The 72089-nt window shown below is 37.6% G+C and overlaps 2 protein-coding genes, 1 long non-coding RNA gene and 1 pseudogene across 8 annotated transcripts; 1 reads left to right on the top strand and 3 right to left on the bottom strand.

Moving 5' to 3' along the window:
* Positions 1-7346: 7346 nt before the first annotated feature.
* On the bottom strand, positions 7347-11466 carry LOC118814090 (tumor necrosis factor receptor superfamily member 14-like). Its single transcript, XM_036579752.1, has 6 exons — positions 11337-11466; positions 9089-9214; positions 8784-8939; positions 8434-8521; positions 7761-7939; positions 7347-7411 (listed from the first exon to the last, which is right to left on the bottom strand). The coding sequence occupies exons 1-6, from the start codon at positions 11464-11466 to the stop codon at positions 7347-7349; spliced, it is 744 nt and encodes a 247-aa protein (XP_036435645.1).
* Positions 11467-21725: 10259 nt separating this feature from the next.
* Positions 21726-32940, bottom strand: LOC118814089 (annotated as a pseudogene).
* Positions 32941-40490: 7550 nt separating this feature from the next.
* On the bottom strand, positions 40491-48569 carry LOC118812948 (tumor necrosis factor receptor superfamily member 14-like). 2 transcript variants are annotated; one of them, XM_036578053.1, is made up of 6 exons: positions 48520-48569; positions 45244-45392; positions 44042-44113; positions 43759-43914; positions 43191-43275; positions 40491-42664 (listed from the first exon to the last, which is right to left on the bottom strand). In XM_036578053.1, the coding sequence occupies exons 2-6, from the start codon at positions 45356-45358 to the stop codon at positions 42529-42531; spliced, it is 564 nt and encodes a 187-aa protein (XP_036433946.1). In that variant the 5' UTR covers positions 45359-45392; positions 48520-48569; the 3' UTR covers positions 40491-42528. The 2 variants fall into 2 exon arrangements, with proteins under 2 accessions (XP_036433946.1, XP_036433947.1); XM_036578054.1 differs by having other exon boundaries at positions 45310-45392.
* A 2148-nt stretch (positions 48570-50717) lies between these two features.
* Positions 50718-62259, top strand: LOC118813682. 5 transcript variants are annotated; one of them, XR_005007668.1, is made up of 5 exons: positions 50718-51093; positions 57039-57141; positions 57601-60205; positions 60528-60576; positions 62132-62259. It is a non-coding gene; the product is annotated as an uncharacterized LOC118813682 (long non-coding RNA). The 5 variants fall into 5 exon arrangements; XR_005007669.1 differs by having other exon boundaries at positions 57601-57896; positions 60094-62259; XR_005007667.1 differs by having other exon boundaries at positions 60528-62259.
* The last annotated feature ends 9830 nt before the right edge of the window (positions 62260-72089 follow it).

The raw sequence follows: 72089 nt of genomic DNA, 5'->3' as shown, positions 1-72089 counted from the left end.
AGCTGTGATATGAGCTGAAGAGAAGAGTCCACAGTGTGAAGCTCAGAATCTGAAGGATCTAGAGAGGTTCTGTATGGAGGAACGGTCTTAGATCCTTTATGTGTTCTCCAGTTTTATTAAGCATCATAGGAGAAGACTCAGAGCTGTTTTCTTTACAAAATGAGGCTGCACAAGTATTAAATGAAGGGGTGCCAACAACTGTGGCATATAAAGATTTGAGAAAAAATATTTATTTCCTGATAATATTTAGTTTTCAACCATTGTAATTCAAGTAAAGGTTAGATTTTGTTAATATTTAGAATGAAAGATCAAAAGGATAAGCAACGAAGATTTTTACAGCCTGTTTTGCTCATGTTTACCAGGGGTGCTAATATTTGTGGTACTATATATTGTAAAACTTACCAATGTGAAAGTCTGTAAAACATAAAGAAAACCATAATAAACATAATAAAAACACTTTAAATGTTTTATTAGAATGCATTTTAATATCCCCTAATGCTGTGTGGTAAAGCTCAACATCAGCCTCATAGTGTTTTGCTATCTTATTACAGAAATGTGTTAAGATGAGTTGATTTCACAATAAAGTGATGAATACAGCATTTTTAGTGTGAAATCCTGGTAATAGTTAACAGAGTTTAATAACTTTCTGTGATGTAGCTTTTAGAGGCTCTTCAGATGTCTGGTTCCTATTACCAACACTGTGAACAGTCCTGACTTGGTAAGTTTCTCTATGACGGCGCATTCACATCAGATTGGTGGAACTCCCCTTTAAGCTCATGTCCAGAGAGATCTAGTAGCAGATGTGATTCCAAATGACAGCAACCGCGTTTAGTTTAAAATTCACTTTAAACCGCAGCTTTGATAACAGCTGAGTTTAAGAGACGCGACTCGCTTAGGATTAAACTAGTAACATATTAAACTCTACACCTCAGCTGAGGTGACGATCCTGTTATGTTCACTAGATGGTGTTTACTTTCCATATCTCATCTGCATCTGAAAACCTTTCAAATATTCACATACAAATAAGCATTTTTTGGATTACTTAGTCCTCCTCCTAACATAAAAGACAAGATTACATTAGAATGATAAATAAGCCATATTCACTGAAGATCTACTGTTTATTTGAAGGTTAAAAGCTCTTACTTTCTTGAAGAACTCAGTGATGAGGATGAGCCACTCAGCCGCTGCGTTTAGTTCAGCCGTTGTAAAAAAAAACTCCAAACTGTCCTTTTTCCTTTTAATATAAAAGGTCCTTTTGTTGCTCCTGAAGCGATTCCCAGACAGAACTGTCGACTGTGTTCAGTTCAGTGTTCTGCTTTCAGTTCTCTTCAAGATCACGCAGCATGTTAGATAAGAGAAGCGAACTGCTTTCATTTAAGCTACATCTGAGCGAGAAGATGCCGAGTAGATTCGCATTAACTGATTATTTTGTATGTTCAAACCTGAGTTGGCAGAGACGGATCAGTTTCCCACAACAGCCGGACTTCAGTTCTACTGAAGAGTCGCATGATCTCCAAAATCAGTGTAGTGAGGAGTGACGCGGCTCTCAGTTTCAGTTGCTGATCACACGGTGTGGAAACTTTCCAGAAACCGAAAACAGTTACTGTGAAATAAGATTAGGGTTTAATGTTCTACTCATGTATCACAGTTCACTTTTGGCTTAGACGCGTTTTTGTCTCAGTCAACTGACTTAGAAAAAGCAGAAGAGCAAGTATTTCTCCACGACAAAATGGCTCACTATCTCACAGTATCACACACTGTATGACCCAGAACACACTCTGCATCACACATTAGATTATACGAAGCAAATGTAACAGCTTTTTTAAACAGTGTGAAGCATGGCTTCCTGACTTTCAACACACATGTGCATCAATTATAAAAGGTAATTTAATATAATTCTAAATTTGTTTTAAAGATTCTCAGTATTTGAATATGTACACACATAACTTGTGTCTCAAAACAGTGAGAATAATCATAATCATGGGATGCAACAAAGTGCATTATATGTGTGTGTGTGTGTGTGTGTGCCGTATAAAATGAACAATGACTTTAGATACAAGAAGGTAGTGTACTAAAGTGGCTAATTTGTAAACGTCCTCTTTCAGCTCCACTTACTATATAGGTGCATGTCGTACTTCTACAATTACAGATTATAGTCCATCTGTGTTTCTGTATAATTTTTCAGCCCCTTCTACCCTGTTCTTCAGTTGTCAGGACCCCCACAGGACCACCACAGAGCAAGTATTATTTGGGTGATGGGTCATTCTCAGCACACTAACACTGACGTGGTATGTGTGTGTTAGCGTGTGTTCGTCTGAGTGGATCAGACACAGTAGTGCTGCTGGAGTTTTTAAACACCTCAGTATCACTGCTGGACTGAGAATAGTCCACCAACCAAAAAATATCCATCCATCAGCATCCTGTGACCACTGATGAAGGAGTAGAGAATCACTAACACTAACTGTGCAGCAAAGTATAAGCTACTGTCATGAGCAAAATGCGGTGTAAAAATATTCTTAGTTACTTCTCCTTTTGATCTTTCATTCAAAATATTATTTAAGGTACAGTGACTGAAAGAAAAAATGAAATATTGTCATAAAATAAGTATATTTTTTAAATCTATGGGTGCTACAATTGTAGGGATTCCTAAAAGTGTAAAACTAACTGAAGAATTTTCCCTTTCATATTTTATGTTAAAGTTCACCTGAGTGATTAGGAACATTAAATGGTCAGCAATGACTATAAGACGGCTACAAGAAAATATTGAAACATTTTCACTATCAGGACAATAATTAAGAAGTTTAAAACAACTGGAGATGTTAAGAATCTGCCAGGAAGAGGATGCATGTCTATACTGACCCTATTCTCAGTGAGGAGGGTAGCCACAAGGATCACAGCTGGGGAATCGCAGATATTAGTTATTTCTTTGGGTCGTAGCGTCTCCCAAACCTCAATCCAACATCACCTATATAACCACAGGTTGTTCGGCAGGGTTGCCAGAAGACAGCCAAGTACCAACAAAATCAAGCACCTACAGTTTGCCAAACATTACTGGAACTTTCAGTGGGACTGTGTTCTATGGTCAGATGTGACCATCCCACCCCAACTGGGTAGTATGGTGGTGGATCTGTGATGTTGTGGGGCTTTTTGTCTTCCAAAGGCCCTGGACAATTTATTCGATATATGGTATCACAGACTTCATTAAATAGCAGCAGAAAAAACACAGAAAACTGACTGGGCTATAGCTCAGATCTTCAGAAGACATTTAGTCCGTTCATCGATCTTTCTAGTCATCTGATTCTATTTTTGCTTTATTTTTTTGCTTTATTTTGTTGATATTTACTTTTGCCTCTGCAGTCCCTCCATAACTTCTCAGTTATTTTGTTTTGAGTGGCTCTGTATTTTTTTCATGTGGGTTGGACAGAGTTTATCTTAACTGTCTACTGGTCGTCAATCAGGAAAAACCACCATTCAAACACCATGAAATTCAGAAAACAAAAGAAGAATAGAACAACATATCACAGGCGTCACAGAACAAGGAGATACACATTTAGGACTTAAATGAAGAAATAGATGCATAGGCTATAATAAATACAGGCTGATGTAATGGTGATAATCTATTGCTGCCATTACAGAATAGTGACCAGGATTCAGAAATCACTAAAAAAGTCATGTTTATTTGAAAATAGATTAGATTTTTCACCTTCTTTTTCACAGTTTTATGTATTTTATGAAAATCACGCCTGCTAGATACAAAAAATGGACAATAGATTCAAAATAGATGTTTGAATGATATACATCGTTAATATACTTCATTAGGCCAAACCACCAGTGCTTGTTTTGAACCCATTCATTTTCACTGACAGCAAAACAACCGGGATACAATATAATTAATCATCTATCTTTAAATGAAGACTGAACCAGTAACATCAGCTTTGTATTTGAGGTCTGAATGATTTTTCAGCAAAAAAAAACTTTAATTTCCAGTGATTCCCCCACACTCAGTCTGTTAAAGCAATGTTTCCCACCCCAGGTCCTGGTGAGCCCCACCGCCCTGTATCCAACACACTTGATCCAGCTAATCAGCTAATTAATGCGTAGGTTCCCCACCCTGGTCCTGGAGAACCCCTTGTCCTGCTCATTTTGGTGTTTTCCTGCTCTAGCACACCCACTTCAACTTAGGAAGAGATCATTAAAGATCAAGATGTGTTGTGTGTTGAAGTCCAGCAGGGGCTCTCAAACACCAGCTGAAGAACAGATTTCAATTTGATGTCTTATAAACTACACTGTGTTAAAACCAGGTAAACAGGTCTATTTGTTTACTTTGTGGTGAAACATGTACTCAGTGTGCTTTAAGTTCTGATGATGTCCACAATATGCTCAGAAAAGCATATTGTGGCATAGTTTATTATTATAGTAATAACATATTGCCATATTGCCCACCCCTACGACAATATGAACTAATTTAGAATTCTAGTAGAAATCTATAAAATATAGTCTGAGTTAGTCCTCAGAATTAATTACTTTATGCCATTTCATAGTCCTTCAGATGACGGCTTAAAGACAAGGTCCCATACATGATCGTACCTAGCTATGAGGTCCGCACCTCGGTAGTTTCACAAGGGTTTACTCATGTATCTCCATTCATGATTTTTGATGTGGAAACAGTGCCCATATGATAATATGGTAGCCACTCGGGTCGTAGGCAATATAGGTCTACCCAATCAAACAGGGAAAGAATATTTATTTAGCCACATTTTTAAAGATAGTGACATTTGATTTGTTTTTCTGCCAATCAAATCATTATGCTCTAGGCCATCACTGCTTAGCGACTGTTGCTATCTGCAATTGCCTTAAGCTGTTTCGTTATCAGCGCCTGTCATGTTCATAACTAAATTAAGCAGTTCTACAGTTGGTAGTTTAACTACTAAAAAAGTAGATTAGGTGTTCCGAGTCCTTGTCCACAGTTTCCATTCCTTGGAGAACAATCTAAAAAGAAAGGACAAACATTTTAAAACATTTGAAATCAGTTACAGATGAACAAACAGGTGATAAATTCAATGTAAGATTACCATCACCATTCAATCACAAAGAACAACAGACACAATCATCTGTCAATGTCCCTGTATATGCGTTATATAAAACAAAGAAGTAGATTCTCTTTTATAGGATAAGCTGAAAAAAAAAGAAAAACAAATAAAAAAAAGAACAGATGATTATACAAGAAGTTATACAAGATAAAGATGTAAACCACTCATCTTTAACAAAATGAATAAATCCAGAACACAGCAGGTTAAAACATAGAGGTATGTGTATACAGAGCTGAGAAGCAAAGATCAGAGGAAACTACAACTAGCATTTACCAACATATGGAGAAGTTCAAGTGAGGAGGACATGTTAAAGGCAGTCTGTTCCTTCCTGGAACAGACCATAGTCTCAGAAGGACCCTGAGCACAAGTGTGTTTGGAGTGTGTTGCCCCCACACTCTGACCGTAACACAAAAATTATGAAAGAAATAGACCTGCAAAATCATTTTAACGAGCCCATGTCATGGAAATATGGATTTCCTCACTAAAAGAGTTTGATGTAGTATGTAAACACTGTTAAAGTTTCAAAACACACCATTCACTCCCAGTCCATGCAGTCCATATATTGAAACTAAGTTTTTAAAAAAGCTTGTTTTGAATTTCCTGTTTTAGTGATGTCAGGAAAACCTCTGCATTTGCATATATCTGCCTGTTTAATGTACAGCAGTTTAGCCCCGCCCATTCTCACTGAAATTTTTCAGTGTCTTGAGTGTTTCAGCCTGGGGTGCCTTTTCAATGAGCATTAATAGATGTGGCCAGTGAGAACAGAGGTAATTTGCATAGTTCTATTTCCAAGGCACAGTTTCAAAAAACGAATTATCAGGGATAAAGAGAGGTTAGAAAATGGTCATGGTCAAATGAATTTTACCTGTTTTTGGTAAAAACACACAAACATCATAAGTGGACCACAAGGGAAAATATTAAATATGAAGTTAAATAAGAAAAATACTGGATATGGGTCCTTTAATAAACCATTCATGCTTGTTTATGTGCACTTTGAACAGTGCTGGAAAAAAATGTGATCTAGAAACCAAAATGATTAATTCTCAAATAATGTGCAGTAGTCTATTATTTCCCGCAGTTACATTTCTGCACGAATATATATAGTTATAAATAACATATATTAAATATATAGCGGCAGGGTGTGGGCATTTATTTAGTCAACACATAAAAGGGCTATTCTAATTTGATGGATCTGCAATGGACTGTCCCTAGTTTTTGAGCTGGTGGTCTGAGGCCCACCCAGGCTTCTGGCAGTCAGAGGCCCCTGGGCACTGACCCCACTGGCCCAGTCAGTAATAATGAACCACCATCAAGGCAACACAGACTGTTACCAAAGGACAATACAGAATGTTTTGGAGTGAATGCAGCACATTGTGTCCTGAAGAAAAACAAACTAAAAATTTGAAACGCCAGTATTTTGAAGTATAATCGCTAATCTTCTGCTGTGTAGTCAGTTACAGTATGAGTTGATGTGCGTCCAGGTTTTTGTTCTAGGAGCGAGCATTAGAGAGATATATGGAAGAAACTGCCGGACTCTAATGGTAATGATAGCCTTTAGGCTAGGTTTAGCCTTAAGCATAGCAGCCTACTAGCCCAGCCCAGTGTGCCTCCACCGGTCAGCTGCATCACACAACAGTGTGGTCTGTTGCTTCAATCAATACAATAAATCTGCTGAAAACCAGAACAATGACTGACATTTAGAGATTTGAGGGTGAGTGCACTGGACCTACATATGAGACAAATGACCTTGAGAAATTCGAATGTGGTATCAGCGCATCCATATGCATTGGACCCTTTCACTTTCAGTTGGACACCTGTAAAAACGGGTACTTTCACTCTGATCCCTCCTCTGCTCTCTTCCTCATATCTCCATTTACATCAATTGTGAAATTTTAACATTTGAGAACCTTTAAATTTGGTGCTAGATTGGGCTAGAAAAGAACCCAAAACATTTTACAATTTTAAAATAGCCCAAAACAGCTGTTCCCTCTAAGAGTTAATTTGGGTAAAATTACCATCATTGTGTTATTTCTGACCATTTCAAAACATGCACCAGAATACTGTTAAACAATGATGTGTAGATGAGCTTGTTTTAGCCCTCATTGTATCAGATTATTAGCTGATTATAGCTGATTGAAATATATTGATGTATTGTTTTGATTCCATGCAGACATACTATTCAACCGCATAATCAGAAATGAACGCAAACTGAAACAGCAACTTTGACTGCATTATTTCACAGTTCTAAAAGAAGGTTCATCTCTCCTTCAGGTCTCTTACCTGCTTGATGTTAACATTGGTGTTACTGTGGTTTGCGTTACCTTGAAAGGAAAAACAACACTCATTTCATATAAATCATTTCACAGAATCTCATGTGGAGTTTAATCTTCTTTTATTCATTCTTTTGTTGAGATTCAACAAACTACCAAATTAAATATGCAGAATTAAATAACACAGAATATGTCACCAAACTAAGGTAATACAAATAATATAAAATATACATTAATACTTACTGGCTCCTCCTCTGATTCAATGTCCTGACTTCTAAATGTGTCATTATCTCCAGCTGATAAAGAAGAAGACTTTTAAAACTTAAAAAAAAATATATATATATATATATAAATATATAAATAAAGCTTCTCAATAGTTAAATAACTGTGGAACACTTACCTGCATGTTGGACAGTCTTTCGGTTAAATTTGAGAAACATGATAACTGCTGCTGCTAAAGCCACAACTATGAGAGAAGAAACCATTCCAGCCATCAGAGCAGCTGAAGTTTTATTTCCACATACAACATCAGAAGAAAGCGTTCCTGCCTTTATTTCTGTAAGTCCCAGATCTTCACATCTGTCAGGGTGAAACAAATTGGCTGATGAAGTCATATGATTTTCTTATTGTGTAGTTTCTGTACAGTGCTCTTGATCTGGTTTATCCTTTAGATGAAGACGGAAGGTTATAAAACTACAACCAAATGACTCCTAAACATTTTCCTTTCACACGCTGTATCTCTAATCAATAATCCCTCGTTTAGCTCCTTCAATCTCAAACAAAGTGACTTGTGTTCACGTACATTGTATTTTCACCCTTAAATCATTTATTCCTCTCTTGTGTATTATGGCACTAAAATGATCACTATTATGTTTTTATGTTGTACTCTGTTATGTTGTAACATCTGAAAAGAGTATTGTCTATTTTGTTTTTCTTTTATTTTATGCCTATATTTAATTTTTTCTTGGCATGATTTATAATCTCACTAGAACTGCTGTGGGAAAATCCCTACTATTGAATAATCATTCACTGATCATAATAATCATTCAGTGACTCATCAACTGAACACTCACTTTGAATGTGGGTGACAAATCTGAAGAGAGCCACTTGAGAAGGTACCATCTGGACATTCAGCACATTCAGTATCTTTAAATGCTGTTCCTGCAAACATACAAGTCCTGCTTAGTCACAGAGAATAAAATCAACACACTTATTTCTGAGGTAAATAGTTTTGGACAGCACTGTCTACCAGTCTTAAAGGCACAAAAACACAAACATTGTAATTATGAAGGATAAAAAGGCTGGAAAAAGGACTTGTAAAAACAAATTCTGACTATTACAAAGTAGAATGTGTAGAATCCTTTAAAGATTACAACCGCATTACTTTGAAAGTTTATATTGTATACAGATGTGTTACACTAACCTCTTTGCTTTATATATTGTCCAGGGCTGCAGTTTGTGTGTTTCATAGCTCGTCTACAGCTGCCTCTGTGTTGATCAGTACAGTAATATCCATCTAGTGGCTTACAGACTGTATTTGATGATCGAGTGCAGGGGGTCTTTACTCTTAAACCCTGACCTGTGAAAAACACAAAATAACTCTGTCCAAGAATTTGTCACTGCACTGAACTTTTTATCTATATATTTAATCAATGCTTTAAATACACAAATCACACAGACGTCTACAAAGTATGTTATAAATGCATTACTTATGAAGGACAGACTTACCAGAAATGCACACTGTACAATTGAAGCATTTTATAAGACCATTGGGTACATCAATGTAAGCTGATTCAGGACATGGAGCACAAGTAGTGCTTGTATCCGCAGTACAATGCCTATGAACATGGTTTCCTAAAAAAAAATGCAACCAACAATGAGACAGAACATTTTTTACACAATTTACACAATCTTCCATTTGCTTTAGACACATTTGCTTTAAGAAGAGGTTTATAAATGACAACACAGCTACAGTTTTCACGAGCAAAATGTGCTCTGCACCATGCAAACCATCTGATTCCGTTAATGCTTTGCTGGATAGCTTCAACTCAAAAATTGTCAGAGTTATGGATGATGTTGAACCGGTTAAAGTTAAAATCATGTCGTGGCAATAGAAAGCACCATGGAGGAATGCTACTGCAGTTTAACTCATAAAGAGAGAATGTAGAATGGCTCAACGCAGATAGCGTATAAACCCAGCTTCAGATCCACAAAGAAATCTTCAAAGATAGGCTGCATGATTCTCCAACATGATCAACAATAATTTTAACAACAGCAAAATACTCTTTGCCATGGCTGACAAACTAAGTAAGTCACCTACATATATGGCCCCTAAACTAGTATCAACTGAAAGATGTTATGAGTTTGCACACAATAAAAATCATAATATCAGGCAAGCCATTAATACATCTATATCTACCAAGGAGCCTGTGTTCTCTCCATCACTGCGTAAAGATATCAAGGTGAGATGTGTTTTACTCAAAAGCAGCAGTCATGTCAAGTGTTTTTCTAACACATTAAAACTGCAGTTATGAAGCCTCATTTAAAAAATGAAAAAATCTAGAAGTAACTCTATTGAGTAATTACAGACCGATTTCAAATCTACCTTTCATTAGAAAAATTATTGAGAAAATTGTCTTCAAGCAACTTACTGGCTCTCTGTCCTTAAATCAGTCAGGATTGTGGCCTAATTGTAGTACTGAGACTGCTCTAATTAAAATTATTAATGGCATTTGTTTAAATACAGCACTCGCTTTAAAACTTTGATACCACTGACCATAAAATTCTTATACATAGATTTGAGAACCAGGTTGCACTCTCAGGAACTGTCCTAAAACGGTTCAGTTCATACCTGCAAAGCAGCGATTGTCCAAATTTACAATAATGTTTCTGAGAGAGCGCCAGTGATCTGTGGTGTCCCACAGGGTTCAATTCTTGGGCCACTCTTACTTAATTTATACATGCATCCTCCAAATACTACAAAACTATGGGATATCTTACTGCTCAGATTTACTTGGCTCAAATAGCTTTAAGTACCATCAGCACATCACTAACTGGACGGGATAAAACCTTCTGCAGTTAAATAAAGAAAAAACAGAGATTATTTTATTCTGAAACAGCAGTGAGAGGCAGAGACTTGCTGCCTATCTAGAGCTCTAAAATCTAAAGAACTAGCACGTAATCTTAGTGTGCTAATGGACGTGGCTCTCAGTGTTAGCAGTGATGTCAAAGTGGTCACTAAATCAGCATTTTATCACCTTAGGAACTTCAACAAGATCAGAGATTTTCTGACTAAAGCAGACCTGGAGAAACTCATTCACGCCTTTATTTCTTGCAGGATTGATAACTGTAATGGACTCCCAAAAACAATCACACAGCTTCAGATGATTCAAAATGCAGCTGTCACAGTCTCACTAGGAGTAAAAGAAGGAACACATCACTCCCATTCTTAAATCCTTACACTGGCTAGTAATTAGTAAGTTACAGAATAGATTTTAAGATACTATTACTGGTCTATAAATCACTTAATGGTGTAAGAGCAGCATATTTATCTGATATGCTGCAGCGATATAAGCCAAGCAGAACTCTCAGATCATTAGGAACTGCTGCTCTTAAATGGAACCATGCATTGCACTCCCAAACCTAAAGAAGCAAGACGCTCTGTGTCAGCGCCCTCTACCCTCCTGCCCCAGTCCCTCTCCAGTTGGTGCCTATGTTCTCATTTGTATTTTAATTTAGGCAAATTTTATTCCAGGTATTTTGGATCATTTTATTGATTCATTCTACATTAAATATTTACACAGTGTAAGGGCTACTAGTTTTTTTTTTACACTGTGTAAAAAAAAATAAAACCTTAATCAAAAGTTTTAATATTACAGTGATGATATATTTATTCTGTGCACTTAAGTTGTTGTATAGCTGGGTGTGATGGCTTTCCCACAGATGTAGACAATGCAGTTTTAAACTTTTAACTTACCAGGTGCACACATGGGACAGCATTCTCCATTTATCTCATACTCAGTGCGTACACACAGGAAACAACTGAGTTCAAAATTCAGAGAGAAAATAGCAGCAAAAAGATAAAATGTCTCCAAGTTACAGATCATCTTCAAAGTGCTAGTTCAGTATCCTCTAATAAAGAAGAAATAAATGTTTCTCCCGCACTCTTCATTTATCCATCCGCTTTGGCTTCCAATCATCTGCTAAGCCATCTAGCAAGTTGGCTTCATGCTGATGGTACCATTGGTAGTTCAACAATAACAACAAAAATATGTAGGTTTTTGTCCTGGTAGATCTGCTGATGCAGTTCATCCCATTCTCTACACATGCACTGGGCCAAGTTCTCATTCAGGGTTTCCACTCTATGGAGAAGAATCTAAAAAGAAAGGACAAATATTATAATTACTGAAATCAGAAAAATTCTGAGTGTGAAGAAAGTGCAGCTTTATGATATTCAGGGGCATTTCAATATAACAGAGATTACAATTATAATAAAATTACGAGAACATCAGACACAGTTTAGCTAATTGCTCTCACTGAAACAGACAATCAACTGTCCTTGTCCCTGTATATGTGTTATATAAATAAATATTTAGATGCAACGTTATGTATGGAAGCATATCAGTGTCAAAATTAGAATGTAAACGTAGTATGCAAAATGGAAATGTAATCAGTTTTAATTTTCCACTCATACATGCAAGCATGGGCTCAAAATGACAATTCAAATTCAAAAATTCAATTTACATTTGCCATTTGGTGCACTAGTATTGACATTTCATTTACACAAAAATTTAGATGCTTTATTAGTAGCTTTGTTGAAAATTAAATGTATTTCCACAACTGCATATTCAAACCTTTCATGTTTTGCTAATGACTGTCTTTATAAACCTATTCAGAGGTGGGTAGTAACTAATTACATTACTAAAATATTGATGGATTTTTACTCTCCTGAGCCTTATTTTTAGTACTTAGTACTTTATTTTTCTAGTAATTTTGAGTACCTTTACTTTTGCTGAAGTATATTAGTAAAGAAAGAAATCTTTTTATATTTTATATATTACATTTAGCTTTTAATTCCTTTTTGTGTTTAATTTCAGTTTGTTTTGATAGTGACAATAATTGTACTGCTTTGTGATTGGTTACATCTCTGATTTTGAATCTTTGTATTTTAGACCAAAAGAATCCCAAAAAGAGAAGAACACAATCTTCAGTTCCTGTGCTGACAAATACTGGATGTATAAGAAGCTCCACTGCAGAACTAAGTTTTTAAAATAGATTTTCGACCTGATACTTTTGTATTTCTACTCAAGTTGTTTTGGGGAAGGTTCTTTTACTTGTGTAATGATTTTATGCAAGTATCAATACTTTTACTTGAGTATTGATTTAGACCAAACTACCCACCTCTGAACCTAATCATGAACAGTGTCAGTGTTTGTTTTGATGCTGCTTCAGTAGCTGCAGCCTCAGATAGCAGTATTTGTGCCTAGTTCATTTTCTAAAGATGCGACAGTTTTTTTTTTGTTTTATTATATTTTTTTCCTTTGGTTTGGATGGGGGACTGCAAGGGCTAAGTTGAAAGTGGACTAAATTACACTCGTGGGTGTTTGTTTATTGATAAGAAGTTTTGCACTCTGCTACTTTCACATTCACCACCAAGAAAACAAAGAAACCGAAAATGGAGACACTTATCATCTGTGTGGATGTCAACTTAAATTTATCCGATCAGGTTGCCAAAATATGCTCCACGTTCGATAATCAAACGCATATTATTAATTTTTTGCTTGTCTTTAGTTATTTACAGCAGCTCGCAGTGCAGGAACAATAGGAGCATCTGTAAAGAGTGAAATGTTAAAGCAGCAGATGTACTGTGCAGACAGTACAGAGAAAATGTGAAGGAAAAACATGTTCAATTTGGGTGGAGTTGCATGTCAAAACTGAACTAAAGAAGCTCTCCCAGCTGAAATGGAGATTCTGATTGGCTCTGCTGCTGAGTTTTAGTCTGCTCGTGCTGATCAGTGCTTCATGCAGTTTAGGGAAAGTGGAGGTTTTTATGTTTGCACCTTGAACTCAAAAAGTTGTGGGGCATCGCCACGGTACTTTGAAAAGTAGTGGGGCAAATGTCCGTTTGCCACCGTGGTTCCGGCAGCCCTGATCCATACATCCATTAAAAAATCCCTCAACTCTGCCCTCTATTTTCTCATGCAATTGGTCTTCTTAAAGTATTCTTCTACATGTCATAAATGGTATTAGATCAGAGGCGAGTACTAGAACTAGCTGGCTCACCATCATGGTTTGTGTTCACAACTCCTCAAAATGGATGAGGAGAAAAAGGTGGAGCTGAGAGGAAATGCTCAGAATAACTAATTCAGCAAGAGAGCAACAGGTCTTTAGCATCTGCTGATCACCTTATCACTCTAGATATCTGCTACTGCTGGCTGTTTCTCTCTGTCAGGAAATGTCAAATTAAGCCACCACCAACCGCGATGATATGCGTTATTGATTTTCACACTCTAATTAACAGATTTCATTAGCGTTGGCACGTTCTGCGTCTGCTTACAGGAACAGCCCAGGTTCTTCTTTCTAGCATAGATATCTCAGAACTGATTTTACACCCTCTGCAATGACTGATATGGCACTCTTCTGTACGTACACACTTACATTTGTATTTTCTGCTTATGCCAATTAAAGCCATTACTGAACTTTTACTTCACATGGCAGTCACAATGGCTTGTTTATTGGAATTTGTTGTAATGTCAGTAGTTTTTGGAGCAAAAAAATACTCCTTGCCCAGACAAATTGTTTTATGTATCATTTTCTTTACCTCAGTTGCACATTTATTACTAAATATTCTTTTTTAATTTACAATCAGAAGTTATTTTAAATGTTTAAACAGCATCAATATATCATGTGAAAGGGGGAGATGGTTGCAACACAGGACAGCTGCAACAGGTCTTATTCCTACAATAAGAAACATGCTGATAAGTGATGACACTTAGACTGCACATGCACAGGTAGACCCTCACCCCACCAGGAAAGTAATGAAAGTAATTTTTGTTATGAGCTATATTTTTGTTTTACTACCCTGAGCTTTTGTATGAATTAATTAAAACTTAAGCTGAATCACTGCTTTGTTGACTTCTAAGTGCACGGTTAGCATGTGTCAGGTCAGTGTGTCTATCTAGCACATGATGGTCTGTCATGGGTGACACGATGGGGATGGTTGAGAGGCTAATAATGAAAAACTGAGCAGCTAATGATGAACCATGAGAGGCTAATGATAAACAAAATAATTCCCAAAATAACTTGTTTGTATTTTCTCATACATGTGTGTGGGGAGGGTGGGGTGTCATACAGTGAATAAAAAGACCTGAAAGTGGAAACTGTATTCTGTTTGTTTTCAGTAGTCTATGCGAAGAGTGAGGAAGAGAGTTACTAACAGAGGAGTTCCCATCAATATTTTAAACTGAGCTTCAAATGTAATCAGGGATGAGGGCAGGACAATAATAATAATAATAATAATAATAATAATAATACTATAATATTATTGTAAAACAACACATAATTTTAGAATACTATGCTTATTGAGACAAAAAGCAAAAGTTAATAGCTGAAATTTAATGTATTTTAACACTGACTTCTTCCATTCAAATAAACATTGTGAATGATACACTATATGGAAAAAAGTATTGGGACACCTACGCATTACACCTACAAGAGCTTTTATGAATCCCATTCTAAATCCTTAGGCAATAATATGGAGTCACCCCCTCCCCCCGACCAATGTCTTGGTATGTTGAAGCATTAAGATTTCACTTCACTGGAACTAAGTGGCCTAGGTCAACCCCTGAAAACAACCCCATATCATTATCCCTCCTTCACCAAATGTTACAGTTGGCACAATGCTGTCAGGCAGGTAACGTTCTCCTGGCTTTCACCAAACCCAGACTCGTCCATCAGACTGCCAGATAGAGAAGCGTGATTCATCGCTCCACGGAATGTGTTTCCACTTTAGAGTCTAGTGACGACGTGCTTTACACCAATCCATCTGACGCTTGGCATTGTGCCTGGTGATGTAAGGCTAACATGCATTTGCTCAGTCATGGGAACCCATGCCATGAAGCTCCTGGCGCACAGTTTCTGTGCTGATGTTAATGCCAGAGGAAGTTTAGAACTCTGCAGTTACTGTGGCAGCAGAGCGTTGTTGACTTTTATGCACTATGCGTCTCAGAACTCTGCAACCCTGCTCTGTAACTTAAAGTGATCTGAGTTACTGTGGTTCCTAAACACTTCTAATCTTCAAAAATACTACTGACAGTTAATTGTGAAATATCTAGGAAGGAAGAAACTTCAAGAACCGACTTGGAATGGTGACATTCTATTACAGTACCATGCTCAAATTCACTGAACGACCCATTTCACAAATGTTTGTAAAGGCAGACTGCACGGCTAGCTACTTGATTTGATAAACCTGTGGCAATGGGACTGAATGAAACACCTAAATTCAATGATTAAGAAGTGTGTCCCAATACTTTTTCTATATAGTGTGTGTGTGTGTAATTAGCTTCAAATGCTTCACATAATTAGCAGACAGATTTAAGTTTTAAAAAATGGGTTGGTCTAGTCCAAATTGTCTCTGAGTAACTGAGAGAAATGCAAAAAGTGTTACAAATGTCCCCAGTCTCTGCTACCAAATAGCCTACCTAAGTATGATACCATCCATGAAATATGACAGTGGCATCATCAGCTCAGTCACTGAAACATTTCAGTGTAAATAATGCTTCATACCATTCAATAGTCTAACAAACATTTAACATTTGATGCTATCAGTGGAATTGCATGCCTTGAGAGCATCAACTTATGTGGGACATAACAATAGCAAATAAACAAGCAAATTACATCATCATTTTACTATTAATTGAATGTAATTTTCATTTGGGTGGCTCATTGTTTCTGCACTGGGGCCCGTAAGATCCTAGTTACACCACTGGACACCACATACATAACCACAAGTTTGGCAGCGTTGCCAGAAGAAAGCCTCTGTTGAGCACCTACAGTTTTCCAGACATTACTGGTATTCCCAGTGGGACCATGTTCTATGGTAAGGTGAGACCAAAACACACAGACAGTGATCCAAAACACAGCCCAAAATCAACACAAAAATGGTTCACTGACCACATAATCAAGGTTTTGCCATGGCCACCTTAGTCCCCTGACCTAAACCTCATAGAAAAAGTGCAAGATGAGCTGAAGAGAAGAGTCCACAATGTGGAGCTCAGAATCTGAAGGATCTACAGAGGTTCTGTATGGAGGAACGGTCTCAGATCCTTTGTTGTGTTCTAAAGTCTCATTAAGCATTATAAGAGAAGACTCTGGGCTGTTATCTTTAGTAAATGAGGCTGCACAAAGTATTAAATGACGAATTGCCAACAACTGTGGCATATAAAGATCTGAGAAAAAATATGTATTTCCTGATATTTCATTTTCTTTTCAGTCATTGTAATTTAAGTAAAGGTTAGATTTTTGTTCATATTTTGAATGAAAGAACAAAAGGATAAGCAATGAAGTTTACAGTCTGTTTTGCTCATGTTTTTTAGGGGTGCTAATGTTTGTGGTAGAACACTGTATATACCCAAAATAAAACGTCAAAATTCAGTAAAAAAAAATCATTACAAAAACACTTTAAATGTTTTATTAGAATCCATTTTTAATATCCCATAACGCTGTGTGGTAAAGCCCAACATCAGCCTCATCAGTTACTCATTATTAGAGTGTGACGAGGGCGAAAATGGTGAGGTGTTGCTTTTCCACCGTTTACAGGCTTTAACTTCTGTTCGGCGCTGCTGCCATGGTAACGCTGAATGATGGCGCACGCGCAGTGGGAAAAAACACAAATTCTGATCTGAGCGTTCACATTAAGGTCATGGCAATGAATCAGATACGTATCCAATCTAAGACCACATATGAAAGGCTACGTTCACATTACCAGGTTGAAGTGGCACAAATCCGATTTTTGATGTTTTCAGGGCTGCGTGGACACGCAAATCTGATCTTTTCAAATCCGACCTGAGTCACTTTCATATGTGGTCCTATGTGGATACGTATCCGATTTGTGGCCATGCGACCTTAATGTGAAAGCTCAGATCAACAACAGCAATTCACGTTATGTTACTGAGTAGGATGTGCGCATGCGGGTCATTTCAGGACGCCGGTTCGTTCACATTAATGACAGATTTGAATCACTTACCTAAACGAGTGTGAACCATGGTGTCAGAAAGATCGAATTTGAGCAAAAAATCGGATTAGAGAAATGAGGCTTGTAATGTAAATGTAGCTACAGTGGTTCAGGATCAGATTTGCGTGTCCATACAGCTCTGAGAACGTCAGATCTGAATCACATTAGGGCAAAAAATCTGATTTGTGCCACTTTAGCCTGGTAATGTGAACGTAGCCTCTGACAGGATGGTTCACACTCGTTTAGGTAAGTGATTCAAATCCACAGGCTTTAACTTCTGTTCGGCGCTGCTGCCATGGTAACGCTGAACGATGGCGCCTTGGAAAAAAAAGCACATGAATGATCTGAGCGTCACATTAAGGCCGCATGGCCACGAATCGGATATCTCACCTTCTTCGCCTTCCTCTCGCTCTAATAGTGAACCGCTGAGAGCTGTTCAGAGTTAACTCTCTTCGCGATGAAGGCTCTGCTCTTTAGTTTGTTTGCTGTTCATGACGCACGTGATTCATTCACGTGACATTGCTGATTAGGATGTGCGCCTGCGGGTCATTTCAGGATCGTGGTTCGTTCACATTAATGACAGATTTGAGTCGCTTAGCTGAACGAGTGTGAACCATCATGTTAGACCAGGGGTGTCCAGTCTTGTCCTCAGATGGCTGGTGTGGCTGCAGGTTTTTACTCCAACAAAGCAGGAGGTGATGAAATGTTTGAAGACTGAGACCAACTGATTAAACAACCAGGTGTGCTGCAGCTTGTTTGGAGTGAAAACCTGCAGCCTCACCGGCCCTTTGCGGATAATTTTTTAGCCCCTTCTACCCTGTTCTTCAGTGGTCAGGACCCCCACAGGACCACCACAGAGCAGGTATTATTTGGGTGGTGGATCATTCTCAGCACTGCAGTGACACTGATGGTGGTGGTGTGTTAGTGTGTGTTGCGCTGGTATGAGTGGATCAGACACAGCAGTGCTGCTGGAGTTTTTAAACACCTCAGTGTCACTGCTGGACGGACCAGAAATATCCAGCCAACAGTGTCCTGTGGGCAGCGTCCTATGACTACTGATAAAGGAGTAGAGAATGACTGACACTAACTGTGCAGCAAAGTATAAGCTACTGTCATGAGCAAAATGCGGTGTAAAAATATTCTTAGTTACTACTCCTTTTGATCTTTCATTCAAAATATTATTTAAGGTATAGTGATTGAAAGAAAAAATGAAATATTGTCATAAAATAAATATATTTTTTAAATCTATGGGTGCTACAATTGTTGGGATCCCTAGAAATTCCTAAAAGTGTAAAACCAACTGAAGAATTACCCCTTTCACATTTTATGTTAAAGTTCTCCTGAGTGATTAGGAACATTAAATGGTCAGCCATGACTATAAGACGGTTACAAGAAAATAACTAAACGGTTAAAAATGCCCATTTTCACTATCAGGACAATAATTAAGAAGTTTAAAACAACTGTAGATGTTAAGAATCTGTCAGGGTCAGTATGTCTATACTGACCCTATTCTCAGTGAGGTGGATAGCTACTAGGATCACAGCTGGGGAATCGCAGATATTAGTTATTTCTTTGGGTCTCAGTACCAAGTACCAACAAAATCAAGCACCTACAGTTTGCCAAACTTTACTGGAACTTTCAGTGGGACTGTGTTCTATGGCCAGACGAGACCATTCCACCCCAACTGTGAAGTATGGTGGTGGATCTGTGATGTTGTGGGGCTTTTTGTCTTCCAAAGGCCCTGGACAATTTATTCGAATATATGGTATCACAGACTCCATCAAATAGCAGCAGAAATAAAAATCAAAAACTGACTGGGCTATAGTTCAGATCTTCAGAAGACATTTAATCCATTCATTGATCTTTCCAGTCATCTGATAATTTTTTTTCCCTTTATTTTGTTGATATTTACTTTTGCTTCTGCAGTTCCTCCATAACTTCTCTGTCGTCTGTTTTTTTGAGTGGCTCTGTATTTTTTTCATGTGGGTTGGACAGAGTTTATCTTAACTGTCTACCGGTCGTCAATCAGAAAAAAACCACCATTCAAACACCATGAAATTCAGGAAACAAAAGAAGAATAGAGCAACATATCACAGGCCTCACTGATCAATAAGCTATATGCTTCGTCTTAAACGAAGAAATAGATGCATAGGCTATTATAAATACAGGCTGATGTAATGGTGATAATCTATAACTGTACAGAATAGTGACCAGGATCGGTAATCATTTGAAAAAAGTCATGTTTATGATTTTTGAAAATAGATCATGTTTGAAAATAAATTTGATTTTTTACCTCCTTTTTCACAGATTTATGTATTTTACGAAAATCATGCCTGCTAGATACAAAATATAGACAATAGTAGATGTTTCAATGATATACATTATTAATATACCTCATTAGGCCAAACCACCAGTGCTTGTTTTGATACCGTTCATTTCCACTGACAGCAAAACAACCGGAATACATTATATTTAATGATCTATGTTTAAATGAAGACTGAACCAGTAACATCAGCTTTGTATTTGAGGTCTGAATGATTTTTCAGCAAAAAGAACGTTTAAAAAAAGAAGTTTAATTTTCAGTGATTCCCCCACACTCAGTCTGTTAAAGCAGAGTTTCCCACCCCAGGTCCTGGTGAGCCCCCCAGCCTGTATCCAACACACTTGATCCAACCAATCAGCTAATTAATGCGTAGGTTCCCCACCCTGGTCCTGGAGAGCCCCCTGTCCTGCACATTTTGGTGTTTTCCTGCTCTAGCACACTCACTTCAACTCACAAAGGGCTTGTTAAAGATCAAGAGGTGTGTGTTGAAGTCCAGCAGGGGCTCTCAAAGACCAGCTGAAGAACAGACTAGATCAATCACAGAACAAGTTCAGTTACACACTTTACAGAGATTTTGATCTGACATACTGTATATATGCTTCTCATTTCTTAGGAAGAATTCATTTTAGCAAGTGTTTATGCTCCTATGATGTGGAGGTGGGCAATATAGCAAAAAATATTACATTTTCGCAATACATGATATGCATCATGATCTAGATTTAAGTGGGAACAGACAAGATGGAACATGTAGTGCCACATTTTACAAAATGCAATAATAATAATAATAATAATAATAATAATAAACCTACAACTACAATGATTTTAATTCAGTGTCTCCTAAACTGCACTGTCCTAAATCCAATTAAACAGGCCTATTCATGCCCACTTTGTGATGAAACATGTAGTCAGTGTGCTTTCAGTACTGATGATATCCACAGTATGCTCAGATAAGCATATTGTGACATGATTTTTCATGATAACAGTAAAATATTGCCCACCACTACTACAATGTAAACTAATTCAGTGTTTTAATAGAAAGCCATAAAAAAATTACCAAACATGAACTCTATTAACATCTACATACAGTGATGCTTTCTCTTATTTTAATACACATTGTCAAATACAGGCAAATGTTTATTTCGTTCACTTTAGGTTGCATAGGTAGAATAGAGTGTCTTATATTGTTTTATTTGTGTATATAAACTTAGACCACCACTTGGTAACAGCAATGAGCATGTCACATCATGTATGGAGATCAGTGTGGAGCTTCATAAATGTCTGTAACTTCACTATGTGGTGCCATCTAGAGCAGGATGCTTTCCCAGTATGGATCTTGACTCCTTTTGAGGTTCCATCTCATTCCTCCCTGCTGCAGTGCTTGGTTTGCTTTTTAGTGCTTCGAAAACTGAATTCTGTGAAGCTGCCCTGTGACAATGTCTTTGTAAAACATGCATTACTAAAATGATGATGGAGATCCATTATATTTTGGGGATATACCTTCATTATACCTTCAGGATGAGTCAGAGTGGCATCTGTGATCCAGAGCTAATCATCCAACATCAGTACCTGACCTCACTAATGGAACTGTAGCTGAATGCAATCAAATTCTCAAAGCAATGTTCCAACATCTCGTGTAAAGCCTTCAGGTTCAATCTGTTCACTGCAGGATAGCAGGAACAAATGAATGCCCTTGATTCCAGAAGCAGTGTTGCATGAGCACAAACTTTTGGCCATATTACATATTTTACCAAGAAAACACCAGTAATATAATTTCTAACATTGTTAAAACTTGCAACGAAAATGTGATCAAAAAGAGAAAATGAGAATCTCCCATCCATCGTCAGATCAGATGACTTTGTCCCCAGTGTGGTTGTTATCTTCCACATAGATTCTGTAAAGAGCAGGAAGAGTACAAATTATATTTAGATCCAAAAGAACAAGCCCACCAGATACACATGATAAGACTTGATTGTGTATCTTCTGAATTGACACATGCAGGGAAGTGTGTTACATGGCTTGATCTACCATTTGCATGACCTATAGTAAATGTTAGTGATAATCACGGCAAATTAGCTTGTATGTCCTCATTCAAACATTTAATAGCCATGCTCAAATGTTAATCATTTACAATTTACAATGTGTGTTTATACTAATCTGATTATCAGTAAAGACATTTGCCCAACCTGAAATTGACCTTTTTTTCTGGTTAGTTCATGTACCTAGTCATATAAAGCACAATTCATCATATAATCTCATTAAATCTTAGTGACCCTTTGAGAATCTTTGCTGTTTAAAGTATCACTGTTTTATGCCTTCTTCTGACTAAATGTCCCTAAAATTACATATCCAAATGATCAGTTATTTCAAGACTGACTGATTAAACAAGTAGAATTATGTGTGCCACTGCTTTGTTACAATGAAAACCTGCAGCCACAATGGTCCTTTGCAGACTGGACACAATGAAGTAAGCACTTCATTCCTTACATGTTTCGTGGTTAAAAAAATGTCAACAACAAATAAAAGATGTGCAAGTCTATTTTTGTCAAAATTGCAAAAATATAATTTGGGAAAAGGAATTGAACCAACCCTCAGAAGAGGACCGGCTCAATATTTGTAAAAACTTGTTTCCCAAAGGCACCTCATCTAGTGTTCATGAGCTTATCTTCAAATTCATTATTAGGATATACTTTAAATGTAATACTTTTCCTGCCTTTTTGCAATGTAAAAAAATTTCTGGGACAGAGTTCACATCACAGTAGAAAATATCTTTCAAACACAATTTCAGACGTCCCCCGCCCTGTATCTTTTAGGAATAGGGGCAGAACATCTGCACCTGTGGCTTTCTCAAGCTGCAACTCTGCTTCCCTTGGAAAAATTGACCTACAACCTATATCACCAAACAGACAAATATGGACTATATACACAAACGTGTAAAATCTTGAAATCCTTTGTATGTTGGCCAACTGTGTGAGATCTAAATGTATGATTGTCAAAATTGAGCTCTGATACCAAGCTCTTCATTAATATGGCAAATAATAAAAACAAATAGTTTTGTGTGAGCTTCCCTATTTTATAATATATTATTCAACATATTCATATGATAATTTCACCATGAAAAACACATTATATTTAGTATTACTTGTATATAATATACATTTTTGTGGTGTCACTGAACTTGTGTGTGTGCTAGCTGCTGATTCAAATATATATATATATATATATATATATGTGTGTGTGTGTGTGTGTGTGTGTGTGTGTGTGTGTGTGATGAAATAACAATATGATAAGAATGTGTGGTCTTACCAGCAGAACACATTGGGAAGTGCTCTCCATTACTGCCAGACTCTTTACTCTGGCATCTTTTCCACATCACCTTTAGAGGTTGCTGTAATGTACTGTTGAATGTGCCACTTAATCTCTTGCCAAAAAAGGATGTTCACTGCTTTAGACTGAAAAAGACAAAAGAGAAAATGTGATTATAGCTCAGATATGTACTGGAGTAAACACTAGACATTACACATACATTGTTTCATTGCAAAATGTATTACCAACACTAATGTACATTAAGCAAAATACTAACAATTATATAACTGTTTCAGTATGAGCTGATAGAGACCATAGAATGCAGTGTGTAAGATTTTGGGGGATCTATTAGCAGAAATGGAATATAGTATACAAAACCATGTGTTCATTAGTGTATAATCACCTATAACTAGGAATCATTATGTTTTTGTTAGCTTACAATGAGCCCTTCTTATCTACATAGGAAATGGATCCCTTTCTGACAGAGGCCGCCATGTTGCACCACCATGTTTCTACAATAGCCCAGAACAGATAAAGCAAATAGAGATCGCTTTTTGCGCTTTTACATTGAAAAGCAGCAGCTTGAATTTGGTGGTGCTATAGCACTGGTCGGAGGATGTAGAAAGAAGAAGAATGAGTGGTTGCTGCTGGTGCTGGCTAACCACAGTGTGTTGTGAGAAGTTTGAGAACCCAAATATGGACAAATACTTATAATTTAGCACAAGAAAAAGTGAGGAAGGGTGAATCTCTGTCACCAAAGAAGCAGAAACATGAAGCGAAACAAAATTGGGACAGGTGACGGCAGAAAACATGACAGCCACTGTGTAACTGTTCTGCTATATTGACTTTTTGTACATATTTTATACAAAATACTCTTTTTAGCTTAAAAAAACACTAAAATAATTACAAGGACAGCATCCATGGTGCAAAGCACACAGTAAATTCTCAAAATACCTTTCAGGCTTAATAAATTTCTCTGTGGGTGCTGAACATTTTTATTTTCATTGACATTGCCCTGTATTTTGCTCTTTGGTAAAATGCCCCAAAATGCATATTTATTAAGGCACATGCTATTTACTAATTAGTAGGCTGCAACATTCTATAGTTGATTGTTTTTGATATTGCTACTTTTTATACACACAAACCTTTAGTAAACCAGGGCCTTGCATCTTATTAGGAGTTGTTCCTTTGGTACGACTACTAACAGTGTTCAAGTTTGAGTTTTAAAGAATATTTTTGAATCATGTGCTTCATTGTATCATCCTGCTACTGGCCGAGCTGCCTCTTCGGAGGCGTGGCCATGCAAAGGGCCATGTGAAGAGGCTCATGGGAGGTGCACACTCTCTGGAAAAGGGACTTGTTTATGTTGTCGTCTGTTAGTTAGAAGATTTGTTATGTGATATTGTGTTATTTTGTGTCTGGGGTGCAGGTTGCTTGTGTGTGAGGTTGTGGGGTCACCATGAAGTGGAAGTCTATGGCTATTGGTGGCCAACCCCCCCAACCCAATCCTGGGTGTGATTGTATGTTATGTGCCTTGTGCTGGTGTCAATAAAAGAGCATTACTTGCAGCAGAGTCATGTTCTCTCCTATGTCTTACTCTATTCCAATACCACAATACATAAAGGGCTTCATTTCAAAATGCATTATAGACCACTTTTTTCCAAGATCAGAGAAATATAAAAGAGAAGACACACAACAAACCATGACAGACACCCAAATAACACAGAAGTAATCAGGACTTCTTTAGTAATAGTAGCAAAATAACACTTACTTGTGTCGGAGGTACAGAGGCTGAAATAGAAATTTAAATACAAATTCAATACAAATTACTAAATACAAAAAATCACACACAAATGCTTGGAATGTTTTTGACTTAACAGTTGAATAAATTAATAAACACTTACCTTCAACACTACCAGTCTTACGTCTGTTTCTGCAGTACCTTACTATTACAACAATCACAACAACAATGACAACAAGAAGAAGAACAAAAAGAGAAACTGTGACTCCAACTATTAAAGCAACTGGAGTGTTGCTTTTACATTCAGTATCAGAAAAATGTGTTCCTGGCTTTATTTCTGTACGGCCGTCATCTTCACATCTGTCAGAGAGCAACAAAATAGATCATCAGTCATGTGACATCTTTCCGCATAATTAAAAAAAAAATGCATATACCCCAAATATATAAAGCTTGGAAGGTCCAAGTCAAATTACATGTTTATTTTCTAAGTGAAAATAAGTTCACACATTCTACAGAGAACACACATAAATACGGCATTTTTGTGCAAACAATAGAGATGAACATAATGGAAAAATAAAAAACTATATATGCATTAAATGCATATACTGACACAACACACATTATGACACTCAATAACGCTCGACTTACTTTGAACGTGGCTTACAAGTTTGAAGAGAGCCGTCTGAGTAGGTGCCGTCTTTACATCCATCACATTCAGTATCTTCAGATGATGTTCCTGCAAACATACAAGTTCTGCTCAGTCACAGAGAATAAAGTGCAAATTAATTAATGGGAAAAGTGAACAATTGTTGTTTATGCACAGTTTGTGGTTTATACACTAACCTTTATGCTTTATATATTGTCCAGGTCTGCATTGTTTTGTGTTCCACAGCTCGTACACAGCCGTCGTTTTGTTCATCAGTACAGTAATGTCCATCTAGTGGCTCACAGACTGTATCTGATGATTGAGTGCATGGAGTCTTTACTCTTAAGCCTTGACCTGTGAACAAAGCAACTCTGTTAATCTAAAACATATTGCTGTAAAAATATTTTCGATTCACCAATATAGACAAATTTATATATTAATATGCATTTCTTATGAAGGCCAGACTTACCAGGATCACACACTGTACATTTCGTGAGTCCGTTGTGTTCAACTGTGAAAGTTGATGCAGGACACGGAGCACAGCTAGTGCCTGAATTCTCAGTGCAGTGCTCATGAACATGGGATCCTAAAAAGCATTAAATATGAGCTGACAGAATTAGGTTTGGAAATGATAAAGATGATAATGCATGTTTTTCTCTTAATGCTATGTTGTAAAAGCATTTTGTGTTCTGTGTTGTCTCCACTGTAACAAAACTTTGTACCTCACAAGCTTTATAAGGGAAGTGAGGGAGATTGTTTGATAATGTGAAAGATTTTTCAGGCTTATTAAAGTAATTGATGATTTCAATCATAACTAATCATATGCTGTATGGTTTCTCTATATGTGAAGCTGTGTGTGTGTGTGTGTGTGTGTTGTGCCTTTTTCTGCCTGGTGTTTGGAGTTATACTCGAGCTGTACTCGTCATTAGAATTCCTTTGTGCCATTTCTTATCTTGGCATGGGAGCTTTGCCCTCATGAGTACAGATTTAGACACTGTAGTTGTAAACACTTTTGTTTTTACCATATCACAGCTCCCAATAAATCCTGTAGGCATTAAATTTTGGCTTACCTGGTTCACACTTGGCACAACATTCTCCATCGTTCTCATATTTAGACCGGGAACACTTGCAAAAACAGAGTTCAAAATTCAGGGAGAAAAGAGCTGCAGCAAAAACAAAAATCTTCAATCTACAGATCATCTTGGTTGTGCTGTTCCAGTCAGGATTTCTTGTAATAAAGAAAGCAAAAAAGGACGTTTCTTCCAAGCACTTCTTCTTGCTGCTGTGTTTAGACCATCTACTAAAGCTTTCAGGATGTTTGCTTCCCTTTGAAGGCACTTCTGCGATTAGTAGCTCAGCCTCAAAAATACATTTCACTCTCAGAAGATCTGCTGATGAAACTTGTACTTTTCTCTACAGACGCATCAGAGGTTTAGAGTTCTAATAGTGCATTTCTGTTCTTTGGAGGAGAAGCTGTAAAAAAGGAAACATCAGTCACAGATGTGCAATTGATAAACTTTAAGAAAGTACAGATTTATGAATGATACTTTGGCATATTTCAATATTATGCCAACCTTTTTTATTAAAATAAACTGTCCAGTGTCCCATTAGTAGATGACAATCTATATTGCTTTAGGTAGGCGTAACTTAGCAGACAATATATGCATCTATCAGCTATTATCCAAATAATCTATTAATCCAACCATTATGTCTTGTGCCATTTCCTCTCACTTTGCCTGCTTCAAGCATGGAGTATTTTTTTTTTTTCCACTTTTCTAAAAAGCTTTTCCACAAGATTTTTGGAAACATAGCTGAGGGGATTTACCTCCATTCAGCCACAAAAGCATTAGTGAGGACAAGAACTGGCTCACATTTAGAGTTACAGATCATTTTAAAGACGCTGGATGATGTGTTGATGAAATACTGTTACATCGTGGTACAGTTACATAGTCTCTCAGTAAAATCAAGGACTGGATTGCTTCGATTGCTACAAATTTGTTTCAAAATTGTAGGCCAGTTTCTGTAGAATATGTTTCTAACAGCTGATGATGGATGGATGGATGTTTCTAACAGCTTACAGGTCATGGAAGCATGCAAATGCAGCAAGATTGCATGTTTGTTTATTGTCCAAGTGAAAATAAGTTAACGCATCCTCTATAGAGAACACATTTATGCACATATTAAATCCAGTTATTGTTTATCTGATGAATTTAATATTCCGGGGGAAAACACAAAATATAGGTTGTGCAAAAGTCATGCCACATCAGAATTTTTCCAACATGTTAAAACACAGCAAATAAATGGAAACTGTGCACTGAAATTTGCAGAAAATCCATATTCAAGCAAGCAAGGCTGATCAGGTTTGATGGAATGCTGAGTCACTGATTTATTTAGCTTTAAACCTGACAGAATGGCATCCAACTTCCTCAAGCATAAGGTGTTATCTAATGACGCACTCCAACCACATGTTCTACCAGTTTTTTGTGTAGAACTACATTTCACAAATCACTTACAGCATAAAAAGGGTAGTAACATTGTTACTGTGCCATAAAAAAGAGACAGAGACAATGAAGTGAAAAAAAGTACAAAATTTATTACAGTTTAAAAATAAATACATAAAAAAGGTACATAACTTCCAGAAAAAAAAAGATCATAAATGATGGTCTTTGTCACTCTGTGCTGTGGTTGATGGTAAATCAGCTTAATTTTCTTGCCTCTCTATTCTTTTTCTTCTTATATTCCATCTCCATAATGCCAACCCTAATATTACTAACCCAGGTAAAGAAAAGGCAACTAAGGAGAGAAAATGAGAACGTTTATCTGTACATTCAGAATCTGTTGACTTTGTTCCCGGTGTGGTTGTTATCTGCCCCATAGATTCACACCTGTGAAGAACAGGAGAACACATTACGTTCAGATGCAAACAAACAAGCCTACTGGATGCAGATAAGTCACAGATCATACTCACTGTGTATGTGGTTTACACAATGTGAAAGGGCTATCTGAATATGAACCTTCTGAACAGTCTATACATACAGTATCAGTAAAAGCTGTACCTGTAAAGATACAATAAACACACATGCAGAGAAGTTAGTAACATGACTGGATCCGGATCTATCAATCACATGACCTACACCAGATTATGCACATATTATTTAACTGCAAACACTAAACAGCTAGAATATAAGTGGCACTGAAAACACTGAACAAAGACAACCTAAAATAAAAAGAATTAACTGTATAAGAGACTAACTGTTTAGGTTTTAACCATTGAATATACATGGAGATTCACTCGAAAGAGGCCCCGAATATTCTGTTGTAACTGCTGTTAGGATGAAGCAATCTGAACCAAAAATATCTGCTACATACCTTGACGTATGTGTAATCGATTTCATTACATGCGATGCTGGAAGTGATCTACGTTTTCTGCAAGACACATGAAGGGGTACGGGGGTCTGCACCCGGAAATTGCAAACGAAGGTTAAACGCTGCTACGGCTGTCCGGCGCCTACCTCATCGCTCTGATGCAGGGGCATCCCGGCTTGTTCAAAGCTCCATATACTGAGGAGCACATTGCTTCGTTCAGATTGCTTTGTCCTAGCGAGAGTTAATACAGAATATTCTTTCGAGTGAATCTCCCTGTAGAATCCCTTAAAAATTATCAGGCATATTATATCATATGCTTATTTCATTCTTTTATAGGGTTCAACTAATAGAGTTAGTTTAGATTCTCTCTCATTTTAGCAGACTGTACAGTACTGACCAGTTTGGTTGATATATTGTCCAGGAAGGCAGGTGGAGTGCGGTGTTGCTTTTCTGCAGTTCTTGCCGTGTGTTTCTATACAGTAATACCCTGACAGAGGCTCACACAGAGCATCTGCAGATGACTGACATTCTTGTTTTGTTCTTAATCCAATACCTGAAGAAAAATGTAAATAAAAAATGTAAAAGATAAAATGTTGATGTTTCTCATGTTTTAAACAGCTAAAACAGCCTGGGGTCAAAGAACACTGATGTGTACAAAATGTGTACAAGACTGAAAACATCATGTTAATTGTATGTTTACTGATTTGTCCCCATTAAATTAGGAAAAGTCATTAAATATGAAGCAAAAAAGTGTCAATCATTTATTTACAGATGATAAACACTGAATAGGGTCAAATTAACCCTGAAGATAATAGAAGGGTTAAGAATAAAAAAGGCTAAGACATTTTTTGCATACAACAGTTTTTCCAAAGTGTTAAAAGTAAAAAAGTTACAGGAAATAATCTGTCTTTACCTTCATCACACACAGTGCAGGGGAAACACTTTGTCAAACCATTTGGAAAATCAATGTATGTGGACCGAGTGCATTGCACACACGTTGTGCTGGAATCTCCTGAGCAGTGTTTATATACACGGTGTCCTGAAACACAGCAGTCCACTCTCAAGCTTACAACATGTACAGTTCTCAACTAAGTCAGTGACTATGCTTGATAAATATATTGCATTGAACATAAATGTGAATATTTCACTCGTATATGCTGTTACAGAACCACCGCAATGTTCCCACATTGTTATTTACAGCTTCATGAAAATAGCATCATAAAAATCTAAATCTAATAAAAATGTGATGTCTTACCTGCAGAACATGTTGGGCAGCACTCGCCATTAATTTCATACTCAGCACTACCACACGCTCTGCAGACCATTATGGCAGTGAATTTTAATAATGCTAAACATGTGATGAAGGAATCATATAAGAGCATGGCAGTCCCCTCTCACGGGAAGGAAAACTGTTTTTCTGAAGTACACTGAAAGAGACAAAAAGAAAATGTGATGATGGAGGCAAAAAGAAGCAGCTTCTCAAAATGAAATGAATCTCATTGCACGTATCTGTGAACACAATAATGAAAATAAAAGCAGTTTTGTCAGCAAGGTTTTCAGAAAGTTGATCAGCTTATATATCCTCAGAGTCCATCTGTCTGCAGCTCTCACCCCACCCACGTTCGACAGCTTCACTCAGAAAAATGAAATAGCTGTTGCTTTTAATCAGTGTCTGCAGCTCTCACCCCACCCCACCACATACAAATAATGTTAAGTATTATTTTTCAACATATCCCTAATACACAATGTTTAGGTCATTCATAATATTTTGTGTATTTCAGTGATATCTGTCACTGATATTACTTAACAAATGCATGTAAGTCAGTGAAACTAAGTTGTGTTGTGTGGTTTTAATGAATTTAAGCCATCAGATTTACTTCATAGGTGTTTGTTTGGTCAATGTAATCTTGTAAGACTCAACATCTTTCCCATTGGCTCCTGGCATCCTATATTTGCATATTGTCTTGTTTTACTTGTTTTATACACCCTCTTCATGTTGTTGTTTGGCTTACCTTGTATTGTGTGTGCATTTTTCTTATACTCCATGGTTCACTGACCAGCTGCCTTAATGTTGGCTATAATTACAAGTTACCATGTAACCTACTGCTATAAGTAGGTAACTTATATAACTGCTATGAGTGTAACTGTACAACAGCTGAGTAGCTCCAACTTAAACCTACTACCTTTGTTCCTTTTCTACTTTAGGAACAATGCTGTCTGCATTTCACACCTATTCACTGTGTTAAAGTAGTTTAAAGAAACCTTTTTTAATCTGCTTGCCTCCATTTTGCCCGACCTGGGTGGCCATAAGAATCTATGTGCTTGTCAGCTCAGCCAGAATGTTTAGTGAGAGTAGAGCTACAGATCAGGAAAGGAGGTTTCAGATGCAGATTCTGCATCAGAGATTTTCCACAGTTTCCGTAGAAATATAAGGTGCTTCCTGCAGTAACGGCAGTTTGTGAGCGAGCTTCTGGTTTAGGTCCGACCAACATAGTACGGACCACAACTTTTCGGTTACGTTATCAAACCAAAATTGAAACTAAAGCCAACAAATCATTAACTCTCACACTACTGAAACAGCAGGAAAGGGTCGCCTACAGTTAAATACAAATGGTAATAGACCATCCCAGCTACTTAGAGCAGACTCGCCACACTGATGGAGTTTCATTTCAGCACTGCAGCAGGTGCAGAACAACATGAACACATTCAGCTGAACACAAACGATTATTTTACGCTTTTATAAATCCAAACATTTAGAAAGACACTGCTCTGCACAGACACGCTTAAACTGTAATGTAAGTTCTTTCAACTGAGCTGTCAGTTCGCAATGCATATTAACGGTTCAAGCAGTGGTTTCACTTCACTTCACTTAAAGGGTTCGAGTGATTTTTATGCTAAATGCTAAAGAGGAACAGCTCAATGGAGCAGAGAATAAGAACAGACACACTTACTGCAGCCCGAGATCACAGAAGCTAAGCGAGAAGTAAAACGGCGCTTCTATTTGAAAATACCGTAAACAACGAGTCAACCAATCAGGAGGAAGAGGAAGACGCCAGAGAACTTGTAGAGAGGAGAATTACCACTCTGCAACGTCTTCCGGTTTTCTCAAACGCCAGAGGGCGCTCCCGAGCGAGTCCAAAATGAATGGGTTGATATACAGCATTTGAGCAATATCAAAGTTTATAAATGCTTAAACATTTTTAATGTAAACTAATACAATCATTTCCTGAACACTGAATAGCAAAAAAACATTTTAACACCTCTGTTATATTTTATAAAATTAAAGGACTTTAGCTGTAAGGGATATAGCTGTAGAGTGTCACTGTAACAGTTAAACTAGTAATAACAGATAAACTACCGCAGTACAGCTGTGACATGTCAGATAGCAAACTAGCTAGCCAGGTTAACCATGAACTTGGGATGCGAGTGTCCGCAGTCTTCCCTACCTCTGTCAGTGATTTTCCGTCATAGATATTCCATCCCCTTTGAGCCCTGTGAGTCTTCCAGAAACATTTCCGTTGTGTTGTGACTGGCTTTGCAGCATCTCTGAAGTTGCATGTGTTTTCTATATTTGCAGGGCGTTTGTAAAGTGTAGCTTCGATGTAGTCATGTTGATGTAAGTGTTTTCTATATTTGAAGCATGCATGTGAAATGCAGTTCAAGTGTAGTAATTTTGATGAGAGTGTTTTGTGTTTGCAGTGCATTTAGTTTGCAAAGTGTTTTTAATTGTACTATGCATAGGGTCTTGTCAGCCAAATAGGGTGGATGGTTGTTTGAAGCTACAACAAAACAGAAAAATAGAAATACATAATTACACACTGGCCTTCATAACTAAACACTACTCAACATTAACAAGATAAACAACAAAACATAGACTAGCATAACCAAACAACAGAAAATAACACTTACTTAATACAGCTAAGTCACAAACAGCTACCATACAGCCACATGGTGGGGAATGAAAAAAAAAGAAACATCCTTCCTGGGTTTATAAACCTTTGCTCACTTCCTGTACCAGAGCATCATGGGAAATGAGTGTTTTCTTCTATGGCTGAGATTTACTGAGATCTTGTGACTGTGAAGGCCATAGCATATGATTTACATCGTCTTCACACTCATCAAACCATTCAGTCATCAGCATTCAGGCCTGTACTGTTCTCTGAGTGTACACCTCACAGGCACTCACCCAAATGTGGCAAATAAGCTGAAGGATGACTCATCTGACCACATAGCGTTTTGCCAAAGCTCTGTTGACGAGTGCTTATGGTTTCAAACACGCATTTGTGTGTTTTGTAAATTGTTAAAAGATGCAACATACCCACTTCAGTTATTACAGTCTGAAAACCTACTTTGGCTTAGTCTTAGGAAGTTGTTATGAAACAAGCTGCTTCATTGCACTCTGGCATAGATTATACACTCAAAAAAAAAATGAAGCCCAAAAGTTAAAACATTTTTGTATTTTAATTACAATTTTCCATTCAATTTAAATACATAAATCCAATGTAAAAATTGTATTATAACGTATGTTTCTCCATCATGTTCAATAAACCTGAATGAATTAAATCATATTTAAATTAGAAGTACTTGTAGAATTCATGCAATTCTTTTATATGACATTTATGTATTTCTAAAGAGTTAATAGTACCTTCTGTATTCAGAGCACAATTACTTAGACTGTGTAAATGTATTAAATGACAATACATGTTAAATTCACAAACATTTATTGTAGTCCAAACTGTATTAAACAGTATTTCCTGAGGCTCATTACAAGACAAATGTAACCTTTAAAGTCTAATATGAAAGAAATAAACATAACTTTATATATTTCAGCTGTGATCAAATTCCCTGGTTTAGAATTTCTGTTCACTCGTTCAAACTGCTAATTAAAGCAAATGTTTATGTGCACACAACATTCCTATTGAGGTGCAACTCTCATGCCAACCATCATGCAAGCACCTTTGGGTGGCACTATTGTACTTGGAATTAAGACCAGTTTGTGTGAACAATAACATTTGTTTTGCACTCTCTATGCTTCTACGGAGAGATGAGAAGAACCCGAGTTTTGAGGTAGTTTAAAGTAAAAAGGCTCACTTGGCAGCCAGCTGTATCATGCCATCTGATAGACAATAAACGATACAGCACCACCTCCAGTGGTTGGTTCAGCTAACTGAGTGTGTAGCTAAGCTGCTTTGCACCAAACCAGTACCTTTTGGCAAACATCAGGGTAGTCCATCAAAACCACAAAATTAAACTAATATTAGTTTCATGCAAATTGGTGCTTATAATACATTTCTGTGCTGAAATATGTCAATATATATGTTTTGTCAGTGAGTTCAGCATCTGCTTGAAGATAATATGACATCCCTCATCTCTTACAGCTGACTTTTAGCACAGCAAATGCTACATTTAAAATATGGTATCATATTTATTGTGATGGTACTATGTAAAGCACCAGCAATACCTGTTCAACTCAAAACCATGAAGAGGCTAGTAAATAATGCCAAAACTGCAGAAGTTACATTTTAGGAAATAATATTCTGCATGGTGTACTTACAGTAAAATTTGTGATGTATTTGATTTTAAAAATTAAAGTACGCACAAGTTTTCTAAACTGCTTATCCTTCTGGGTCACGGGGGGTGCTGAAACCTCTCCCAGTGGCGGAAGGCAGGATACACCCTGGACAGGTCGCCAGTCCATCGCAGGGCAAAAAATTCAGGTAATGGGTGTTTTATACTGCATACTTTACCAAGAAATACTGTATACTGCATATGTTACCAGTAAATACTGTCTACTGCATACTTGTATGTACTGTACACTTTATTAATACATATTTTATACTGCATACGTTACCAGTATATACTATTTACAACTTATTTTATCAGTGTCTACTCTATACTGTGTTCATTACTAATATACTGTACCGGGTTCAGGGAGGACACTGGAGGCAGGGTTCAGGGTTCCAGCAGCCAACTTTTTTTTCCACCCCAACGAACACAACAAACGAAACTGAAACAAAACCAAATCAAACCTAAGCTGGCCACTTTTCTCTCTTGCTGCTGCTGCTGCTGCTGCTGCTGCTGCTGAAAAGACGTCATCTTGATGGCAGGATATGTCTCTCTAAAATCCCTCTGTGTCAGTGATACCTTTACATATATGCAAGTCACCCACACCATGGGCACTGATGTACCCCCACACCATGACAGATGCTGGCTTTTCTGCAGATTCCCTGAATCTTTTCACAACACCATATACGGTAGATTGTGAAAGACATAAAAACTTGCATTGAGAAATGTTCCTTTTGAACTGAAATTAAAAAGTGTGCATCACTATTAATCTCTTATTTATTTACAAAACAGGGACACAGTGTCACTGATGCAAAGCACCACTTTGAGTAGTTAAATGCCAGGTCCAGGAGGTGCCAAAAGAGCTGACTCATTCAAGAAAGATGAATCTTTATATTATCTGTCTCTGTACAGCAAGTAACTGCATACTTGATGAAGTTGGCTACCCTGCTTCACCATAAAGGATTTTTTATAAAGCAAGTATTACAACTAATTGTGACAAACCTGAATGTAAAAGAAAGAAATATTCTAGTGTTTTGTGCATGATTAGCAAAGAAGAGCTATAACCTTGTAGAGCCCATAAATGAAGTACAACTGTGTAACCTTACCTTTCTACAATACTGCAGCAACACACACAAATACAGTTAGCCTAAAAAAATCAATACTCTTTGATGATCGATTGGTAATTTAGGAATGATTAGAAACCCTCTCTAATTACAAACATTCCAGACTGTTTTAGGTTGAAGGTACAAAAACATCTGTACTTAGAATTCCAGCCTGATCCTTTTTGCATTTTGCATTATTTTGAAAAGGAGAAAATGCAAGAAATTGCACCAGAAATATAAATAGGTTATAGGTTAAAAAGTTCTTACTTTGGAAATCTCTCCTGAAAAATCCAGTGATGTGAATAAACCACAATTTAGTTTAGCTTAGATTTTCCCAAAAGCTTCAAAATGAAGTCCTGTTACCTATTTAAAAATAAAATGTCTGGTTATTGCACATTATAAACAGCTCCTGAATAAAACAGTAGAGCAGTGCAGTCTAGCACTGTACTCTCTGTACAATAGCTCTAATAGGTCATGCATTTTAAATCATACACAAGCACTGTTTACTGTATAGCTACAGCTGAGATAAAAAGTGCAGGATGACTATTAAATGATTGTCATGTATGTTCAAACGTGCAATGGCAGAGAAGAAACCAATTTTTCTTGGTTTCTTACAAAAAAAAGGACAAACTTTATTACTCTTTTTCACAGTGATAGTGAGTTTGACTTTTTTAGTAACAGCTGATAACACAGTGCAGGAAGGTGTACATGTGGAGTGGTTTCGAAGCTGCTGATAAAACATTATCAGATCAGGAACGACACTGACAAGTTTTTGATAAAAAACCAGAAAGTTAAGATTCCACGTCAACACACCTTCTCTTCAAACCATAGAACTGTAGACTACATTAAACAATGTCTCTAAAGTAAGCAAATAACATTGTCAGTATTGAAACAATAAAAGCAGTATTACCAACATGTATAGTATGTGTGTATATACTTATATAGTCTGTGTATGTGTATATAGTGTGTGCATATTGCATGGTGAGTATTGTTTTATTTGACTCCTTAATGTGCAATTTGACTGGGGTGCCCAAGCATTTGCATACAACTGTGTATAAATCCAGTACATGTTGTTCATGACTTGCAAGGCTGAATTCCTCATACTCCTCAGAGTAAACAGCCAAGGAAAATATCAATAACCTGCTGTCAGCTTTTAGTAGAACAATACAGTGGCTTCCTCCAGAAATGTAGGTTTGCGATCCTCTCCCTCTCAACTCCACCCTAAAGCAGTATCACCCCACAGCTACAAACATCTGACCACTCAGTCATTCTAAATGAAGCAGTATGCCTGCTTTATAAGCTGAATAATGGAAGGCTAATAAGCAGAACAACTTCTTAATGTAACAGCCCGTCTCAAGTGGAAAAACTGTAAAAACAGAGTGCAAATGAATTAGGATTGTTTTTAAAATATGAACTCAAATCACTTTAATAAATCCTCAGGGGGAAAAAACAAGAAAACATTTGAAAAGGAGCCGTTTAAATGATGGTGTGCTACAAGAAGCATGGATCAAATAAAAAAACAAACTATACTAAAAGGTATGTTTAAATCTTGTGGTACAGCTGTGAACTGCATGTGTTTGAGTTCAGAAAACAAGGACACCCAGTGTCATCAATGCAGAACACTACTCTGACTGATTATTGCACCCCCTTATGGAGAATCTTCAGCCTGCTAAACATAAGTTAACTGCATAAATGTGAGTGAGTTACAAGCCAGGGCCATCAGGTGCTTTGCCATTTAATCGCATGTCATTACATTACTGAATCCAGTAGCTAGTCTGTAATGTCTCAGTTTAGCCTATAAACTGCTGCTCAGTTAAGAACAGCAGGCAGGATAAAAGTCACTAGACATCAAGACCAGACATGTTTGCTTTAAGAAAAAGGTTTATAAATGACAGCACAGCTGCACTTTTCATGAGTAAATTGTGCCCTGCACCATGCAAACCATCTGATTCTGTTCGTGCTTTGCTGGACAGCTTCAATTCATGAATTGTTAGAGTTGAGATTGTACCAGTTAATGTCATGTCATGCCAATAGAAAGCACCATGGAGGAATGCTACTGCGGTTCAACTCCAGAAAAGAATGTAGGAAAGTTGAATGATGGTGTAAAACCAAGCTTAAGATTCACAAAGAAATCTTCAAAGATAGGCTACATAATTACAACACAGTTAACAATAACAATAACAAAATACTCTTTGCCATGGTTGACAAAGTCACCTGCATATATGGCTCCTAAATTAGTGTTAACTGAGAGATGTAATGAGTGCATAATATGTAATAATGCATAGTTTTCTAACACTAAAATCCATAATATCAGACAAGCTATTAGTACATCTATATCCACCAATCCATCCACCTGTGTCCTGTCCATCACCATGTCAAGATGTCATGGTGCTATTAATAATTTAGTGCTATTAATGATGATATTTTAATCAATACAGTGAGTCATCTGAAATTATCCACTTGCAGTCAACTTTCACCCAATAGCAGCGGACATACTTCAGATAGTAAACACCGCACTCATTTTGAGTGTTTTTCCCAACACGTTAAAAAGTGCAGTTGTGAAGCAACTCTTTTAAGTAATTACAAACCGATTTCAAATCTACCTTTCATTGGAAAAATCATTGAGAAAACCATCTTCAAGCAACTTACTGGCTTCTTGTCATTAAATAGCTGTCTAGACAAATTTCAGTCAGGATTCTGACCTAATCATAGGACTGAGACTGCTCTAATTAAGGTTGTTAATGACATTTGTTTAAATACAGACAAAAAGAGGTTGATATGACCACAATTACGTATTTAACCTGTACTCACTGTACTGCACACGAAACTCACTGCTATCTGAATTCCTCTGTTTCTTATCTACGTATGGGAGCTTTGCCCTTATGAGTACAGATTTAGACACTGCAGTTTTGAACTGTTTTACTTTTGTTTTTACCATACCACAGCTCCCAATAAATCCTGTGAGCATCAGCTTTTGGCCTACCAGGTGCACGCTTGGGACAACATTCTCAATCTTTCTTGGCCTGGGAACACCCGCAAAAATAGTTCAAACACATTTTGTCCATAAAACAGAGTGCAACTTGGTAGGCTTTAATTCTCCCTAGGATTAAAAAGACTAATTCTGTGGCCTAGATTCTGAACGATAGCTAGCTAGCTACTTCGTTTAAACATAGAGGATTCATGAAGCAAGAGCCGCCATATAAAAATATCTCTGGAAACATGGTCATGTGGTTTTCGGTGAGAGAAAGAAGGGATTTATTCCCCCTTTTATACAGATAACAGAGACTTGAATCTCGTTCATAACAGTGGAAAATGTTTCCAATTTCACTAAGTTTTGAGGATTATTATTATTATTATTGTTATTATTATTATCATTATTATTATTATTATTCTCCTCCTCAAGTCCTGAATAGGTATGCTTTATCTAGGTTTACCATTTATATGATCTTTGGTTCATCCTAAAAAAAGCATTTTACGTCTAAATGTATATCGTATGTCTGTGACCACAGATATACACACATAGATGCTGTGATGTCTCCTGTTCTTACAGTGATGGTAAGACGTCTGCCATAATGGAACAGTCAAAATCTGCTTGTAAAAAAATACACATGTATTAAGATATGAATAGTTCTCATGATTCATGAAGTTCTCTTGCTTAGAAGTGACAAAGTAAAGTAAAGTAAAGATGTATTTACATTTACATTTATGTATTTATCTAAGGCTTAAGGTAGTGGTGGAATCCCTTTTGAGAAAAGAGACAGCAGATCAAATACATCACAATCAACATGTTAATGATCTAGATAAAAAAAAAATTATTTACTTATAATAACATTTAAAAAGAATAACCATTAAGACGTCTGTCTGCACTGTAGTGTTTCTTTGTGCACAATACAATTAATAAGTAACTGACTAAGTAGCTCACATGAAATTCTGTTATTGATTTAAATACGTGAATTACAAATTACAAAATTACAAAAATACAAACGTAAGGACGTAAGCCCAATGACAGAGCTCAATCTTGTAAAAAAAAAGATTAAAAATGTAAAAAAAATGATCACACAGCATGTCAGACTTTTTTTGGCTTCTTTATTCTTTATACAACTGACAATCTGCTTGCACATATGTACATATGGATTGCTGGTATTCTCTAAGTTACTTGTATTGATGTGTCATAATGAGAGTGTGCAATTAAACCAACTACATGGCCATGATCTATACATAAACATTGCAAAAACATCAGTTGCTCTTGTTCTTACTATTATATAATTCTGTCCAACTTTCTGAGGATCTGTATTCTTTAAATAGTCTAATTTTGGACAGTAAACTCTGGCTTTGTAATTTTACTGAATGCAGTCAGGCAATGCTGGATGACAACACTGTTGACATGTCTGGCTGAACCCAATGTGGCATCTCTGGTTGTATATCCAGGGTTGGGATGTAACGGAATACAAGTATTTGAAATATGTATACAGGATAAAAAAAATTAAGTTGCATTTTGTAGCATTTTTGGAGAATACTTTTAGAATACTTTTTGACTAAATAAAACATCATACAACATTCAAAAGAAATACATTAATGCTATTTGATGTAAAACTATTTTAAAATCAGTGCACAGCATGACAAAAACATGCTCATTAACAAACTCAATAAAAAACACTGAAATCTCTGCTTTAACTTGAGTAGACTGATAAATCAATGTGATGATCAGTTATTAATCTAGGTGTTACTGAGCTCTGCTAAAGCCTGAGTGGATGGATACATCAATGTGATGATCAGTTATTAATCTCAGTGTTACTGAGCTCTGCTAAAGCCTGAGTAGACAATACATCAATGTGATGAGTCAGTTATTAATCTCAGGCATACTGAGCTCTGCTAAAGCCGGAGTAGACTGATAAATCAATGTGATGATCAGTTATTAATCTCAGTGTTACTCAGCTCTGCTAAAGCCACTTGATCCCAACCCTCTATATATCTATGTGCGTGATGCCTACTTATATCTAACTAGGGTTGCCAGTTATCCGTTTTTTGACCAGAGAGTCAGATTTTGAGCTCTGTTGTCCAGTAGTGCTGTGTCCAATTGAGTCTCACTCTAACAGTCAGTTTGGTTAGCCAACTCAGCATCTTAATATACAAAGGAATGAATGAAAGAATTAACAACATCATGAAATTGAATCATCCCTCTTACAAAAACCTCTTATTCTACCAATCACCACTATTTGGCTAACTGTTACCACTTAGCAACAACCTCCTATAATACCATGGCAACTGCCTAGCAACACCACAGCAACTACTGAATTACCAGACTAACTAGCTAACAGCCACCTAAACCCCTATAGCTACAACCTAGTAACACCCTAGCCATCACCTTGGATACTATAGCAACTGCTTAGCAACACCCTTACAACCACCTAATATATCATAGCAGCCAACTAGCTTAACACCCTAGTAACTAATATCGTAACAATTAAATAGCAACACATTAGCAAATCTAGATTAATATAGCTATATTGAAACTAGAATAACAGAATAAGATAACTGCTTGAAACAGCAACCACCTAGCAATCCCCAAACAACCACCAGAGATTTCATAACTACCACTTAGCTATACCCTAGAAAAAAAACTACCAGTTACCGCAGCAACTGCCTAGCAATTCTATAGCAACTGCTGAATTAACATACCAACCAGCAAACAACCACCTAAACCCCTGTAGCTACTACCTAGAACCCCCTAGCCACCACCATAGATACTAGAGCAACTGCTCAGCAACACCCTAACAACCACCTAATATATCACTACAGCCTCCTACTTACACCATAGCAAAAACTTACTATTTACCTAATGACAGCCTATGAACACCTGAGTGAGAACGTAGAATAAACCTAGTAACTAAATAGCAGGACCTTAGCAACTACACAGAATAATATATCCACAACCTGGCAATATTGTAACAACCACCTGCTACACCACATTAACTGCTTAGCAACACCCTAAGAACCACTTAATATATCACTGCAGCCTCCTAGCTATACCCTAGCAAACAACTTACCAGTTACCTAAAGACAGCTTTTGAACACCTGAATGAGAATCTAGAATACACCTAGTAACTAAAGAGCAACGCTTTAGCAACTACACAGAATAATATATCCACAACCTGGCAATATTGTAACAACCACCTGCCACACAACATTAACTGCCTAAAATACCATAGCAACCACCTAAAATATCATACCAATCACCTAGCTGTACTCTAGCAAAAAACTTACCAATTATGAAAGATCCCCTACGATATCACAACAACCACCGAGCAACACCCTAGAAACTGCATGGAACACCATAGCAACCACCTAGCAACTGCTTAGCAATAATAGGTGAAAACCTCAAACAATCACATCCAACTGTAACCATATGGCATAATCCAAGCAACCAGAAGAGATATAGTAGCACCTAAGATACCCCAGCAACCACCTAGCAGTTAACCTTGAAAGTTTAAGTTGGCCTTGTCAAACTGTCCTCTTCAAATTATCGTAATATGTTAAAGGTAAGAATGGGCCTCATTTGCCAATAGTTTGCTTAGTTTTTTTCTTCAATTTGTTCTTGAGAAACGTCCTAAGAAAAGTCTAAGTCAGATTTTTGACGTGTTCTTCAACCGCAGAACTGTTCACACTTTTGTGCTCTTGAGAGTGTGTTGATTCTGTTTATACCTATGAACAAATCCCAAATAAAAAAATATTGGTGAATGTCAAAATCTTCATGAAAACTATGTTGAGGTAAGAAGAATTTCTTCTTAAGAACGGTTGGTGAATGAACTCCAATGTTAGCAACTCTGCTCCTTCTCCTAGAATCATTATATCCATCTGGCACTCAGAAGAAGGTGCACGAGTCAGTACCCCTAACAGTCAATATAGCTGTTTTCCTCATGCCGTTGGACAGACTTATATGCCATTTTGAAATACACTGCCACTGCAGCTACTACAACTAATCCAACAATAAGGAGAACTATAGGTGTAAATCCCAGATCTTCATACCTGTCAGAGTGAGACAGAATGGATAATGAAATTACATAATTTTCTTAGTTTAGTTTACCAGAAATATTGTTGGTATGATCTATGGAAACTGTTGAATGTCTAACATTCTTTACGCTAACTCCTACTTGCTCTGGTAGAGCAAGTATTACAGTTTCCCTTATAGCTAAAGTCAATTGTTTCTTTTCGCAAGCTGCATCTCTGATCAACCAATTTTATCTTTAACTCTTCCAATCTGGGGCAATTATTACTATGTGCATGTTATAATAGCAAGCATGGTACATTGTCTATTTGTCATTTATTTAATTTATTACACTACATTAGTCACTGTAGCATATTCTCCTATATGATATCCTGTAAGGTTTGTAAATATGGTTTCTTGTTTGTTAAAATTATTCCGCAGCTTTATTTATTTGGTGTGATTAGTGATCTCACAGTTGTAACAAATTTGGAAACATTTCTGCTGAGCACATTAATTAGTCACTGAACAGAATAATTATTCAGTAACATTTGTAAAGTTAACACTTACTCCTGTGGTTGACAAACTTGAAGGGAGCCATCTGAGTAGGTACCATCTAGACATTCAGCACATTCAGTATTTTTAAAGGCTGTTCCTGCAAACATACAAGTTATGTTAAGTCACACTGAATAACATGATTGCCTTAAAGACCTAGTCATTTAAAAAGTGCAAAAAGGTGTTGCTGGAAAAGTTTGCATTGTGTGTGTGTGTGTGTGTGTGTGTGTGTGTGTGTGTATGTGTGTGTATGTAAGAAAGTGCTCATTTTAGCTGCTGCTTTACATTTAAAATTTGTTTTGTATTGTATGAGGTTTTTATAGAATTTGTTTTGAACTCTTTCTACTGGTTGGGGAGTTTTACGGCTTTGTCATGATAGCTGAGTTTAAATGGGCCACAAGCTGAGAGACTTTTCACTGCAGTAGCATAATTTCCTTCCTGCCAACTGGAGAACTGTATTTGTGTGTTTTGTTTGCTGCTTGAATTTTTGTGGTGATTGTAAAGTGTTCTTGGGTTTGATAAAGAAGCTACATAAATTGAAGTAATTAATATTATATAGATTATATAGATATATTACACTAACCTATATGCTTTATATATTGTCCAGGGCTGCAGTTTGTATGCTCTACAGCTTGTATACAGCTGCCTCTTTGTTGATCAGTACAGTAATATCCATCTATTGGCTCACAGACTGTATCTGATGACCATGTGCAGGCAGTCTTTACTCTTAATCCTTGAGCTGTAAGAAACAAAATAGCATCCAAACCATGTCAAAGTAATAAACATATTATACATCTTTAACTAATGTTTTACACAAGGCACAATGAATTCTACATAAAAACACACAAAAAACAGAACACACTTACCAGGATCACATACTGTACACTGTATGCAAATGGTGCTCATGTCATTAGTGCAGCTTTTATAGACGTAAGTCCCTAAGAAAAAAAAAAGGCTACATATGAGCTGACAAATTATTTATTTGTATTTTTCATTTCATAATACACCAAATGTTTTCATTCGGTGACAGGTCTGGAACGCAGGCAGGTACCCAGACTCTTTTAATATGGAGCAATACTGTTGTAATACATGCAGAATGTGGTTTGGCATTGTCTTTCTGAAATAAGCAAGGCCTTCACTGAAAAAGACGAGAGAAGATCTGGATGGCAGCATATGTTGCCAAAACATGTATATATTAATTAATGGTGCCTTCAGAGATGTACATGTCACCCCTGCCATGTGTACTAATGCACCCCTATACCATCATGAAAACTGGCTTTTGAACTGTGCACTGATAATAGTGGTCTTTAGCCTGGATTTCCAAAAAGAATTTCAAATGTTGATTCATCAGACCTCAGAAAACTTTTCCACTACCCCTCAGTCCATTTTAAAGGAGCTCGGGCCCAGAGATGGTGGCGACATTCCTGGATCCTGTTTATATGCGGTTTCCTCTTTGTGTTTTAAAGTGTTAAGTTGTATTTGTGGATGCAGTTATGAACTGTGTTTACAGACAGTGGTTTTCAGAAGTGTTTCTGAGTCAGTGCAGAGATATCCACTATAGAATCATGTCTGTTTTTAATGCAGTACTGTCTCAGGGCGCAAAGATCACAGACAGCAAATACTGGTTTTTGGCCTTGTCCCTTGTCCACAGACATTTTTCCAGATTCTCTGAATCTTTTAGTGTTATTATGTACCATATGTGATCAAAAGAAGAAGTTCTTTGCTATTTTTCATTGAGAAACATTATTCTTAAATTGTTGCACTTGAGCATTTGCTTGTGCAGTCTTCCACAGACTTGTGAACCCCTCCTCATCTTTACTTCTAAAAGACAAAGCCTCTTTTTATACCAAATCAAGTTACTGACCTGTTGCCAATTAAACACCAGGTGGTTTTTTAGCATTACATTAGCGTTGCCCACGTCCCAACTTTTTTGGAACGTGTTACTGGCATCAAATTCAAAATGCACACAAACCTCCTTTGTGATGACATATTTTGATTTTTCCCTTGTCAGTACAGATTTAGACATTGCTGTTTTGAACACTAAATGGAAGCCCCAGCTTTTGCTTACCAAATGCACACATGGGACAACATTTCCCATTTATCTCATACTGTGCCCATTCACATAAGCAAGTACCCCGTTCAATGAGGATGAGCAAAGCTCCCAGTATAAGGTTGATCTTCATCTTTGGGAACGTCCTCTAGTCCTTGGGGGTAAAACTGGAAAGAAAGGGCAAATATTTTAGAATGGCTGGGATCAATGTCAGAAATATAATAGCACATACAGTTTTATGAATTATATTCTGGTATATTTGAAAGTTAACTACAATTTATGAAATCATACAAATAACTTAAATAATTAATCTTCTGCAAACTTAAATTCTGAATGTTAATGCAAAGTACAAGAAATTCAACATCCTACTTTTATCACTAACAGCATCCAAATTTGACAGCATTTTGATTCTGTGGTCCAGAACAGGTATTGAATAAAAGAAGTAAAGATGTATTGCATAATGTAGTCAAAAATAATGGTGTTGAAACTACAAACTGTCAGGGCTTTAAAACTCTATGCCCTGATCACTCTGGTGACCTCAAAACAATAGTCTAGCAAAAACTGAATTATAAAGGCAATGTGGGATAGGCTATGTAGCATGTACATTAACTAGCTGACTGACCAACTAACCACTGAAAGAACCTTCACTGAGAGTGTGGACTAGCAAGGGAGATAAAAAATAATGTTATTGATAGCTTTGAAATAATTAATTTTTATATATCTGTTCAGTATTTTGAAAGAAATACTGGTACTACACAAATCATACTGTGGCCTAGGTGTGTTAGCTTTCCTGCAAAGTTGCCCAGCAACTCTGTCATCACACGCCCTCACATTCATGGTCACGGTATGGTTAAACTGAAAAGGAAATGTTACTGCTTATCTATAGCCATCCTGTCACCATGGGGACACATTGCATCACCAAGTCTACAAGAAGTTATCTTGAAGTTCCATCTTTAAAGGGAAGGTGCATGCATGCTTCCTGCCTGCTAATCTCTTGCCATGGCCAACCACTGCCTTGTTGCCTTGTGGGTAAGTCTATTAAGACACAGGCCAGGGGATCACACCCTGAGAGAAAAGTAACGTGTTGGCAGCAAACTTTAGGCAGGTCTCTGATAGACTGGAGCCCTGGCAACCTCCTGCAGCCATGATGGGGGCCGGCTATCCTGGGTTTCCCACTTGTCACCAGGATTGACCTCATTATGGCGACGATAGCGCTACTGGGGACTGTGCACCCCCGTAGCACTCTCAAAACCTTATTGTGTAGGTCTCCACTTCTGACCACAGTGTAAAACACCTGGCCTTGCATTGGGTTGAAGTCGTAGCAATGATGTGTCTGGTGATGGGAGCAGGGAAGAATGCCCTGGGAGCCCCCTAGTCAGAACTCTGCATGTCAGTGGCATGGAGTATATGGTCACTAGCAGCTGGGGTTGAGTGGCAGCTGCTTTCAACAAAATGCTGTATGACTGAGCAGCTCTACTTAGGGACTGCACTACTCACCCCAACAGGGGAAGGGCACAAAAAGGTGGCCTACTCAACCATCTCCTAGTTAGGTTACCACACCTACTGGAAATTCTATTTTGCAGTCAAAATAAGAAAATTATCTTTTTTAAAATGGCAACATGGAATGCCAGGAATCTCCTGGATAATGAAGGACTGCACAGATTGCTGAGGAGCTGAGGTGCTACAATGTGGACATCACTGCTCTTTACAAGACAAGGCTCCTAGGCAAAGGCTCTCTGAAAGAGTTGGGAAGAGGGTATACTTCTGGAATGGCTACTCCCCTGGTGGCCAACATCAGTGTGGTGTGGGACTAGCAATTAAGAACAGCCGTCTGCCCAGCCTCATTGAAATGGTAGTTGGAATAAGTAAGAAGCTGATGACCCTCCGTAGTGCCCAAGGAAGGGCATGCTGTGCAACTCTGCTAAGTGCATGTGCACCAACACTGCCTTCAGACAACATTGTGAAGGACGGCTTCTACAAGCTACTAGACGATGCCCTTCAATGTATACACAGGAAAGACTTAGGTCTTGAGGATCTTTCCTCTGGGTGATGCTACGGTGGCAAGAAACAGCGATAAATGGAGTGGAGTAATGGATAGACATGGTGTTAGGCAGGCAAATGCAAATGGTTTGAAGCTACTAACACTGCGCAGAGCAGCATGAACTCACCTTTACAAACACAACATTTCAGCAAAAGACCAAATATAAAACATCTTGGATGCACCCATGATCCAAACACTGGCACTTGATTGATTACATTGTAACAAGACGTGTTGACACTAGTGATGTCTTGTTGACCATGAGAGGTGCAGAATGCTAAACGGTTCACCTCCTGATCATGACCAAGCTTCATCATCCAAATGCCACCTTGGCAGCATCCTAGGAGATCTATTATGAAGCAGCTGAATTGTGCTAAGTCAAAGTAAGCTCCATCAAGAAACATGTTCTGTCTTTCTGTAGGTATGGAGTCATCAGAGATGGGGTCATTCTGTACTCTTATAATACCATGGATCAGAAATGGACCTCTATAACCTCGATGCTACACAAAGCTGCAGTGGACTCTATAGGCTATAAAGCCAGAAAACATAAGGACTTCTGGAAACTATGTGTAGAGCACACAGGGCTACTCTCAACTGCCCTGCATCCGCCATCCTCCGTAAGCAGTGGCAAAAAACACAAATCGCTTACAGCCCTGAGACTGTACCAATCTATAATTTGTGTATTTGAATAACATATTTGAACTATCTAAGAGAGAGGAGGTAGCATTGCCTGATTTTAATATCTCTGCTTGATCTGTATCTGCTGTAAGTGTATGGATATAGTACGTAAGTTACACTAGATCCTTGCTTAATACAAACATACAAAGAGACAAACCTAATGCATGTCAGCTTGACCAAATAGGTTTTTTTGGATAAATTTTCCACCTATTGCTGATGAGCTGAGCGTTTCAGTTTGTCAGTCTTCTTTCTACTGCTCTGCTGCTTAAATTTTAAAATAATTAAATGAATTAAATAAAAGATTACCAAGAATTTATTATTAAAATTGTACATAAAAATAATAATGAGGAAACAACACATCGTATATCTTATAAGGCAAATCAGGACAACCAATTACATTGGTTACATTACTATTAAAACGTTAGTAATAAATAATAAATAAAAAATAAAATAAAATAAAAAAATTAGTAATAAAAATACATAAATAAAACAACTGAATAGGGTACGAACGAAAAGATAAAATAGAAAACAATACAAAAACAACATTAGTAATGCTAAAATAATAAATAAATACATACATCATCTAAACCGCTTATCCTTCTGGGTCACGGTGGGGTGCTGGAGCCTATCCCAGATGTCATTGGGCGGAAGGCAGGATACACCCTGGACAGGTCGCCAGTCTATCGCAGGGCAGACAGACAGACATACACATTCACTCAGACACACTCTCACACCTAGGGGCAATTTACCATGTCCAACTGGCCTGACTGCATGTTTTTGGACTGTGGGAGAAAACTGGAGTACCCGGAGGAAACCCACACAGACACGGGGAGAACATGCAAACTCCACACAGAAATGACCCTGGTCGTCCAACTGGGAATCGAACCCAGGCCATTCTCGCTGTGAGGCAACAGCGCTACCCACTGCGCCACCGTGCCGCCCAATAAATAAATAACTAGAACAAAAGACAATAAAATAATAATAATACAACCAAGAAATCAACTGAAAAAACTAAAATAGATCAAATAAAATTACAGAGAGCATCCCTTTAGTGACTTAATCAAAATTAGAAGTTCCAGAAAACAGCATGAATTTAATTTTCTTTGCATTTAAAAGTAATTTATGCTTATATAGAGCTTTAAATGAGTTTTAAAGGTTGACTACATTCACTTTCCCTAAGGAAAGGTTCATACATATACCCTTTCTTTAAACTTTTTTAAGTGACAAACTAAAATTAAAAGCCTGGCCTCAAGGTGGGGAGTACGGCGTCAGTACAGGTAAAAAATATAACAGCAACCTAGAATATGGAACAATCATGTTCCCTAACTAAAGGTACTGATGATGTACCCTTGAAAATTTCTACCTATTGCTGATGAACAGATGTTTTGGGGCCATGCCTCCAGACTTAGGTTTACCCCTGCTATACAGACTATACTAACTAGTCAACATGACTAGCTAAGAGCCCAAAATCAAGTATACCTCAGTAATCTTTAAACTCCCAGCTTTTGTTGGTAAGTTATTTCCTTAATCAACACCAGAACATAGAATCAGCCAAAGAAATAAACACTTTATTGTGTTTAATTATAATTTAGGAATCCATTAGAAACCACTCTCCTGTCCTTAAAATGAGCTCAAAAAAAGCATTCTTAAATAAATATTTCTTTTTATGACAGCCAAGACAAGAAATGACACTATAAACATAAATAGAGTATATGTACTGTGATGAAGCCCAGATGGTAATATGAAGCTGAAAAAGTTCTTACTTTGGCAGCTTCCTCCAAGTACTGAAACGTCCTTTTGTTGCACTGTAAACAGCCCCCAAACAAAGCAATGAAATCTGCTAGTGTACTTTCAGTTTTCTGTTGTCATATCTCTAAGAGGTCATGCATATTAAATAGGTAGAGTGTATACGCCGTATAATTGGCCTCGGGCCTAGGCCCACCCACTTTTGTGTGACACACCCAAAAATGGCAGAATAAGAAATAACAGAAGCATATTAAATTGATGATGGACATAATTGTTTTTTTGCAACTTAGTTAGGAAAAGCAGGCCAGATAAATGTTAATTATCTGAACAAAATGAAGATGAACAGAAGCATTTTCATTAAAGATGCGTTGCTCAAAACTCTTTTCGAAGGGACATCTGAGCGCAATGTTTGAGTTCATGCGCTTCTGTATTTTGTGTCGTGTTAACGGGGGAGTTCTTTGTGTCGGTGCTGAAGTATCTTATAGTTTGTCTGGCTATGGTCTGGTTTGCTGCTATTTTTTTGTACTGAGTACAGGGTGTCTGTGCACTTAGATAAAATATGCATCACCACGTGGAATGTTAACTGGCTGGGTCCTCCTGTGAAGCGGAAGAAAGTTAAAAGTTCTCTAGGACGTGAAAAATACAACGTAGTATTTCTGCAGGAGACGCATTTATCCCCAGAAGAATCAGAAAAAATACGACGGGGTTGGGTTGGACATGTGTTCCACAGCGTGGGATCTAGTAAGAGTAGGGGAGTCTCAAGTCACAAAATCAGTAAAAATGCCAGTGTCAGGACATCACTGGAAATAAAGCGTCATTTCCTGACTGAAAGACTCAGATCTTATTGTCACGCCTACGGCATGCTCTCGTGAAACGGACTTCATCTCCCAGAATCCCATGGGAGATCATGTGACTCGGCCATCGAACGCGGACTCGGATTCCGACAGAGACTCCATTGCCCATAGTGCAGTGGGGGCTCACGTGACAGGTGACTCTCGCGAACGCTCCTATCAGCGCTCACAATCACCGGAATACTAACTGCTTTCACCTGTGTGTATTTTTATGAGACAGCGAACTAGTAGTATATAAACCCGGGCTTTAGTTAGGTTCGTTGCGAGGTATTGTTTTCCCGAGACTTACTGAGCGTTTATATTCTGATTGTCTGACTTCCGTGTTTTTGACCACTGGTTTGTTTCTCCCGTTTTGTACTTTGCTTCATCCCTCTGGTACTTTTGCCTTTACTGATTGATCTGTGTTTTTTGACTTTTTGCCTGTTTCACGACGACGACTTTGCTGTGCCCTTTTTGCTCTGTTTGCTGTTGGTTACTAAACTGTCATCAACTTTCCATCCGCAAGCGTCTGGTTTCTGTTGAACTGTCACAGTAACAGCGTTTGTTCCCTGAAAGGTAATGTTTTATCTTAGACTTATGGTCACCCGGTCACTGCCGTTTAGCTTTTATCACTGTATGTTTAATCCTGTAAAATTCCCAGGCATATTACAGGCTCATTATTCATTAATTAAACTGTGGCACTGTGATCATAGCGGATTGCACAGTACTGACGAGTTTGGTTGATATATTGTCCAGGAAGGCAGCTGGAGTGCTGTCTGGCTTTTCTGCAGGTCTTGCCGTGTGTTTCTTCACAATAATACCCTGACAGAGGCTCACACACTGTGTCTGCAGTTGAACGACATTCTTGCTTTATTCTTAACCCAATACCTGGGGAAAGGGAAAAAGACAAAACAAAATAAAACAATATACATGGCTGCCATGCCCATATGCTTAAGTGCCATTAAAAAAAAAGCCAATTTGGGGGAGGTCACGTGACGCTATGAGAGAGAAGGCGGCGTAGAGTCTAGCTCCGCGGTGCTTTGCGATAATTATCCTTTTATTTCCTCTCGAACAGTCTAATTTAATACGTTTGCTTTATTTGTGTGACACTGAACGGGTATGATGTCTAAACAACTGAAATCCTCTGCGCGTGGGGATATAAAGAGACACTTGAGGTCGCATGGCCCTGACTCCGGGACTGAACAAGATGGCGCTGGCCCAGCGTACACAAGTAATGAGCCTCAAGATCTGGGCTTGGATATCGCTAACATCTACGCAACACTGAAGAAAATCTCGGACGACATGGCTGGCCTCGAAGAAATACGACGGACTACGGCTTCGGTAGAGACAAAACTGTCGTCCCTCATCTCAAGAATTACTGAAGCGGAGAAGCGGATTGAATTTCTAGAAGCGGCGGAGAAGGAGTCGAAAGATAATCCACCGGCCACAAAAACAGAGGTGGACCATCTGCGGGACAAATTGGTGGACTTGGAGAATCGCAACCGGCGAAACAACCTTCGTTTCGTTGGTATTCCCGAGGGCAAGGAAGGTCATGACATGGTCAAGTTTATGCTTGAGCTGGTCTCTGAGCTTTTGGACACTGTCGATAGGCAACTGGAGATGGAACGGGCACGTAGGGCTGGCGGTCCTCGGCCCGATATCGGGGAAAGGCCCAGACCAATTCTAGTGAAATTTCTGAGATCGGGAGATCGAAACTTTGTGCTACGAGTTGCTAGAGAAAAGGGCAAATTGTGTTGGGCCAGTAATCACATCATGATATTCCCGGACTTCTCCAGAGTCACGCAATTGAAAACGGGAGCAGTTCAGAGAGTGCAAGAAGATGCTTCATGTGCGGAAAGTGGGCTTCGCAATGCTCTACCCAGCAAATTTAAGAATAGACACTAAAGAGGGATACAAAATCTTCGATAGCCCACGAAAGGCTAAGACCTTCATTGCATCTATGGAGTAGTGTGTCCACGGGACAGCGACGGAGGCATAGGAGGCATGTGGATTTGCCCTTCGGACTGAATAGAGGTGTGTAAGAGCGAAAGTTCTATGTTTGGGTATTATGGTTGGTAAAGGGATAGTGGGAGTATATTGTTATTCTTTAAGTTGAAATTGTTTTTTAATTCCTCTAAGTTGTATTTCCCCCCTCTATGGATGTCATTCAGTTCAGATTTTGGGTTAATTTCGAGCATTATAAGACACGAATATCAGATCGGACTAATTCTATAGCATCAGCGTTGCTGAGAAGCACTGCCTGTCTCAAGAGGATGCGTCACGGACTCTTCAAGTTAAAAGTGGGACTCTTTTCGAAAGGGACATCTGAGCGCAATGTTTGAGTTCATGCGCTTCTGTATTTTGTGTCGTGTTAACGGGGGAGTTCTTTGTGTCGGTGCTGAAGTATCTTATAGTTTGTCTGGCTATGGTCTGGTTTGCTGCTATTTTTTTATACTGAGTACAGGGTGTCTGTGCACTTAGATAAAATATGCATCACCACGTGGAATGTTAACTGGCTGGGTCCTCCTGTGAAGCGGAAGAAAGTTAAAAGTTCTCTAGGACGTGAAAAATACAACGTAGTATTTCTGCAGGAGACGCATTTATCCCCAGAAGAATCAGAAAAAATACGACGGGGTTGGGTTGGACATGTGTTCCACAGCGTGGGATCTAGTAAGAGTAGGGGAGTGATGACATTAATAAACAAGCAGTTACAATTTAAATTCTGTAAACAGATTAAAGATGAGAGGGGAAGAATTCTTATTGTTGTAGCAGAAATACAGGGGCAAAACATGGCTTTGGTTAATATTTACGCTCCTAATCAGGATGATCCAGGCTTTTTTTGTGGAGCTTGAGGGAAAGATACATGCAGCAGGGGTACAGAATATTATCCTTGGGGGAGACTTCAATTTGGTAACGGATTCAGTCCTGGACCGCAGCAGCAAAATGGGATTGAGATCTCCTAAAGCCTTGTTAACTGTCCAGAGGATGTGCAAAACTCTTGGGCTAACTTATATTTGGCGAATCATGAATCCATCTGGACGGGACTTTTTTTTTTTCCCCTCATCTGTCCATAAAATATATTCTCGAATAGATTTTTTCCTAATTTCGAAATCATTGGTTGCCTCAACATCCAGGTGCTTTATTGGGAGTATCTTAGTCTCCGATCATGCTTGGGTGAGATTGGAATTAATACGTCAGAGTGCCAGGTGTCGAACATATAGATGGAGATTAAACTTGTTGATTCTTCAAAATTCAGAGTTTCGTGAGGCTTTAAGAACACAAATTAATTCATATCTTGAGATTAATTTGGCTTCATCGCCTTCTGTGGGGGGTAGTTTGGGAAGCCCTTAAGGCAGTTCTAAGGGGTTATATTATTCAGTATGCCTCACATATTAAAAAGCTAAAGATGGCAAAAATGTTAGACTTGGAAAGCAAAATTAAAAAGCTTGAAACAGAGTTGAAACGTCAGGTGTCACACAATAGCTTGAGGGAGCTAACTCATTTAAAATATCAGTATAATAGTTTACTATCCTAGCAAGTAGAATTCTCTCTGTTCAGGGCAGACATACTTTGAGTCAGGGGATAAGGCAGGGTGATTGCTCGCTAGATATATAAAACAAAGAACTATCATGCATTATTCCTGCCATTAGGGCTCCAGGAGACACCATTTTAACTGCAACAACAGATATCAATATGGTTTTTAAAGATTTCTGTGTTGATTTTTATCGATCAACTTCTGTCTCCACGGAGGAGGAGGTATCTAGTTTTCTAGAGCCACTCAGACTGCCCAGACTGACAGAGGAGCAAAAACAGGGTCTGGACTCGCCCTTAACAGGAGAAGAGATTATTGAAATTATTGGGGCCTTGCCTTCTGCGAAGGCTCCGGGACCAGATGGTTTACTGGAGAATTTTTTAAAACCTATGCTGTAGCACTAGCTCCACTCTTGCTTGACATGTATACGGAGGCTTTTGAAAAGGGTGAACTGCCTCCTACTCTGTCACAAGCACTGATTACCCTTGTTCTTAAGAAAGATAAGGACCCTTGTGAATGCAAAAGTTATCATCCAATTTCTTTAATTTCATTAGATGTAAAAATTTTGTCAAATTCTAGCAGTCCGTTTGTGCAGAGTGATTACTTCTTTAGTACATACCGATCAGGTGGGCTTTATTCATGGCCGGTCCCCCGCTGATAACGTTAGGCGTTTTATCAACATTATGTGGGCAGTAGCGGACTCCCATTCTCCAGTTGCTGCTATTTTACTCGATGCCGAAAAGGCATTTGATATGGTGGAATGGAACTATAAATTTAAAATACTTGAGGTGTATGGATTTGGGAGTGTCTTTATAAGGTGGATTAAGCTATTATATCACCGACCTGAAGCAGCTGTGCAGACTAATGGACTAATCTCTAAGTATTTTTCTCTTGGTAGAGGAACGAGACAAGGGTCACCGTTATCTCCCCTCTTGTTTTGTTTGGCATTGGAGCCACTGGCCGCGGCTATAAGAATGGATGAGGATTTTCCAGGAGTTTCTGTCGGGGGGGTCAGTACATAAACTGATGTTATACGCTGATGATATTCTGTTGTTTGTATCAGATCCAGGTAGATCAGTCCCTAGTTTGCTTAGAACCATCAATTCATTTTCTAAGTTCTCAGGATATAGGGTCAATTGGACTAAATCAGAGGCTCTTCCTCTGACTGCCTATTGCCCAAAGTCTGCGTTTCAACCAGGGCCTTTCCAGTGGCCCCATCAAGGTGTTCGATATTTTGGCATTCTGTTCCCCCCTCAGTTAAAAGACCTAGTGAGAGTAAATTTTGACCCATTAATGCAAAAAATCTCCTGTGATATTGACAGGTGGTTTTCCTTGTGTTTGTCTATGATGGCCAAAGTGAATGTTCTGAAAATGAATTGCATTCCTAAAATTAATTATCTTCTACAAGCAATCCCAATGGAAATCCCTTTGATATACTTTAAGCAATTTGATAGCATAACTCGTTCTTTCATTTGGAATGGGAAGCGCCCTCGCCTACGTTTGGGCAAATTACAGGTGCCGGTTGATGGAGGCAGTTTAGGATTACCAAAATTATTGCTGTATTATTATGCGTTTACCCTACGACACCTGGCACATTGGTCGCTACCTCCTGAAAGAGCTCCCCCTTGGTATGGTATCGAGTGCTCTGTTGCTGGTCCCCTCCCACCACTTCAATGCCTGTCTACCAAATTAACTCAGAAAGCTAAAACACATCCCATTATTTTTCACTTACACTCAGCGAGGTTAAAAATGGCTAAAATGTTTCATTTAAATCTCTACTTAAATAGGTGGTCAAGTATATGGTTGAATCCAAAGTTATGCATTGGAAAGTCTCCTTTCTTTTGGAAGGAATGGGTGGAAAAGGGCATCTACACTCTGGCTGACCTCTACAATCAGGATGGTCTGAAAACTTTTAACGAGTTGATTCAACAGTTTGGGGTCTCTGAATCACAGCTCTGGAGGTATCTACAACTACGTCATTTACTATGGGGGGTCTTCGACTCTCGACATCAAACTCCACAGGCTGCTGATATTATTTCTAGGGTACTAACGATATATGGGAAAGGTCATGAGGCCTCAGCATATTATTCTGTGCTCATTCATAGCGATGGCTCTGGTAATCTTATGGCCTTAAAGTCTGGGAAAGAGACTTAAACTTGACACTGGAAGAGAATGAATGGGCACAAATGTCAAAATTTTTGATACAGAACCTTGTACAGTACTGGATTAAACCAGGTCATGAATGTTGCACCGACACAGCTAGGGTGGGTAGGGGGGAGGATAAAGGGGCTTATGTTACAAATACTGATATGTGTGGTTTTGTATTAATGTAAGAGGAAAAATCAATAAAAAATGTTAATCATAAAAAAGACAGCCAATTTGGGTTACCGCACTGTCAAGATAAGTGTTTCCTTACTCCAGTCCTGGGGGCCCCCTGCTCCCAACACAAATGATCCAACTCATCAGCTCATGAACAGCCTCTTAGTGAGCTGAGGTGGGTATGTTAGAGCAAAAAGGGTTGAGAAACACTGGGCTAGACACTTTCTTAATGTAATGTAAAGAAATATTGTGTTGTTTTAGTCAGAGGAACTGATGAACTGATGATCTGAGGCTGGTATTGCAGAGATTTTTTTTTGTATGTATTAGGCATGCACTAATCACTGTAAAAAACAACTGTGTTATCCTGTTATGCACAAAAAACAGATCTTTACTTTAAAACAAATTGCAGCTGTAAATTTACAGCCATTTTTACGGTATTATCACATTATCCTTAAACTTTTTGTAAACCTAATGCATTACAGGAGTTGTGTGACATGAAGCTAATGTAGCAGTAGCTTGTGGCAATTCCTTGTGATTTTCATCCACCTTCATGTTTTGCATTATAGCATGGCATTTCATTTTGCTTATGAGGTGAAACAAAACTCATCTGTAACCTTTCCAGCTGTCCAGATTATCATTTTGTAGCAGACTACGTTTTTTGTCTTTTTAGTACCTTCAACAACTAGCCGTCGAATGCTGGCAAGACTGAAGACCATCTTAGCAGTGCATTTTCCCTTAAGCTTGCATTTCCCTCCTGTACAACACTGGACAAAGTAAGTTCCTTTTATTTTAATATCTGTTGTTTTTGTTATTTGGTTTGTGTTGGCTGAACTTGATTTACAGAGAATTCTGAGAGGGTGTTTGATAACTAGCTAACTAAATTAACTAACAACTGAATTCTGTGGTCATGTCATTGTTTTTGTTGAAACTGAAATCACAATTTTATTAGAGTAAAATGTCTTGCATATGCAGTGTTTGGCCTGAGTAACATTTCGTCTTCTCTCTGCACAAAATACCACACTAATGTAGTTTAGCTAGTTGGTGTCTGAAAGCATTTGCAACACACTAGTCTATGGTTAATGTTTGACTATTTGATATAACTAGCTCTGAAGAGGGGAAATTCAGGAATCTGTTCAGTGGTGTTATGGGTTCTTCAGTGACGGACAGATACGTGTGTGGTGCATGCTGCTGTTATTCTGCCTCAACTAAACAATTAAATTGACATGTTCTAGTTGTTTGCCACTGCAGCTGATGTGAAGAGGATGCTCACCCTACTGGCAACTCCTCAGCTGCTACTGCTTGCTAGGGTTGTAAAGAATCTGCTTAAGTCACCAACAATTATTTCAGTAAAATGGCACTATCCTTGCTGCAAGTGGTTTCACTTGGTTTTCATTTGTTTTTTTTTTTCAGGTGAGAAAACAGCAAGCTATATTGAATGCTGGACCAGGCTTGCTTCTGTGTTTTCTACATACAGTTTCAATCTTCAGTATCAAAGAGAAGCCGCATGCATTCTGAAATCCATTCAAAGGTTATGTGTTCACACCCATTTCACATGGAACCATGACTGATGAAACCTGTAAGCTTTTATATAGTTTAGTCCAGTCCAGTAGTATTCAAATTTGCTGTATAAATCAAATTAACTAGAACATTCATTCAAAATGCCTCTAATAGTGAGTCTAATAATGCACTTAGTTCTTGTCTATTGAAGGAGAAACAGCAAGCTAAACATCTCTTCCAGTCAAACTTCTTAGTTGTGTCCAGGTGTTTAACTTGACATTTCTCAATCAGTGAAGGAAGCCCCATGCAGTGCAAGTCCAGTGCAACCATGTGACATCACTCTCCCAAAGTGCACTCCAATGGCAGTCCACTAGCATTAGGATTAAGTCTACTTTTGATAATAAGTAAAACTAGAAGAGGGAAATTTGTGGTCAGATTTCGTGTTGACTTGACAAAGTGAGCTGGAGATGCTTGAAAAGTAAAAGTAGTCAAAGCTGTTGTAACGTGTTGGGAGACAAGAAGGCAGGATGCGTGTAAGAGTTAGCAGTTTTATTGTTGTCCATGGAGAAAGTAGCAAAGAAAGAACCAGAAACAAAAGAAAAGTAAAATGAGACAAGCACTAAAGAAATGAAGAGAACCACCAAAAGCAAAGAAAAGAGAACAAAATACACAGGAATAGCTACTCAAACTAAGAATCAGCAAAACGCACTACAAACAACACCAAGGCAAGGAGCAGACCAAACCAAGGGGAATAAATAAACAAAAGAACACATGAGACACACCTGGGGCTAATGAGAGGGCGGGGCTACAGACTACACACAGGTGGGACAGATGACTGGGGAGAAGACAGACCTAACAACAAAAGCACATGGAACAAGACTCAGACGGGAAGATAAAGGCAGACACTGACAGAAACAAGGAAAGACAAAGCGGGATCAAACTGGATTATACAGCTGTAGACTGTTGTACAAAGATTATTGTCAAAGTTCTTGTTTATGCTGACATGACATCCAAAGAGAACAAGATTTAACAATATATATATATTTTATATGGGTAATGTCTAAGTTGATTTGCTTTTAATTTTAATGCCTAAATGGTTTATTTGTTAAAAATACATTTTCTGATATGAAAATGTGCAAAGGTTTTGCAAGTGTAATCACCAAGACTTTATTTACAATAGAGCAAGACATTTTTCAAGACATACTCTGCTTTTGCCTCATTTTTAGGTCACATGATTTAAATTCCCATGTCAGCAGTTCACTGAAATAATAAAACCTTTCATACATATTACATTTCTGGCCAGTTTAACAAGCAATAGAAACACAATGTATAGAAAGAATCTGCAGCTATACCTGTCAGGAAAGTTAATGCACCCTCATCAAAAAAGGTAATGAACTGTTAACCTCTAGCTGTATTATACTGTAAATGTACTAAATTATGGTTATATCCTATATTTGTAAAAAATGAAAAACTGCACATTTTTACAACAGAAGGATACAGGTAATTTAACAGTAAGTTCCTGGCAATGCTGCTGCCAGTTCTTTTTCAGTTTTTTTACAGTGAAATTTTTTACAGTATGGAGATCTGCACAAGTGCAGTAGCCAGAACAACCTGAAAAATCATGTTTTTTGTGTGTTATTGAGCCAAATTCTGCAAACTATTTGAGGTTTTTATCTGATTTCAAATATATTTTGAAACAGAAATTGGTCTGTCCCCATTCAAAGAGAGACGAGCCTGGTCTTGAATGAATGGAAATAACTGCCCGATCTCGCAGCACTTGTTGGAGATGAAATCGAAGCTCTCAAAATAAATGCTGGAAATAAAAACTATAGAGTAAAGTGGCCATATGTAAAAAAAATTGTAAGGAAATCCCCTTTGTGAGACTGTATAGTACTTAATGCATATGATTTTTGCAATTTTGGACCATGATTAAATAAGTTATTCAGTTTTTGCTATTCAAAACATCAATTAAAATTCAATAATTTCTTCAGTTGCTGCTTGTTCCGTGATTGTAGGCATTACAGTAAAGAAACTACTGATTATTGTGTGTGCGAATGCATTTGGTTTTAAAATTTAAAACAACCTTACAGTAAAGAAGCCAGTGATTTATTTATTTTTTTTAATGTTTATAAAACATAAATTTAAAATTGAACAATAGTTTATTAAAATTTGATTTGCTGTATTAAGTTGCAATAATAGAACAGTCTTTAATGCCTTGTGTTTTACAGTTTGGGGCCCTAAAGTAAAGAAGCTATAAAGTATATTAATCATAACTTATAGAAGCCCTGAACTATTTACACAGCTCAAGTGTGGCTCTGTGGCAGCAGGCAGGTTTATCAGGTAAGTTTGGAGAACTATTCATGCTTGATGTCAAAACCATAGACTATAGCTCAATTAAAAAGGATAGGGAATTCATCAAAGTTAATGAGGAGCAAACACGAAATAACTTTTTTCCTTTCACTGTGCAGACGAATGTATAGCTATGTTAACTAGTCGTTTTTTTGTGTATTTTGCACACAGATTTAACTCTCTTTACAACTTGCTCTTTGGCAATCACCAGTCATTAATGTTAGCTATGTAGCTACCAAGAGCTCTGTAGCAGCAAGACAATCATTTATTCAATATGATTAATAAAATCTTTTTCATTTTTACTATTTTGGAGAGGAACCGATAAAGTAACACAGATGATGGCATGTGAAGACTTGGCACAGGTGAGTGTTACACCCTGCTGTGTTAAATGTTAACTTGCACATCAGTTACTGCCTGAAACCAACGTAGTTATTTTAAAACTACATCTTTGGATAATGTAACTGTTTATCAAGCTGAGTGTGATGCCTCTCAGCTGCCTACCTTCAGTGTCATAATGGCGCTAGTCTGATCTATGGATATGCTTTAAAATGATTGTTTCTGTAGGGCTGTTCTTACATTTCCCCCCTGAAGCAACATGACATGTTTATCTTTGGAGGTTGATTGCTGCTTAAGGATTGTAAAGTAGTTGAGAACTATAGAGTAAAAAAGCTGATAGAATGCACCAGTTCTACCACCAAAAAACAGTACCTTAGTATGTCCTTGTCTGTTTTAGTGATCTAGAAAATTTAAATTGATGGAAAAAAAAGAGTTACAGTCGAACCACTAGATGTCTGCCAGACCTTAACAAGTTCAGAAAATTAAGTTTCAGTATCTGTAAATATGTGTTAAACATTGTATTGAGACATAATTACTCTGGGAGACAACCATGGGCAAGTAATCATGGGTTGGTTTGTTTATTTATGTATTTATGTTGGATCATGTACTGACGCATAGCTGATAATCCATTCTGCCTTAGTCCTTTCCATTTTCTGAGCAGCAGGAAAAAAATTGGGTTTCCCTCAAGGTAATGTTACAAAATTCACAAGTCATAGAAAGACCCAGAGCAGCCATTCTTAATCCTGCTCCTGGTGACCCGCTACAACTGCACAGTTTTAATACCTCTGATCCAGCTCTTGAAGGGCTTCATACTCAGTTTAGAGCTGGATCAGTTGTATTAAGTCAGGGAATAATTGAAACCATGCAAAGCTGTGGGTTACCAGGAACAGGGTTACAGTAGTAGACAGGTGGTCTGTTTGACCCCCCAGTGTATGTAATTACAGGTAAGATCAAGTGCCATTAATATCAGCAAGGATGTGCAGCTCTGGTGGAGGACCTCTGTCTAATTACCTGGTTCGGTAGGTGAGTTTGAGCAGAGAAATCACCAGGCTGTGCTGAACTGTGGCGCTCCGGGGCCAGAACTGTCCTGAAATACACCATTAATTGCTGGAGTGCAGCTGCTTTTATGGCCCATTTTACTGTGTGTGTGTGTGTGTGTGTGTGTGTGTGTGTATTGTGACTTCAGTTTGGGTAGAAGCACATTGTATTGACGTCCTGACATAAAAATGAGTGACTTGATATGACGACTGTAAAATCTTTGTCATCGAATTTATGTACCCTTTTGCTACTGTGACTGTTAAGGAATTCTTTGTAGGCTCTGTAGTCACTGGAGTCAGTTTATTGAATTAAATTGCCCCCTTGTGGTCGAATTCTTAGCCCCAGTGTCCCTGAAGATTAAGAGGGGAAAACTGGTAAAAACTGGTGTAACCCACAAACCGTGGCATATCTAGCGTTTTGGTTATAGTTATTTTCATCTATCCATCGATTTATCACTCTGTTGATGTCAGCTGACATTACTGTACTCTAATAGCTAAAAAGGAGTTTTTCCACGAATCATTTTCATTTGTATCTTTTATTTAGTGTGGACTTCCGCATTATTGTGCGTTTGGTTCACCATTCTGGACACATCCTCAAATTTCAATCTTGGCAATTATGACAAAGATAAAGTGAGACACCTTTCTGTGGTGAGCTGAAGTGATACGAACGCCTGTATTTCTGAGGTTAGTAACTGTCAAGTTTTTAAAAGAAAGAAGAACTTTTATATGTAGTATGAATTTGGTAGACATTGTTTAGATGTAGCTAGCTATGCTAGAAGCCATTGCTAACTGTAGCTGTATTCCCAAACAAAAAAGCTAGTTTTTATTAGCTGCTGGCACCAGCAGGCTGACGTGAGCAGGTTCTGTGAAACATTTACAGCATGCCAGCGATTTCTGTTTTATATGTAAAGTCTATTTGACAGACCTCATTTAAACTCTCTTTTGGCTTATGGTAGGCTAGCAGGCTACATTAGCAGTTTAAGGAACACAAGCTTTATATGTGTAGCAAACTTTAAAGCTAGCTGGCTAGCTATGTTAGCGATCTGCCAAACAGCATTATTCTTTCAGTTTCATAGCAATTTTTGAATCAATTCTAAGGATAACATCCTCCTTATTTCCCATTTTCTGACATAGCTAGCTAGTTTTTTGTGATCTGAGAAGAGCAATGTAAGGTCTCTGACATAATGTGCCAGCTAACGTTAGCTGTTTGAACAAGCTGATCATGTAAGAATTATTTTGTTGACGGTTTATTGCCTGCATTAGCTTTGTAAAGATGAGTACAAAACTTGTCTGTCAAATTCGTACTACATAGAAGTTTTTTTCTTTTTTTATAAACAGAAATATTACAGAAATCACTGGCACGTAGTACAAAGACACTGCAGCAGACTGTGTGTTTAAACTGAAGTTTTTTGTCATTCTTCTAAAGATTTGATTGTAGCGGAGCTCCATGTTGCAGCCTGTTCTTTTGTAATATGAGTAAGGTGGATGTGGGCAGTGACAGGATTGAGCCAATTGTGTCAGAGCCAAGCAGGAGTGACCAAGAACCCAGAACAGACCCTTTTAACGATGTATTACAAGACATTTAATGTTATGAATCCATATATTAATAGATAGGAAAAATGAAAATAGCAAAACATTTCATTTCCTATTAATGCTACACTCTTAGCAAAAAGGGTTCTTTGACGTGTAACAATAGTGGAACTCTTTTTGGTGCTCTATAGAACCCTATTCAAAAAAGGTTCTATATTGAACCATCTACAACACATTCTCCATCAATCTGAAAATTGATTTCACGATACAAAACACTCTTTAATCATGCAATGGGTTCTTTGAGTGTTCATGGCTCTATGCAGAACCATTTTCTTTACTAAAGAACCCTTGAAGAACCATTGTTTTTTAATAGTGGAAAAGCTACTGGTGCCGATATCAGTGCTTTTGTTTTTTGCATCATCTGCAAGACAACTGGCTAATTAGATACTAAGGCTCAGTAACTACAGGGGCTTCAGTGCAAACTGGCTGAGTTATAAAAGTATGTAATAAAACTTTGGACCTAGCGGTGGTCCCCTTCAGGGATTACATCACTGTCTTTTCCAGTTATTATTGTTGAAACCCCACAAGGATGTGTTAGTTTTCTGCTTATGTTCACATTGTATAGTAATAATTTCAAAGCTCAGGAACCAAATCAGTTTATTTTTAAATTTTCTTATGGTTCCACTTCCTACAGTCCAGAGACATGCAGTCAGGCCAACTGGAGATACTAAATTGTCCATAGGTGTGAGTATGTGTTTGTCTGTGATGGACTGGTGACCTGTCCAGATCTTTCCTGCCTTCCGCCCAATGAGCGCTGGGATAAGCTCCAGCATGCCCCGAGACCCAGAAGGACAAGTGGCTTGGATGATAATTCTACATTGCTAGCTGTGCTGACAGATAATGATGACATTAACTATTCCAACAAAATAAAAAGTTCGTAGGTTGGTGCGATTATATTACTCTCATTGTTAATACAAAGAAGATGAGGGAAATTATTTTTGGTCTTTTCCTGAATCATATTAAACAATTATATATCTTATATCTTACACATATCTTTGCATACATACAGATGCAACACTATCATGTGGAACTGCCATGATAGCAAATTTATTTTCAATAAGACACAGGAATGAATTTACTTTCTTGGCAGATTAAGATCTTTTGGGGCCAAAAACAGATGCCAGTTTAGTTTTAATTCAGATTGTGATGCAACAATGTATTACATAGTTTAATGAATTCAAGGGCAGATTGTTTCGGTTGCTATAAATTTGTTTCAAGATTGTAGGTGAGTTTCTGGGGAAAGGTTTGCTAACAGCTTGCAGGGCAACCATGGAAGCATAAAAATGCTTCTATAGAGAACACATTTCTCCACATATTAAATCCACAGTTATTGTTTATTTGATGAATTTAACATTTTTGTGTAGAACTGCATTGCACAAATCACTGCATACAAAAGGTAGTGATATTGTTACTGTGCCATAAAAAAAGACACAATGAAGTGAAAAATTATGTACAAACTTTATTAAAGTTTAAAAATAAATACATAAATAAAAAGGTACACAATAAAAACTTCTAGAAAATGGGACAATTGTGCATAAGAACTCTTAATAGAACACAAATGAGGGAAAGAGGGAAACACCAAAGACAAATTATAAAAAAAAGATCATAAATGATGGTCTTTGTCAGTCTGTGCTGGGGTTGATGGTACATCAGCTTCATTTTCTTGCCTCCCTATTCTTTTTCTTCTTAAATACAATATCCATAATGCCAACCCTAATATTACTAACACAGGTAAAGAAAAGGCGACTAAAGAGAGAAAATGAGAACTTTTATCTGTACATTCAGAATCTGATGACTTTGTTCCCAGTGTGGTTGTTATCTGCCCCATAGACTCACACCTGTGAAGAGCAGGAGGAGAACATATTACGTTTAGATGTAAAAGAACAAGCCTACTGGATGCAGATGATAAGTCACAGATCATACTCACTGTGTATGTGGTTTACAGAATGTGAAAGAGCCGTCTGAATATGAACCTTCTGAACAGTCTATACATACAGTATCAGTAAAAGCTGTACCTGTAAAGATACAATAAACACACATGCAGAGAAGTTGGTAACATGACTGGATCTGGATCTATCAATCACATGACCTACACCAGATTATGCACATATTATTATTTAACTGCAAACACTAAACAGCTAGAATATAAGTGACACTGAAAATACTGATGAACAAAGACAACCTAAAATCGAAAAAATGAACTGTATAAGAGACTAACTGTTGGTTTTTCCGTAACTGTTTAGGTTTTAAACACTAAATACATAGTCCCTTTAAAATTATCAGACATATATCATAAGGGTATTTTATTAAATACAATGTGAATGAAGTTAGTTTAGCTTCATTCTGATTTTAGCAGACTATAAAGTTCTGACCAGTTTGGTTGATGTATTGTCCAGGAAGGCAGGTGGAGTGCTGTCTGGCTTTTCTGCAGGTCTTGCCGTGTGTTTCTATACAATAATACCCCTGACAGAGGCTCACACAGAGCGTCTGCAGATGAATGACATTCTTGCTTTGTTCTTAATCCAATACCTGAAGAAAGAAAATAAATATAAAGAATAAATAAATAAGCAGGTATGTTCTTTTAAATGAACTTCTAAAAACAGGTCATAGTTTAACAGTTTATAATTTTTTCAGCTGCATAAATTTTCTTCTCCGCTCCCTCGTATTCTAACTTTTAAGAGGGTTCCTATGAGATAAACTGGTACACAGCGATCTCAAAAACAAATAAAACAAACAATGTTAATTGGTCTTTAAAAGGTATTTACAGGTGCGGCTCTTGTAACACTGTGGCAGTGTAAAGGAATGCACACAATTTATTTAAGAGAAAAACAATATTTTATTGTTTATTTACCCTCCTCAAATTTATTAACCTCTTTTATCCTTTTGGGTCAATTTGACCCCAGCAATTAAAACCTCCAGGAGATATCAAAGTTCTGTTGGAAATTCTGTTTTCCCCTCCCCACTGATGTGAACTATCAGTGGTTCTTGCACTACAGGTTTTGTTATGTAAGGTTAGAGTCCTAAAGCAGAGGGAAGTTTTTTTTATAAAATTGCAAGTCATTCAAAACAACCAAAACAAATGCGTGTAAAAGTTGATGTTTCTTATATTTTAAACAGCTAAAACAGCCTGGGGTCAAACTAACCAAAAGAACACTGATGTATACAAAATATGTACAGGACATTGAAAACATATCCTCATGTTCATTTTATTTTTACCCATTTGTCCCCATTAAATTAGGAAAAGTCACTAAATATGAAGCAGAAAAATGTCAATAATAGAGATGTTAAAACACTGAATAGGGTCAAATGAACCCCAAAGATAATAGAACGGTTAAGAGTAAAAAGGCTTAGACATAAAACTGTTGTTCCAAAGTATTAATAGTAAAAAAGTTACAGGAAATAGTTTATTTTTACCTTCATCACACACAGTGCAGGGGAGGCACTCTGTCCAACCATTTGGAACATCAATGTAGGTGGACTGAGTGCATTGCCTACACATTCTGAAAGTTCTGGAATCTCCTGAGCAGTGTTTATATACACGGTGTCCTGAAACACAGCAGTCCACTCTCAAGCTTACAACATGTACAGTTCTCCACTAAGTCGGTGTCTCCACCATTCTTGATAAATACATTGCAACGTACATAAATGTGAATATTTTACGCTTATATGGTGTCACAGAACCACCACAATGTCCCCATATTGTTATTTACAGTGTCATGAAAATAGCATTATAAAAATGTATAAAAATTATACAACCCTGTTTCCCAAAAAATTGGGAAGCGGTGCAAAATGTCAATTAAAAACTAAATGCAATGATGTGCAAATGATTTAAAGCCTATATCTAATTGGAAATAGTACAAAGACAACATATCAAAGGTTACAATTGAGAAATTTTATTGTTTTTTGAAAAATATATGCTCATTTTGAACTTGGTCCAGCAACACGTTTCAAAAACTTTGGGATAGAGCAACAAAAGACTGGTAAAGTTGGGTGATAATAATAAAAAAACAGCTGGTGTTTAACTGGCAACAGGTCAGTAACATGACTGGGTAGAAAAAGAGCATAACAGAGAAGCTGAGTCTTTCAGAAGTAAAAATTGATGAAGGTTCACCACTCTGTGAAAGATTGTCTGGGCAAGCAGTGCAACAATTCAAGAATAACTACATAATATAATTTAAAAGACTCTGAAATCTTTGTTGAAATTTCTGTTTGCAAGCGACAAGGCCGAAAACCAATATTGGCTTGCCATGATCTTCGGGCCCTCAGGTGGCACTGCACTACAAAACAAATACATATCTGTAGTGAAAATCACTGCATGGGCTCAGAAACACTTCTGAAAACCACTGTCTGTGAACACAGTTCATCGCTGCATCCACAAATGCCAGTTAAATCTCTACCATGCAAAGAAGATACCATATATAAACAGGACCCAGAAGCACTGCTGCCTTCTCTGGGCCTGAGCTCATTGAAGATAGAATGAGGCAAAGTAAAAAAGTCTTAAGTACTCTGACAAATCAAAATTTGAAATTATTTTTGAAAATCATAGACACTGCATCTTCCCGGCTAAAGACCACCTGATGTGTTATCAGCACACAGTTCAAAATCCAGCATCCGTGATCGTATGAGGGTGCATTAGTGCACATGGCATTGGTGACTTGCAGATCTGTGAAGGCACCATTAATGATGAACAATATATACTAGTTTTGGCAACATTTGCCGCCAACTAGACGATGTGTATTTCAGGGAAGGCCTTATTTCAGCCAGACAATGGCAAACCACATTCTGCACATATTACAACAGCAAGACTCTGTAGTACAAGAGTCTGGGTGCTAAACTGGCCTGGCTGCAATCCAGACCTGTCACCCACTAAAACACTTAGCACCTTATGAAATGAAAATATGACAAAGGAGACCTCAAACTATTGAGCAGCTGAAATCCTGTATCAAGCAAGAACAGGAAAACGTTTCACCTCCAAAACAACAGCAATCAGTCTCCTCAGTTCCCAAATGCTTACAGAGTGTTGTTAAGAGAAGTGGTGATGAAGCACAGTTGTACATGCCCCTCTCCCAATGTTTTTGAAATATGTTGCTGGCATCAAATTCAAAATGGGCATATATTTTTCAAAAAACAATTGGAATGTTGTCTTTGTACTGTTTTCAATTAAATATAGAGTTTAAATGATTTGTACATCATTGTATTCTGATTTTATTTACATTTTGCACAGCATCCCAACTTTTTTGGAAATGAGGTTGTAAGAATATATAAAAATTATAAGAATGTGATGTCTTACCTGCAGAACACATTGGGCAGCACACTCCACTAATTTCATACTCAACACTACTACATGCTCTGCAGACCATTATGGCAGTCAGTTTTAATAATGCTAACCATGTGATGAAGGAATCATATAAGAGCATGGCAGTCCCCATTCGCAGAAGGGAAAACTGGTTTTCCAAATTACACTTAAAGAGACAAAAAGAAAATGTGATGTGAGGCAAAGAAAAGCAGCTTTTCAAATGAAATTAATTTCATAGCACGTATCTGTGAACACAATAAATATAAAAGCAATGTTGTCAGCAAGATTTTCAGAAAGTTGATAAGCTTATGTATCCTCAGAGTCCAGCTTCACTCAAAAAAATGAAATTGCTGTTGGTTTTAATCAGTGTCACTGTTATTATTATTATTATTATTATTATTATTGTTGTTGTTGTTGTTATTTTAATTATCAAACCTGGGCCAGGATTTGTTGGCCGCACCACCACCCCCACTCTCTCACCCCACCCCCGCCATAAAAAATATTATATATATTATTAACAAATCCCTATTACATAATATTACATATTTTGTGTCTCAGTGATATCTGTCATTGATATTACTTAACAAATGCGTGTAAGTCAGTGAAACTAAGTTTTGTTGTATAGTTTTTAAAAAATTAAGCTGTCATATTTACTTCATAGGTGTTTGTTTGGTCAGTGTTATCTTGTAAGACTCAATATCTTTCCCATTGGCTCCTTGCATCCTATATTTGCATATTGTCTTACTTGTTTTATACACCCTCTTAATGTTGTCTTTCCGTTTGGCCTACCTTCTATTGTGTGTGCATTTTGCATTGATTACTGCCTAGCTGCATTAATGTTGGCTGTAATAACAAGATGCCAGGTAACCTACTGCTAAGCATTATTGTACAACAGCTGAGTAGTTCTAATTCATTAACCTATTATAAACCTATTAACTTCGTTCCTTTTCTACTTTAATTAGTAAAACATAACTACATTGTATTGAGTACATATTACGCAATTACGCATCTAAAAAAAGTTTCTTAATACAATTGCATGGAACCACTTGGCATAACATTAAGTAAATACAACATTTCATTTTTTGAGTGTTTTGCACATTTTCAGCACAACTACAGTTAAGAATGTGATGCCATTTATTCCTACAAAGTGTATGTGTATCTGTAATTTACTACATTTGTAATACTATCATAGCATTGTATTATACAGTTCCGGCTCTAAATAATAAGCAACTTACGCAGCTGAAAAACCAGTGGGGCCACTAACAACTTCTGGGTTATTACTGTGCCATTATGTTGCCTATGATGCTCGACGTCTGCATCTGGAGATGAAAAACAGAAAAGAAATAAGAGAAAATGAGGAGTAAAACCACGAAGATAAAGGTATGTGTTTTGTGGCATTAATGTTTTTTTTTTTTATTATTATTTCTTTTGGCCCGTTGGACAACAAGAAATAGTTGATTTGGTATGGAATTCTCTTTAGATCAAAATAAATCCGTTGAAATGTGTTTTCATTCTGTTGTTCATCCTGATGACTCATGACTGAATCAACTTGAAGCACATTAGCAAGTTTGCAGACGACACAACAGTGGAGGGCCTCATCAGCAACGATGACGACTCAGAAGTTGTTGTCTGATGTGACAATAACAACCTCTCACTGAATGTCAACAAAACAAAATTATTGTTGACTTCAAGAGGGAGCACATGGTACATACTCCACTTACAATCCATGGTAACGCTGTGGAACAAGTTTTTGAGAGTGCACATCACAGACGACCTGACATGGACTACACACACCACCATCAGACTACTCAACTCCCTCTAACGATACACAACATGCTAACCTGTCAGGAGTGTTGGACTCCTGAACATACACACAGGCTGTCTGAATACATTTATTGAAACACTTAGCTTCTTTCTTAAAAATGCAGCTGTTTTGTGTGCAATAATTTCAATGTTCTCATCACTTGAGCACTTTATTACTATTCAACATTGTCAAGTTTACACACTGTACAATAATACCATCACTGAGAACAATATGCAAATCTTTTTATATTTTATATTGTATAGTCTAAATGACAAAGTTCACTTTTTTTGTCCATTTTATAAAATCCAGAACATTTCTAAATAAGGTATGTACTACAGAACTTCACCTTACAAAATGACAAAATATTTGGGGGCTCTCTGAAAAAACATTACCTGTAAGTTTGTGAAACTCTTTACTAGACCATCCACTTCAATTCAACAACCCACAATGACACCAGAGAACTGTAGCCTCAGTAGTGATTGGATCAGACTATAGATTGTTATCAACATGGAGACTAGCAACAAGTTGGTAAAAGAATAAGATAAAATATTTGATTCTAAAGCCACCATAAAAACAAATAATTTTGTAATCATAGTTCATGCTGGACATGATAGAAGAGAGATGCTGCACAAATTTGGCTCAGTATTTTTCAGGGAACTTCGCCAAACTGAGCCAGACATTTTCCACTGCTGTCAGGTGAGAACTTTTACTGGTGGTTAAAGCGCACAGAGCAGAGCAACATCAGACCACCATAACAGCATAACAACCACCTTGTTGGTACATCACTAAATCGCTTGTGATATAGAAACTAAAACACCAGCCTATCTAAATATATCATTACACAAACTATCTCTGTCAAAGCACTGGTGCCTGACAGCACAGCTGTGCACAGCTGTAACTCCCTCAACACTTTTTAGTTCTGCGATGCGAATCACTTCACTCATGAAAGTGTGGCGCTAAAATGCAGCACGTTAGTTCTGAATAACAACAGTGCATGCAGAGCTGAAGACTAGTGTAAAAGTCTCTATAACCCATAATAAACTCTCCCCAAACTGATTTCAGCGAGTGGTTTGATTAGTGGTCAGTGACTGTTAAACACCCTCCTCCATGTAAAAAACAAACCGGCGCCGCCCTCGACCCGCACTGAGAGCGAGGAACAACGGCTTCATTTCACACCCTTCGCTGTGTTCAAGTAGTTTAAAGAAACGTCTTTTTTAATCTGCTTGCCTCCATTTTGCCTGACCTGGGTGACCATAAGGATCTATATGCTTGTGAGCTCTGCCAGAATATTTAGTGAGAGTAGAGCTACAGATCAGGAAAGGAGGTTTCAGATGCAGATTCTCTATCGGATAAATTACCACAGTTTCCGCAGAAATATGAGGGGTTTTCGGTTATGAGTACCGGCAGGATGTGCGCCTGGTTTAGGTCCGACCAACATAGTAAAAACCACAACTTTGTTTAAATGCTATTTCGGGTATCAAACCAAAAGTGAAACCAAAGCAAACAGAACATTAATTCTAACGCTACTGAATCAGCAGGGAAGGGTCGCCTACAGTTAAATACAAATGGTAATAGACATTTACATCTACATTAATAGACCATCACAGCAAATTCACCGAACTGATGCTTTTATAAATCCAACCAATCAAACATTTAAAAAGAGGCTCTGCAGACACGCTTAACAGACTGTAAAGTTCTTTCAGCTGAGCGGTCAGTTCGTAATGCATATTAACATTTCAAGCAGTGGTTTCACTTCACTTAAAGGGTTCGAGTGATTTTTATGCTAAATGCTAAAGTGGAACAGCTCAGTGG

This window comes from Colossoma macropomum, unplaced genomic scaffold, assembly GCF_904425465.1.
Source record: "Colossoma macropomum unplaced genomic scaffold, Colossoma_macropomum, whole genome shotgun sequence".
In the NCBI taxonomy this organism is placed as follows: Eukaryota; Metazoa; Chordata; class Actinopteri; order Characiformes; family Serrasalmidae; genus Colossoma; species Colossoma macropomum.
The sequence above is the reverse complement of the archived record's forward strand: the minus strand, read 5'-3'. Positions and strand labels throughout refer to the sequence as shown.

Coding starts and splice junctions, on each gene's coding strand:
- LOC118812948 (XM_036578053.1), bottom strand. CDS start 45,358: ATGAAGATCAACCTTATACTGGGAGCTTTGCTCATCCTCATTGAACGG. Junction 44,114..45,243: donor TTGTCCCATGTGTGCATTTG/GTAAGCAAAAGC, acceptor TTTTTTTCTTAG/GGACTTACGTCTATAAAAGC. Junction 42,665..43,190: donor CAAGTTTGTCAACCACAGGA/GTAAGTGTTAAC, acceptor TCACTCTGACAG/GTATGAAGATCTGGGATTTA.
- LOC118814090 (XM_036579752.1), bottom strand. CDS start 11,466: ATGATCTGTAACTTGGAGACATTTTATCTTTTTGCTGCTATTTTCTCT. Junction 8,940..9,088: donor TTGTACAGTGTGCATTTCTG/GTAAGTCTGTCC, acceptor TGTTTTTCACAG/GTCAGGGTTTAAGAGTAAAG. Junction 7,940..8,433: donor ATTTGTCACCCACATTCAAA/GTGAGTGTTCAG, acceptor TCACCCTGACAG/ATGTGAAGATCTGGGACTTA.